General features: G+C 37.6%; 1 protein-coding gene across 1 annotated transcript; it reads right to left on the bottom strand.

The window, feature by feature from the left end:
• Positions 1-26,348: 26,348 nt before the first annotated feature.
• Positions 26,349-47,254, bottom strand: LOC139718606 (uncharacterized). Its single transcript, XM_071630072.1, has 5 exons — positions 47,226-47,254; positions 46,224-46,325; positions 43,850-43,887; positions 28,758-28,914; positions 26,349-27,916 (listed from the first exon to the last, which is right to left on the bottom strand). Exons 1-5 carry the CDS (start codon positions 47,252-47,254, stop codon positions 27,193-27,195), a joined length of 1,050 nt encoding a protein of 349 aa, XP_071486173.1. The 3' UTR covers positions 26,349-27,192.
• Between the last annotated feature and the right edge of the window lie 24,835 nt (positions 47,255-72,089).

The raw sequence follows: 72,089 nt of genomic DNA, 5'->3' as shown, positions 1-72,089 counted from the left end.
TAAAGAAAATACACATAACAAAAATAATGGTCCTTCTGTTACTTTTGTTTGATGACTAGGAACGAAAATGCTGCCTGGCGAGGTTTTTAACGCAATGCAGGGCAATCAAATCGTATAGGTTCCGTGTTTAATTGTTGAGGTGAAGTCATGAACATGTATATTATATAACGTAGGCCCAATAGCTTTTCTCAGAAGCTCTGATAGTCCTTCCTTTAAGTTTCTTTCTTTCTTCCTTCCTTCCTCCCTACCTTCGGTCTTTCCTTCTCTCTCTAACTGCCCCTTAGATAGATAGATAGATGGATAGATAGATAGATAGATAGATAATATTATTGGTTTATTTCATCAAAAGGAAAGTACATACAGCCCAGAGGCTGAATTGCGTCTCCTTGATGTAAATGTACAAACGAGACAATACAATACAATACAATACAATGCAATACAATACAATACAATACAATACAATACAATACAATACAATACAATACAATACAATGCAATACAATACAATACAATACAATACAATACAATACAATACAATACAATACAATACAATACAATACAATACAATACAACACAACACAACACAATACAATACAATACAATACAATACAATACAATACAATACAATGATTATTCACATTTTACAGATACAAAAAAGTAAGCTTTATTACATACTACACGATTCTCTTTCCAAATGCGACATTCCATCAAAAACTAATTACACAGCGATAATGACATCTGAAAAAAAAAATCAACTGATTTAGAATATGAAGAGATACAAATATACTTACAGTTGTATATACACGTATTATTATGTATAGACATAACATTACATTACATACATAATCTTGTTGTTTGTCCAGTCTACGTCTTTGTTTCCCCGAGCGTCAGTCTGGTCAGTCTGTGTGTCTATGTGTGTGTGCTTCCGTATTTTTTATTCAAAGTTTAATTTATTGAGTGGCCCACATCTCTACCAGCTTGTATTTTACGTGGGCCTCGAATTTCCCGATAATACAACAAAAATAATTTCATAAAATGTATGTTTACAACTATATTTTTGTTTTTATATAACATCGATTTTTTCTTCTTGTAATTGTACTGGAAAATGTGATGATGGAAATGGAATTTGATTTTGAATTGAATTGAAATGGGTTACCGATATTGATGTCATAATGTATATGTGCTCATGCGCAGAAGAAAGAGGATCTTGCTGTGCTCCAGCAGTACAGGGGGGGGGGGGGGGGGAGATGGGTACCGGTATATCTTCAGTGAGATTACATACTCCCTCTTTATAAGAATGCCTATACTATGTACTACATTGATACAACAAATGTATAGCTGACTTAGTATGTGACGTGTTTATTTTGTTTTAGATGATTATTGTTTATTTCTTTCCTCTTGCCATACATTCACAATACACAAGATGGTTACATTGTGCAAAACAAAAAACACACTTGAAAGATCATCGATACAGAGTATACACAGAGTAAACACTTATTCAATTCATTGTTTGACTCAATTATCGAAGAAAAAAACACACCTCAGAAATACTTTCATAAATCATATCACTCAATGATCATAAGAATTCAAACTTATACATAATCTTGTCTTTTTTTTCTTCAATCAAATATGTTATAATCGAAATCAAGGAATATGCGAAGTCTTATTTCCCCACCCCAAATACCCAACCAAGGGCATGTAGACGACTTTTATGTGTACTGTGAAATGATCATACCGCCCTCACGTGGCGTACGGCTACCAGTGGCAGTTTTTGGAATCCGCATGGAAAAAATAAGTTGTGGACTTGCCTATATCAAAGTACCGTTACTTTAGAGAGGAGAAGACCTTACTAACCAACCACATTTGGAGAAACTGGTTCCAGCCATCTTAAACTTATTGTACTGCATTTTTCTTGATGGGGAACTGGGTCAATGCCAAAGAAAGAGAAAGGAAAACAGAAAGAAAGAGAAAAAGGCGATCATTCAGGAAATGTGACTGTATGAGCATATCAATGTTTGAGTTGATCTATGTATTCATGATTTCTAGCCTTAAAGGCGCTCTTGTGTGACACGATATGTCAACCAGGCCCGTATTGTATGATATACGAAATGACTCTATAGCCCTTTTTACACTTGTGTTTCTTAACCTCGGACTTTCTCTGACCCAGGACTATCGTTAGTCCCGTACCAATTTTTTTCAGCTTTTTACACTCGCCAATTAGTGGGGCTAAGCCCCCCCCCCCCTTAGCCCCACCGCTGGTACGGGACTAAGCAAAAATTTACAAGTGTAAAAAGCCCTTTTGTGTATTTTTGTTTGCCCTGTAGGAATCGTGACAGACACACACATGCACTCATACAACCTGATTTATAGCATCAGCATCAAGAAAGGAATAACATGGTGTCAATTATCTCCCCTCCATTTATTTATTTTTTTTTCAATTCATTTATTTTCATTCTCCTTTTTTCCAACAAAACATAACACAGAATGGATCAGGAATTACATCATAAACATAAACATTCGACTTTGCAAAAGATAAATGATGCTAGTCTTATTCTTCTTCTTCTTCTTTCATTCAAGTTTTTTTTGTTGCTGCTGTTGTTGTTGTTGTTCTTCTTCTTCTTAATTCTTCTTCTTCTTCTTCTTCTTAATTCTTCTTCTTAGTCTCCTTTTCCTCCTCCTCCTCCTTCGTCTTCTCCTTCTTCCTCTTCTCGATGCTGCCTCTTCTGCATCTCCCATTCTTCCCTCTCATCATAGTTGCTATGTCATATATAGGAGCACAGGAAATGTGCGACTGATAGACACAATCTTCATTGAGAAGTCTGATACCACGTGGCTGCACTGTACGCTATACGTTAACATGAAAACATCGGGAGCCTGGTTTTATCATTATCATAGCAAAAATTATTTAAAGAGTGATTTTCCCTTTAGAGCTTGTTTAGTGTCTTTAAGGAAGAGATGCAAGTACAGATCAAGCAAATGCAAAATTGAAAAGAATTATACTCTTTGTAGACACAACAGCAGACACATACATACATGCAGACACACGAACAAACACACACACATGCACAATCGATCACTTTTCTTGCCGCTATTATCACGCAATCACCAAGTATCGGCAAGGTTGACAAACAACAGCAACGGCAAAACAAAGTATCCATCACAATTGTTTTTCCCGATGATGTAGCAGTAGGGACCTGGCAAAATCCTCCCCAATCCATAATATGCCCGAAGCTAACAACAACCACCGTATAGTACGAGGACGGGGCGAGTGGCGCTATTCACGGGGAAAAGGGGAAAAGGGGGTAACTTCGTGGAGTTGCTACCGGAACTGGGTCAATCAGATGGGAATTGGGGTCAATAGCGATACTGTCACAGGGTCTGACAGAATCCAATTTCGTGGCAAAAACCGTTTGCAGTACGCACAGGTGAGCACTGCCATTGATCTGAAGACGAAATGCGTATTATCTCCGCTCAGTTTCCCCTAAAGTCCAGCAAATTTTGCCTTGCTGGATGCTTGTTTTCTGCTCGTATATGCTGTGATGCCTATTTTTAGCATTTGCTAGAAAGTATCATAATTGTGCATTTTTGCCACAGCAATCATTATTTTATACAAATTATAGACAAAAGCTCAAAGCCGTGAATTGAGGTGAGTGACTTTTCTGAAGGATACGCCTCTACAGGGACCAGAAATAATTCGATTTCGTAAAAGATCAACACTTTACAAGCACAATAATGACAATTTTATCAAAATCGGATTAAAGAAATGAAAAAAGTTACAAAATGTTACAGATTAGGTATTGCGGAACAGTTTATATTGATATGCAAATGAATGAGCTGATGATATCACCTCACAATTTTTCATTAATTGTGTAGAACCCCCCCCCCTCCCAGATTGACGAAAATTCACTTTTCTGCTATGAAAGTGTAAGACATATAGTATGCCTGGCTGAATAACTAAAAAATAATAGACAGTCAGATGCACTTTGTACAGGATTTGAGACTGACCGGACATAAGTGAGTTTGAACTAAAAAAAAATCTACACAAAATGTCAAAAACTTAATGTACAAATTATATTGCAAGTTTTGAGGCGATGACATCTTCAAGTCTCTCATTAACGTTTTCCTCATATTGATTGTTCAAGAATCAAACTGTTTTATGAACACTTATTTACAATCATGTTACAAATTCAGCAGTATTCATCCGATTTTGATCAAAATAATTTTCACTGTACGCTGAGCTTATCAAATTTTACTCAGTCTACTCTCAAGTAGCTTTTGGCTGCTCCGGAAGTATTTATAAATAATTATGTACAACAAATAAGTCCCATTATCTTATTGCACTCATACATACATGAGAATCATCTTCCAGAGCCTGTCTTTTATAACTAATATTGACTCTGACTCGAAATGTTCGACGAAGGAAACAAATAAAAAAAATTACAAGCTTCGTTACAAATCCTAGAATCAGATTTAAAAAAAATAGAAGAAGTTACGGTAATCCTAACTTTTCACATGTTTTCACACTTGCAAATTAGAGAAGGATATAATAGTTCGATGAAATATGACTATTGACTTTAACTTAATGTATAGACTCATTTTTTTATCTTCATATTATCTGCAACTAGCACCTCACTGCACCTTGTAGGCCCTACTATACACAGTCATCATTAACAAATATTTACTCTCTTAATTTCTAGGACTTAAATTTTAAATCTTTCTTACGACTTAAAATATTTTAAGTCTTTAAGACTTATTTTAGGTGGCTTCGATTAAAAGTTGAGTGTCGAAGCTGTTCGCAATCTAAATCTAACAAGGACTTAAACTTTCAGCCAATCAGATGACTTGTAAATGACGTCATGCGCTATCTTGAACCGCCTAAAACCGGAATTGGCGCTGGCCGTCACTTTGCTTCATGCGATGCTAGATAGCGTAGTCATACACACACATTCAGTGCACAATATGTACATTGTACATGTACTATAGTACTCGTACTTGTACCTTCGACCATTTGCAAACAAACGCTATTGACTCGAACAGTTGAGTTGGTCTTGAAGGCAGAAGTCATGCAGGCCGGAGTTTTCTGAGGGCATGATCTGACGGAAGCTTGACCAAGTTGCTTAAAGGTGAGCATATTACTGTATGAGTGCTTAAGAATGTGTTTGATAACTCTGGGACTCAGTAACCAAAGATAAAAGATGTAAAGATGTGCACTAACCGCCCTACATTTTTGGCGAGTTTAAGCCTTGCCGCTGTATACAGCGCTGTCCATCCCTGAAGCGCCAGTGCTAACGTTAGCTGTTCATGGCTAATGCGTCTATCCAAACAATAACAAGTTACATGTAGGCTAACGTTATACTAGTATTGTGGGGGCTCTATTTCGGTGAAACTGCAAGTACAAGTGTAATAATACAGGGACTCTTATAAAGCGCCCATTCTACCCAATGATTTACGATGTTGGTGTCTTGACTGAAAGGTAAAGCTATGGGCATAACAGGCTACTGTAGCGTAGGCCCAACTGTCGTCTAACAATGAGTAACAGTAACAAGTTAGTGTCAGTTCACCCCTTCTTACACTCTTGTAAGGTTTAATTTATCAATTTCTACGTAGAAAGGCACAGTTCTAGGCCTTATCATGCCCCACTATGCTGTGATAAAATGTAGGGCATATGCTGTTAGATGGGTTTTATTTTTAACGTTGTGTTTAGGCCACCAATAGTACGTAGACCCTATGGGCGCTACAATAGAACTGCGACCAGCCCAAACACGAAGCCCCCTGTGTGATGAGCGCCCCAGGGTTTAGGGCGCCAATGTTGCAATGCCAGTGCAGTGGCGTCAAGCTCTGAACTGTAAAAACTTCTATCGCATGGGCCATATTGGCTGACATCACCAATTTCCATTGACTCCCATATTAAAATAGGGGGTCTACAATTAACAAACAGTTTCTGTTCCATTGCATGACTAGGTCTACTGAGTCTGATGTCACAATAAACAATTACCTTTGGCGTGTGCACTCAACACTCTTACTATCAAGCGTGCATCATGTCACTCATTTTACTGGAATAATCAACTTCAATGCTACTTGCACTCGGCTGCGTACATGTGTATGTAATGTGAATGTGCTACTGATTTGCATTCCATGAAAATACTTCTGCTATTATTACTACCACTCAGTAGTAGGCCTGGACACCTAGGCCTTATGGTTGCCATTTCTGCACTGAATTCAAGACTCTTTCTTGAACTAGTAAGTCTGTTAGTGTTATTGTTGAAGGCGTTGTGTGAAACAAATAATGTATGGGATTAACTCGTGCAATGGAACAAGATTTCGCACCTGGATAAAGGTATTCTACTCCAGTCTTTCTCTTTGTAGCATAATCAATGTGGTGATCTGTGTTTGAGTAGAAGGATCTAGACTTAAAAATTCTACAGATCTACACTTCTGGCTGAGATGTATGCATTAAGCATCACATACATCAGTGAGAGAATGTAGTGAAGTTTTACAATATATGAGGCCTTTTTTTATTTTTTACTTTTAATATTTTTTAAGATAAAGGGAATGCAAATTACCTGTTATTTGTATAATTTGTACTCCAAGGAGTACTCTGTCAGGACTATCCCTTCTTGGTGTTTAGATATGCAAGACATCCCTGGTATTTCTAAAAATTGATTTGAACGATAACATTTGAAACAAAAATCAGAGATATCGGTCTCATTTTTTCCTCCAGCATGAAATACAACCCTCGAGACCAATAAGAAATAATTAATTACATAAAAATCTAGAAATGTGGCTATGGCGACCGTTTATACCCCCGAAGCATATTTGTTTTCTTCCTTTTTTTTTTGTCAAGCGTTTCTGTTTTTCATTTTCCACTTCCTGATCACTGATATTTCACAGTTTTTGTGTTTATTTTCACATCAATGCGGACTTTGCCCAGTTGTACCGAGAAAAGTGCAGGAGATGGTGAACAGATGGGGGCCATTTTACGTCAATAGAATCTTGCACTTGCCAAGCGAAACCACCCTTAGTTGCAAGACATCGTAAGAAGATGTGAAGACATGGATGGAGACAGTAAGTCCTTCCGCCAATCCTCATAGATCTTGTGGCATTGATTATAATTACTGGAACAATTTCTGTCCAAAGTGTGAGAGTAAAACTTACTCATTTGTTTATGCTTCATTGCTATTACACCTTTCAGGAAAGTTTGCTCTTCATAGACTGATATTGATAATAAGTCGAAAACTGAATGTTAGGGATTGTCAGAGCTGATACAATACGTCATATCTAATATGTTAAAGAGAATGGGTGAAATACTTAAAGTTGAAAAAAAAAATTGTATTGTGTTCCATTCTATAGGAATTTTGTGGAATGTCACTACTTGCAGCGATGCTTCACAGACCCAACATCCCCATGTAGAAGAAAGGGAGAGGACCTCTCATGCTCCCGAGGGATGCCCAGCAGTACCTGGTGCAGAATGACTATGTGCCTGTAAGTACAGTATATGCTTAATGTTTATAGACTTGAAATCAGTTTATGATCAAATCATTGAGCTTCCAATTTTGAGAATTATCAATATGCATGTTTCATTGGGCTTTTAAGTACCAGCTCATGTTTAGAGAAGAATATTTGAGCTTCGTATCTTACAAAGCAAGACTCGTGTAGAATCTGCATGTACTCAGTAACAGGTGGAATTTAAAAATCTGAATTTCTCATGCTGTCGTGAGAAATACAAAGTTTTCTTCTCTGATATATCAGTGTTTTTGAAGCGATTCTTCTCAAACAAACTTTAGAACATTCAGCAATGAGTATTGTGTAGGGGTATCTACCGTGTTTTGACAGTTTTCTTTTAAATTCATTAAATTACGGATTAAAAATGCATGCTGACTTCTATTGATTTGTAATAATATGTACATCAAATATCTTATGAGTCTGGAACATGTAAATATCAAGTAGGCCCCACCCCGATGATGGCAAAAAGTAATCTGATTTCTGGGAACTTTTTTCAAGGCTTTGAGGTTTACCAGATGAGACAAAATGTTTTAAAATAATATGTTCCGAAATATATCAGAAATATTTACTTGTACATCACAAACTAAAAGTTATGTGATGAATATGTTATTAGTACATTGTATTTAAGATCAATATGTAAAATTATATTTTAATATTTTTTCCCTCCAGAGTGCCCTCTCACTGAGAACTTAACTTCCCTCTATGTGATGCAAAGTTTATTTGATAATAATTGTAGCCTTTGTCATTTGCTCAAACGATTCAAGTGAAATTTAGTTCGAAATATCAGTAGTGCTATACATGTTTAATCTCTTTTCAGGTAGGAACCAATGTTCATGGCATTGCTGATGCAGAGACTCCAACCCCAGCCCAAAGCATCTTCTGATCTGGAGATTCTCCCACCTGAAAGCCCTAGCAAACGGGAAACGCCAAGTTGATCCGCGCGAAACGTATACATCACGAGCGAGAAGCGCGAAGTTCAGTGATGCTAAAGATGCCACCTTCAGCCAGCCCTGCTTAGTCAGATAAGGGAGTGACTAGACGTACATCCAGTATTTTCTCATCCTGGACAAGACCATACTAAGTCCAGGCTGGAGATGACCGGAAGCAAGAATTTGACAGACTCTTTAAAGCCCACTGTGTCTTCATCGTCAAATATGCTTGGGTGCTTGAAGCTTTCTTTGATTTTGTGGCGGCATATTCATGTACTGCTACAATCCCAAGTGAGGGCTTCGTTCTGGGCACTAGCCACGAACTTCAAGAACACGTCAGTGTATGATGCTAGTAAGATTTTTCGACATTGTGCCACAAACCCATGCACACAAGAAGCATATCTGACTTGCCCTGATGTGCAGCAAAGTTTTCTTAATTTTCGGTGAATTCTTAAATCAAAGTAACACAGGTAAAATGCTGCAATGTTTCCTTTGAAGATACTATCATGCATAATGTTTGACTCATGGATATTGAGTTATGTTATGTGTGCCTCACTTTTCCATTTATATTGAGCTACAAATCCATGCACACAAGAAGCATGTCTGTCATGCCCTGGTTGTAGTAAAGTTTCCTTGTAATTTTTTTTGTGTGCATTTTTAAATGAAAATAACACAATAAGGAAAGTTAATGCCGCAATGTTTCCTTTAGAGGTGCTATCATGTATGTGTGTGCCTCACTTTTGCAATATTTCAAGTTTTTATACATGTCCAGTTTCAATTTATTTACTGTTCATCTTTGGCTTGTTTTCTGTATATTATGTCTGGTTGATGATGAAAAAAAAAGTAATGCCAGATCCGCATTGATTTAAATTGAAAGAAGAAAGTTTAAGTTCCCCTGAACACTTTTGTAATTATTCAACGATTACATAATTTTCATCACTCCCACAGTGTTGTTGAGCCATTGTCCATCACATTTACTGAGCGCTGATTTGTTGCTATTTTCATTATGACGTTGTGGCTAAACACTTTAATATGAAACTCTCTATTTATAAAGAAATAAACTTTGGTTTTCCAGCCAAAATATGTGCTTGAACCCACGAGGAAGGATAGATTCAGCGCAGATGGGCACCTTAAACAAATTTAGAGCATTTGACTTGAAATTTGGCACACATGACCACTATGGTATATAGATATGGAAACAATGTGGTGAGCAATGCGTTGCCATGGTGACAGCTTTTTTTAAACCAAAAAACATACAAAAATATTGTGGATTCAGCTAACTTCCTTTAGTCTTCGAGCATTTAGCTAGAAATTTGGCACAAAAGACCACTGTGGTATGTAGATGTGTAAACGTATTCTTTCGTAAGTGTCGATCAATGTGTTGCCATGGTAACGGCATATTTTGAATGAAAATCATACAAAAATATTGTGGATTCAGTTAACTCCCTCACTCTTTGAGTAATTGGCTTGACATTTGGCACATGCAACAACTTTAGCATATAGATGTGCAAACTTAATCTTTCATCAATGGTGAACAATGCGTTGCCATGGTAACAGCATCTTTTCACTAAAATGCATACAAAGATATTGTGGATTCATGTAACAACCTCAGTCTTTGAGCATTTAGCTTGAAATTTGGCACACCTGACCACTATTGTACGTACATGTGCAAACTTAACCTTTCGTCATTGTTGATCATTGTGTTGCCATGGTAACAACATAGTTTGAATGAAAATCATACAAAAATATTTTGGATTCAGGTAACTCCCTCAGTCTTTGAGCATTTGGCTTGAAATTTGGCACATGCAACCATTGTAGTTCAGAAATATGCAAACTTCATATTTCATCATTGTTAAACAATGTGTTGCCATGGTAACGGTGCATTTTCAATGAAAATCATACAAACATTTCGATTCTCCTGTCTCTGTTTAGAGCATTTTGGCTTCAAATTTGGCACATGTTACCTCTACATTACCTAGATGTGCAAAAAATCTTTTGTCAGTGTGGAAAATGTGTTGCCATGGTAACAGTATATTTTGCATGAAAATGATACACTAATGTGAATTCAACTAAACCCCTCACCCTTTCAGCATTTAGCTTGAAATTTGGCACATATGACGGCTATGATATAGGGCCTATAGTTGTGCAAACTTCATTTTTTTCTTAATGTCCAACATTGTGTTGCCATGGTTACACAATTTTTAGTAAAAACCATAGAAATCGTCAGTTTATTTATCTTGCTCACTCATTTCTTGAGCACTTGATTTGAGAGGTGGAACAGTGCATTGCCATGGTAATTTTTTTCTTTATTAAAAAGTAAGAAAAAATAATCCTGGTTGAGCTAATTCCCTCAGTTGTGGGTGGGGGTATATTAATCACAATGAGTGATAATTCTAGTTAAAAATTCAGATTGCATCACTTCAACATAGTGCTTTGTTACGAGATATGACATCAAAGTAATTAAGAAACTAGTGGTCCATCTCACTTGAACAGTCTCTTGAGATGGTTCCCTGTCATCAGTTGAGATGGATTCTGAAATATCAATAGATTAAGCAGGAATTTGTATATTCTTTTGTCAAACATTTTGTCTACCAAAATGCAGTATGGAAATGTACTTATGTAAATCCATTTCAGACAATCGATATTCAAGGAATTTTAGAAGTAAGTTTAGAATGTTAATTGTTATTTGAGCTTCTTAATGTTTTAAGGTGAATTTACTTCAGAGTTTACATAGATCTTGCTCCCTACTGTTGTATGTAATACAGTTTGGATTCAATTGTAAATTTTCCCTACGGAATAGTGGAAAAATTAGGGAAGTCTGGTAAGAAATAAGGAAATGTAACACGTTTTCAGAAAACATTTCTTGACTAGTCCGTATGAATATGCAAATACATGCAGGTGAAAAGTGTAAAAATATTTTGAAGGAATGACATCATCAATTCCCTCATTTGGACGTTCATAAAGACTGGACAAGATCTGTTTTCTGGAAATGTGTGAAATTGAAAAGAGGCATATCTTCCTTATTTCGTAGCTGATTTTCATAGTCTTTACACCATTCTGTGTAGGGAAATTTCTTCTCTTTTCTAATGTGATTACACTAATTTTGGCCTTAACTTCCCTCTTGATTAAATTTATACTATGCATCATTCCAAAAAATCAAATAATTCTTTAAATTGCATGCATGGGACGTACAAAGCGTGTAAATCTAAACGTCAACTTAATGGAGGCTGTATTATTTATTACACAGCATCATTTCTAAAATTTAAGTTATTAGAATTCATATATAATCTTATATTTGTTCATAGTTTCCATCTTACGACTTAACGATGCTCACCAGGGAAAGAAATACATAATATGAAAGTGAATCGAGTCGTATGGAGTCATCTTGCAAGATTTAAAAAAAAAAGTGAAAAAAAGTAATCTATTTGGCAATGAAGGTTCCAGTCGTCTAGTAACTTGTTTACAGAACACAGTGAAAGAAGCATCAGTAACATGAATGTGAAGATGTGACCATCTGAGACTATTGCAAAATATGCTCTGTTTTTATCATGTGGTATTTCATTTTTTCTGGAGCCTACATGTGTATGACAATCATCTGTATATTTTGTAACTTATCGTTGTTTGTGAAAAATGCATCAGTTTGATTTTGTTAAAATAAATAGACCTTTACATGTGAAGAAAGTGCATCAATTGGCTGTCATTTTCAGTAGTCTGAGTTTAAATCCATGATGGATTTATTTGAAATAAATCCAAGGAAGGCTTAAAATAAGTCTTTCGTCGTTTAAATCCAAGCTGGATTTATTCTAAAAACAAGTCTAAGAAAGATTTAAATGTAATCTAATAAGACTTAAAAAATAAATCCTATAGACTTGAAATTTAAGTCGAACATAGACTTAAATTTTTAAATCCTAGCTAAGACTTACTTTTAAGTCCTAAGGTTTTGTCTGTATTTACAGTCCGCTAGGACTTAAAGCAATAAATCCTTAGGACTTAAAAATAAATCCTAGAAATTAAGAGAGTACAGCCACAATTCAAAAAGAGCTTGACGCGAATGGTATTATGGTTTCTTCTTCTTGAGTTTACACAATGTCAAAATTGAAAATAATTAAGTCGAGATTTGTTTGATTGTCAGCGAATGGGAGACAGAGATAATGACCTTACCACCTGATAAATCTAATTTATTTTTGTGATCGTGACTGTTATCATTCACCTAGTAAGATATTGAATTTCATAATATCTCCTATATAGATGATTGTTCTGTTTGTACAATCCAAAGCAAACATTATTCATTTCATTCTCATTTTTCTTCCAACAAAACATAACACAAAGCAAATCAAGAATTCTATCATAAGTATATATACATACATTACAAAATATGACAAATAAACGATAATCAACAAACTAATAGGGATATGCATACATACTGGAAATGTGTTATTACCCTTCTATTTCTTATAATAGAAAGTTCGTATTCCATAATCTCTTAGTTATTTGTTTTGCTTGTAACAATTCAATGCAGACATATCATTTTCTATTTGTTTATATGAAAGCCCGTGTTATCAAAAAGTGGAATATAATCTAAACAAATAAACGTTAACCTTGTCAGGCTATCAGGCCTATACTGATAGCGGTCCAACATTCCAGTTTGCCAGAGTGAGCAATGACCGTGCTGATAGGAGGCCGAAAATGGCGACGAGGTTATAAGTAAATGGGCGTATCGTAATGTGCGTCTTTATCTGATTCCTTCTGCTAGTCGATTAATGACGAAATAATCGGACTCGAAATGTTTTCGTGGCCACGGAAGAGAGTTAGTGTGGAATGGACAAATGTCCAATAGTACATCATCATTTCACGGGACAAAGGCTCAAGCAACGTGCCTCCTGGGAAGATATTAGACACGTGCTGCCAATAATTAATGTCACTCGCTGGATGGAACCCTGATAGTGGAGAGTGAGTTATTATTGTAAATAGCCCGGCCAACATCTGGACGGGCAGTTTATGTGTTTGATCGTAAAATATCACGATCTGATCGACAGTTAGATGTATTATTTACTTGCCGAAAGGCTAACAATATTTCGCGCTGAAAACTGACCTCCTATGAATTATACAAACACGCGCAATAAAAGACATGAGAGAGAAACGATAAAGCGGATGATAAACGGATATAGTGACAGGGGAAAAGGAAAATAGACATGATCGAAGAGAGAGAGAGGGGGGGGGGGGGAGAGAGCAATTAATGCAAAGAGAGAGATAAGGAAAGAGAGAGAGAGAGAGAAATGAAGGGAGAGAGAGGGAGAGATAGGTTTTATGTTTCTTCAGTATACACAAAGAAAGAACATAGTGCAGACATGATGGCTGTCTTCGCGTCACAGGATGGCCGATATTCGAGACACCTGCATTTTTCTTCATCATCTTCCCCTCCTCCTCTTCCTTCTTACTCCTTCTTCTTCTTGTTACTGGAACAAAAATAATCAAGGATTGTATTCAACTTTGATGTATCGGAAACACGCTATTGTTTATGTTTGTTTGTTGTTGTTATCATCAGTTTTTTATTTTGGTTTTTTTTTTAAACAAATAAGTTTGCTACTGTATTCACATGTATAGACCATAATGCTGTTGCCAACAGACTTGGTAATAAACAATCTACTTTATTAATTTTGTTCCCATTCCACTCAATTCGGTGCGTGGAACCCAGTTTACAATTCTTAAATCACATACTCGAGTTCTGCGATGTCGGGCAATCTTCGGGCAGGCTTTCCAGTTGACAGGAGGAACCACTTTTTGAAAGTTGCGTCATAAATATATTAGATAACCAATCTATTATCGATGGGATCTCCTTCAAGGCCTACTATTTGACAATTGTCTGGTTTATTTCTTGTATTCAAATTCATGAATGTTTTTGTTCTAGTAGCAAAGTTAATCCCATCCGGTCTGTATCAACTCAATGCATTTCAGTACTTGCACCCAGTTTGATAGCTGCCGCTATGTTTCGGATAAGGTAGCTTTCAGAAAAACATCAAAAGTATGTGCGTAAGATATTCAAAAATTTACACTGAAATATGATATAATTGTTAAGCTGGTCATATGCGGAAGGCTTACTCGCCTGACTCCTGGGAACAACACAAGATTCCAGTAAGAAAACTTAAGAGTTAAAAGATTATGATTTATTACAGGGGTATATAATTATGAATAGAAGAATCTACACGTTTGGATACGTCATGTGGAACATGTTCTGAAACCGGCGGGTGATTATGTATACGTTGCCGGGAGACTCCCTTTGCTGCTATCCCCTGGAGCAGCCTCAGCGCAGGGAGGTGTCACACCTCCCTGCTCAGCGAAATACTTTACGAGCTGGGGGAGGGGGGGGGGGGGGGGGGAGGAGGGGAGGAGGGGTTGTCATGGGAACCAGGTGAATGTCAATGAATTCAGAGATCACTCTGGTGGAGGTACTAGGACAGAAAGGTGAAAAGAAAGGCTGAGGCGGGTTGATAATTAGCGGAGAGGAAAAGAAGAGCTGAGGAATACTAAGTAAATAGAAAAGAAAAAAAAGAGCAGAAAAGAAAAGGGAAAACTCAAAGAACCCCAATCTGAGTGAAAACATGAAAGTTAAAGCAATGAATCTGTGGAAACGGAAAGCTAAAACAATATACCTGTGGAATGACGTCTGAAACATAATTATAATACAAAGATAGAAACGAACGAGAGATCCATGCGCAAACTGGCTGGAACTAGGTCTCTGCATTTCCCAAACAATTCGGCAAGGTACAGAGCTGAGACTACCTGGCATGGATAGAAATTGGCACGCGAAGAAAAGGAGAAGAGAGAGAAAGAAAGAAAGCAAGCAAGCAAGCAAAGGAAGGAAAAAACAAAACAAAACAAAAAGCAAAACCCGGCCACGCATCCATCGCTTTGAAGCTGTCCGCCGCCGGAGCAAGCCCCCTCCATTCTTCACGCTCCGCCGGAGTCCATCATCACCTGTCTGTCACCGCGGCAATCAATTTGAGCGTTGATAATGCCACGACCTCCGCCCCGAACGACCGACGGCAGCTGATGTGCCGCTCTGCCCATCACACCGCCATCACAAAATGTTGCTGGGACCTCCTTTCCCTCACCTCCAAAAGATGGCAAGATTAAGGTGGTTGCTTTCTGTCCAAGTTCTCTCTCCCAATTTCTACACCTCCAGACACAATCCCGTTTTGTAAATTTGTAATAATATGTGTGAAATATACGCGCACTGGATATATCTCTCGTTGTAAGTGTGACCTGATATATCAATTGAATACTTCATTTATTCATTCATTCATTCATTCATTCATTCATTCATTCATTCATTCATTCATTCATTCATTCATTCATTCATTCATTCATTCATTCATTCATTCATTCATTCATTCATTCATTCATTCATTCATTCATTCATTCATTCATTCATTCATTCATTCATTCATTCATTCATTTCCAATGACCTTGAGTGTATGAAAAGGAACATACATGTAATTCAATGTTGAGACCTGAGATTATTAGCTCTTTTGTCACATATGAAAATTACAGTTGATATCATACATGAAAATGAAACATAACTCCCTTTCAGCAATCAAGTACATGTATTTAGAACTTCGTTTGACCTTACAACTTTGATATCTAACATAGATCTTCATGGAACAGGCCAATGTTTTCTGAAAATAAGATGGATTTCCCCTCCTAGTATGTCACTACACAAATGACCGTTTTTGACCCCCATGCTTTACAAACCTTTACACCTCATGCACTCGACTGCTCTCCCAGCCCCCATTCCCATGAACCATAAAATCATGGTAATTAGTCTTTAATTGCTGCCTCCCTAATGATGTTCTACCCATCTAAACCAGCCTTTGCTATGATGCATTTTTTTTTTTGGTTTTTTTAAATCACGGTGGGTGATATGACTTGCATCCTGCTATGTTCGCGACCTCAAGATACTCTGGCTGACCTGATGCACGGCGAATGTTAGATGAAGGTGTGATCGCGCATGCTCAGCACCATGTAGTTCATGAAGTCAACAGTTATATGAAACAGTAAATCCCCCACTTCACCGGTATGAAACTTTTTCTTCACGCTAAGCATTCAAGCAGCATTGTACTTATAGCTGCTGTTAAGCTAAGCACTCAACACAGCATGTATGTCCATTATACCAGGGAGGTTGTCCACCTCCCTGGTTATACCGTGATGGAAAGTGCCAATGGATTTTGAGTACTGTTAAGATGAATGCTTCCACCTATGATGATGATGATGATGGTGATTAGTCTGTATCACTTAGTGCACCTTCTCTTGAAGGTAACAATAAAACACCCTCCTCCATTATTTTGTGATATGTGGAGTTTCAGTAGAGTTTATGACCACTTTTATCCTTCTTTCTGTTTCACAAACTTCTGCATAGATACTGTAACCATGGTAATCGCAGGAAGATGAGAAAATGGAATGGGGACTAAATTAAAAGGGGTGATACAGTTTTTGGTTGATATGGGGGATTCAGATTTTAACCCGTTCTGTACGGGAACCTGGTGGCCTGCATATTAAGTCTGTGGGCATTTCAGAATTCAGTATGGAACGGTTTAACTCTCTGTGAGATAATTAGAAATCACTTCATATGAAATACTACAGAGCATACAAATCTACATTTATTTGATGAAAACCAGTTTTGAAATTGCTGAGAAGTACAACAAAGTGGTCTGATAAAAGTTAGACCTATCTTTTATGAGGACCTATTTCATGTCAGTGATTTTTGGATATGTCAACCATTTCAAAATCAATTTTCATTAAATAAACTTTTAATTCCTATCAAAATTGTACACTATTTTATATTTCATATAAGATGGTTTCTCCTTATCTCACAAACAAGTTGGGAACCTGAAGCCCCAAAATTAAAACTAACCAAAACTATACCATTCCTGTAAGGTTTCATCTCTCTTCCCATACCTGTCTTTTCAGTGACGCCACATTTACCATGCTGAACTTTATTTCTAAACGAAACACACAACAGAATAAAACAGTCTTTACAAACTGTGTGCAAGTCTTTTTTTATGCAAAGATGTATTTTTTGATATCATTTCTAATCATTTCAAGAGTACCATCATATACAAACAAATATTTTGGTGAACTGCATTCTATGTTTCCTTCTCAAATGTCTCCACGTCAAAGAATTCAGCACTGTTAAATCAACACTGTCCCAATGAGGTGAGACATCATTACACCAAATAGTATGTATAACGGCTGAAATAGATGTCAGTTCAAACATAATCCATCAATCCATGCATCCAAAATCTTTCTGCTGTCTCGTCAAACATCCTTTTGAAAATAAACCTGAAATTCTCATCTCAAAAGATATCAATTGTTCTTTTCTGAAAGCTTACAAAAATATGATTACATAATATCATCAACATGACATCATTTTAATCTAGTTTGTGAAGTGACCTATAACAAAGTGTTGCACATGAAATGTCTTTAAATATCTGACAAAATAACTTGCACAAATGCATCCAACCAAGGAGTGATACCTCCTTCATCAAACGTAAGAATTAGAATTTTTAACTTCGTGACCACTCTGTTGATTGTGCATCGCTGAAATGTGAGTTGCAGATACAGTTATTTATTGTGAGTCAATCACAGATTACAATACATCATGTGATAATTTTCATTGTAATTGCTTCTTGTATTGCTTCTTTATCTTATTCATAACACACCCACACATTGATGATTCACAGTGGTGCTTTCATGTGAAGAAAATTATAGGTGTGCAGGAAAAAACCCAAAACATGATAATTTGCATAGCTACATTACTCAAAACTCAATTCCTGATTACTATACAACAGCTATACAATTGCAGCCAGTGCAAATGCTCTCTATCTAAAGTGATAATGAGTGATCATATTGCCATATTATTAATTTCTCAATTTTTAATATTTCTCCCTATTTCAACATGTGTGGAGCAAATTGGGCATCTGCCATAACAAAAGTATAAAAGCAACATTTTACACAAAAGAGATATATTGTGGGACAGTATTCCTTCTCTAAATGTGTGTGTATGCTTTGTATCTATGCATATATATGTGCATGTACACGCATTCACACACATACTACTTGTATACATACTTTGAATGTATATGAAGTGTTTGAATGGAAAATCAGGTACCGGTAAATGCAATTGTCAGTTTGCTTTTTGTTTTTTGTTTTTAATAAGGCCATCCTTAGATAGATGAAAATGTAATATTTTCAATGAATCTGCACTTGCTACTTAACAAGAACTATTTTCCAAAGAAATATTTCAGTTGTTTTCATATGTTTTTGAGTAGCCTTAATCTCAAATATGCCAAGTTGATCAATATGGATACATTGGCTTTTGTATTGGAACTCTTCACATATTGTTTTAAAGATAACTGGGTAACACAAAGCAGGAAGCTATACTCGGTCAACTGTAATGATCTATAGCATTCAATACACAAAATAGCAGAAGTCACAAAACAAATTGCATACACATAAGCCTCATTATTTCATACTGAAAGTAAACAGCAATGATTCAGCCTCCTAAAAGAGCTGGATAGATTGCAAAGCAACATATTATGATATCAATCTTGTGTACAATCTGTGCAATATCTAGTTATCCTTTTCATGTTGGAGCATAATCCCGATTGCTGTACCATAACATTTCTAATGATTCAGAATCAAGCATTAAAGGGATGGTACAGTATTGGTGGAGATGAGAATTGGGCTTTTAACTTTTTTGCGAGATACCAAGAAAACACTTATGATGTAGTACAGAGCATACCATTTTAAGAGGAATTCAAAGTTTAGTGGATGAAAATCGGGTTTGGAATGACTGAAACATCCAAAAACAAAGTAAAACAAAGCGATTGTAATAAAGTGTGGGTCCCACACTTTATTAGAAACTCTCTTTTTGGATATCTCAGCCATTTCAAAACCAATTTTCATCAAATAAACGTTGAATTCCTCATAGAATTACATGCTCTTTCATGTTTCATAAGAAGTTTCTCATTATCTCACAAAAAAATGTTGGAAACCTGACATTAGGTCTCAACCAAAACTGTACGATCCCTTTAAACTCTGAATACTTCTTGTACTCTGTTATCAATGTATCCTGATGATCGGCATCAACTAAAGATGTGAGTTTCACCCTGATTCACATCATATATCATCTTTGAATGCTTTCAATTGACAGTGAATTTGCTTCACAATTAAGGCAGTTATTGATTAACCATACATATTATATACATAACATTTGGACATATGAGACACATTTCACCTTTGTGATTGGCAAGCATGTTGAGAGGCTCTCTTTGTCGACTGACACAGACATCTGGAAACCTACTGCCACTGAATAGAGACTACCAAACCCCCTAATCCCTACTGCGTAACCACAGCCTTCCTGTGCCCAAGCACATGAGAATTGGCATGGTATGAAAGCTGGGAGTGCTTGGAAGGCCCATGTAAGTGGACAGCACATCTTTAAAGGCAGCCGATCGCCATCCCTAATGGTACGTAAACTCCGAACGACCGAAGTTTGTGCGTGCAATTGCGCAATGGCAGACTCGGTGCTATATCTATAAACGTGTGGGACAATGCTACCACTGAGACAAGTGTGTGTGTGTGCGTGTGTGTGTACGCATCATACACAAACATTGTCACCGCGAGCTGCGGTGATTGGAGGAGAGAGGCCAGAAGACGCTGCGGCGTGTGTGTGTGTGTGTGTGTGTGTGTGCGTGTGTGTGTGTACGCATCATACACAAATATTGTCACCGCGAGCTGCGGTGATTGGAGGAGAGAGGCCAGAAGACGCGTGGCTCTTTTGGCCTCTCTTCATGCGCATGCGCACTGAGAGTGCGCGTCCATTCGGAAGCTCTCGGGACAGCCATTTTGGGTTAGGAGATAAGCACAGGGAGCTCTCTTGTAGCCTACCGTATTTTCGCTGACCCATTGAGCCAGCGCTATTCTCATTCGGGGGTCACTACATTTGATACAGAATGGGGGAGGCAGCGTGTTGCGTTCGTCTCCGTGCCGCACAAACCACTCGCCACGACTGAGTGTCTTTAAAGGGGATGGCTAGTAACTGATCAGTGGGAATCAGTGGGAATGCTGGGGGATGATTGTTCCAATCCTTGTGGGGTTCATTTAAGAGTACATTATATATCTACTGTTGTGTGAAAATTATTTGCTTCAGAACGGTCTCATATTCAAGTAATGTGCAGATTAATGCCCCGTCGCTGACCCGGCACGCAAACCTGGAAACAGCAAATTCATTGTTTTGTCATTTACGCGCACAAGTAGCCTAAGCCCTAAGGATACCTAAAGACACCTAAAACGGTTTCAGATGTGGAATAAAATGGGAATTTCTAGGACCCTAGATGTGGAATATAAAGCAAATAATCAACTTTTGGTTTCAGGCAATGAGACAAACCATCACTTCCTCGGTGATCTGAATGTGTACGCTATCTTTCCTCAGCTGCGCTTCGGAAAGATAGCTACATCCAGATCGCCTCGGAAGTGATAGTTTGTCCCATCACCTTCACCAACGTTGATTATTTGCTTACAATCACATGACATGCCCACTAAAGCTTTTGCACATTTTTGGTTGAATCATGAGTGCAACCAGCAGAGAAAATCAACAAGAAGGGCATGGCAGGTAGCCTTTTGTATTTCAAGAATCAGCAAGATACATTCCCTTTAGATTCACACTTTATTTTTCCCTGTTTTCTTCAGGGACCTGTTGGACTGGAACTGTAAAACTATTTTAAAGTTTGTCCGTCTCTATTGACAACCTTAAAGATATGATTTCTTTAATACGCAGATATATGATAAAGGTAGGTAATTCAGATCTTTTGTCAGAATGATAAAATTGGAAACTTCTTCATGATGGAGGAGGAAACAATACTTTGAGATTACCAGTGAATCTATTTGGTCTGCAAAAAATTCCAATTGCTGTTCTCGGTACAAAAAGGGAGCATACTCTTAAGTGACATGGGGTTAGTTTTTCATTTCTTTTATTCTTTTAAACTCTGAGGTGTATTACCATCAAATTTCAGACACATTCTTGAGAGATATTATGCTTCAAACAAGGATAACTTCATGACATTTGCAAAATGAATATACAACCTTTAAGAAGGGCACTTATTTTCATCTCTGCAGTGGAGTGAAGCAGGGCCCCAAACTCATCAATTCCTGATGCTCTCATCTCGCCCTAAAAGAAGAATGCAATCATGGCTGTATTGATTGATGAAAGTAGAGCATGCAATAATGTGAATAAAAGAAAAGAAGAAAAATCTAATTCCAATCAGTAGTAAGGGCTGTGCAGGGAATATGATTTCATTCAGGGTATGCCATAGGTTTGGCATAAAAAAACCCTGTGGAAGGCTGTCCCAGTTAATCATAAAATGGTGCTTCATGGTTTTATTTCCCGAGCATAAAATTTCACTTCTTGTCAACAGCACGTTTGCAGCAGCCTTTTCTTCCAAAAGAGGAGCAATTATTAGTATACATGTCATATCACCCTATACTACTACACAAGGACAAGTTAAGCGTACCTCGACAAATTCAGACTTCATTATATTCCTCTTTCTTTTCAAAATGCACTTCATATGTCTATCTTTGTCATAAAAAAAGAGCCTTTGCCATCTTCATGTTCTCTATAACTATAAAACAGATAGCCCCCATTGACATCTGAAAGCCAAATTTCTTATTGCATGCTTTTTCATTTCATTATGACATATATCATCACTGGAAGAGGTGACAACACCAAGTATCACAAATTTTGGTGAAAATCACTTTTTTTTGATTGTCAGATAATCACTTAATTGATGTCCTGCCAAATTCATAGCTGTCTTGTCCCCCAAAATGAAGCCACCAGGGCATGTCGAAGGAACTCTCATTTGTTAACCTGCTTTGGCTGCCATGTTTTGTTTTTTGTTTTTTTGCTCTCCCTTACAATTGACATTTTTGAGATACGAGGTATTGTCCCCCAAACAGTGATACATATATACAACTTTCAGACAATGCATTGATGCGGAATATGACGTCTTTACATTGTAAGACCATTCAGGTATTACAGTTTACGTACTTCCTACGACATTTTGTGCAAATTTGTTCAGGAAAGTTTGAGTGAGTGGTCTCACAAGTCCCCCATCTCAACCATGGCTATCATGGTTGCAGAATTTCAACAATCAAGGCAAAACATGTCACATAAGTCCTTTTAGCATCCCCTTTACTCTCTGCTTGAAAATCTTTACATATGTTATGTACACTCTATTTACACTGATTATTTATATGCTGTCATATTATCGACTAAGTTTACTTCACCTGTTTAAAATCTACAGAAAGAAATGTCAGATTGGATGAAATTTAGAGATTATATAGTGATGTTATCTGCAGTACACCAAAAGAAGTTTAGTGTTTAAAAAGATGTTTATGGTGTGAATGTGTGGTTTGGATGCATCCTTGGAGTTGAAGCATTCTAACAACTTAGATCCTCATGAAAAGCAATGTCATAAAATTAGAACTGTTCCTGTTTTTGATGTGGATACTTAATCCAGCCTCAAATTTGCAACTCTGTGTACTAATACAACTCTACTATCAGTTGTCCCTCTTGCATTCATCTGCTTTGGACTGCTTCTATCTTGACGTACCTTTACTGATGGCATGTTAAGGCTATTTGCACATTTCAGATTCCTGAACACTAGAAAAAGAAATGTTATTTGAATAAAAATCAATCCGGACACTGCATTTAATCATTACACAGCACTATGTCAGTCTGTCAGAAATGTAATGTGAAAACCAGCAAGGCATATGGTGACTCAGAGAAATTCAGCTGTACCAACTGGTTCAACTACTGTATACGCCATATATTTCACGAGTCTAAATTTTCGCGAATCGGGAATTCCCAACAATTTCGCGAGTAGTTAAATTTGCGATCGTGGAGTCCTGTCCTGAACGGAGAAATGTACATTCGTACGTCACATCCACATCGGGATCAGAGTCAATATTTTCATGTGTCTTTAATTTCGCAAATAGCATCTGACTCGCGAATTTTGCGAAAATAAAAACCTCATGAAATATACGGCGTATACAGTAGCTAACGATCTATCCCTAAATAATGTTTCATGAACATCACTTAACCCACTCCCTACCAGGTTCTGCAGTCAGCGAAAGACATCTTTAAAACAGGACTTGTCAGGCTTCCATAACCAAAGGATTAACTTGTAGAAGATCTTAAGAAAAAAAACACCAAACAAACTCTGTTTCTGTTTATGATTATCTGTAGAAAGTAATAAGAATTTTGACTACCCCAGTAGATGCAGCTAAGAGAAAAATTCAGATTGTGGGTATACTTTCACCAATCTTCCACATACCAAGGTAATTTTATAGTCACTGTCAAGCTGTATCTTTCTGCTTACTGTCTATCCTCAAAAAACTTATTTACAATACCTAAATCTAAAAACCATTCTAAATATGGCAGCAAAGTCAGTTTTTCTTGAATAAAGGCTGTAAACAAACACATAATGAGGTAGCCATTATTCGAGAAAAATAAATCAGTATTTTTGATACAAATTAAAAGTAGAATAGTGTTTTCTATGAAAATTTCATGACACACATCATTCAAGACTAGTGTAGACATTTGAACACAACACTGTGATCTTTGAATATAAAATTTACAAAGTGAAATAATAAAGGAAATGTTAGAATGTAATGTACTAAATGAAAATACATTTTTCAGACAAATCAAATATTTGAGGTGCAAAAATGTAAGATCACTTTCAATGACCTTTGAGAGCAAACTAGAGGTAATATTTACTTTACAGTCAAAAACTTGTACTGTACTCCACATTAATAATCTTTTTTCCCCTTACTTTGAGACAAGGTTCAGTAAAAGAATATTCCTCCCCTTTCCTATCCCTACCCCTAATTTTCTCTCTGGAGGCATCTCCCCTCTCCCCTTTCCTGCCCCTCCATCACCCCCTCTGCCCACCCCTCCAATTAAGTGGCCTGACCTTCTGGTACAAGATTAATGTACCTACTGAATTGGACCCTGATATGCTCTTATGACAGGTGTCAAAATGAGACTCGTTGCCAATACATAGACAATTGGTTGCTTGCCTTTGGTGATGACCTCTGCAATGAAACAGCTGTTACCAGACACAAGAGCCATGTCACAGAGAAATAAATTGCTCAATGATAAGTGCAGAGTCAGAAATATGACGTACTGTGAGTATCATGCAATGTGAGAGTAACTCTGTCAGATTAAATGTATGAAAGCACATGACAAGGGTACCATTTCACATCCACATTCTAATCAGAGTTAACAGGTTGTGAAGAGGAGCTGCCCAGTGCACACCAAAAATGGTTGTATGGCACAATTAAAGCAGGACACCAACACATATCTGGAGTTCCAATTAATTTCGACAAATGGATGACACATCCTATGTAGCCTGTAATTGAGGTTTGTAAAGGAAATTGAGTATCTTTCAGAATCAAATTATTACAATAAATAGATGCTGTATTTTATAGCTTGGACTTATGATCTGTGACAGCAGTGTAGCATCTCAGAATCAGATTCCAAAACTTCATCAACTAATACTAGTAATCTTTAGCTGCTGTTACGGATGAGCATATGTGAAATACAATCTTTTTATTTCCTCTACAATCAAATTCATTTGGTTTGTATGAAAGAGCGGGCTTATTCATATGACTTTCCTCAGAGTGGTAAACATTTGTTTTGTGCAGTTTTTTTTTTTTTGGTGTTGCCATAACAACATATTTGAAAGAAAATTTGTAACAGCTTCACAGCTTGCCAGCAACCATGACTATAAGTAAGAAAGATAAATGTGGGGGGACAATATATTACTCACAGAACCAACAATTATGGACTTTTCTCATCACTGAAGTGTATATGAATAAAGGCATCTGTTTTTGTTTTCGTTTCTTTTGATACTGAGATGTTGAGATAGAAATGTAATTCTGAATCTGTTCAGCAAAGTAACAAACCTATAAACTCTTTGCCATCATTACATTGAGGCATTCATTAATCTCAAAGGCACATTCTTTTTTTTCATGAAACAATTAAACTGAAAGTGGGAGGGGTAATAGAAGGAATGAAAAAAAAAATGTACACCAAAAGGGCTTGGGGGAGATTAACATTCTTAAAATTTCATCGTTTCAAAGATTGTTCTGTACATTTATACAATCAACCAGGCTCTGAAAAAAAAAAATCCGCACAAGAATATGACAACAACCCCTTTGTGATTTCTCTTAAATGTTGGCTCATTGGCAAATTTACAAAACATATGAAATTTATATAAAGATATGACAATAGTGAATAGCCAACACAGCATGCTCTTTGAAAGCTAAGATTCAAATCAAGTTTTCAGACATAATGCAAAACAGGCTGCAACCAAAATTTGAATTTGGCACAAAACATTCATAGATGAAGAGTATGATCAGGCCAGAAATAACAATATTAAAAATTCATGAAACAATCTTTGCTTGAAAAAACAAAACAAAAACACATATCTTAATTCCAGTCAACTAAGTGTCTGCATAAGACATAACTGATGAAAAAAAACTGTAAAAAGGAATTGATATGACTTAAACTTCAGCAAAACATTAAAAAAGTACAGAAAACAGTCTGGGAAATATTTTAAAAGCACCAAAACAGTGCTACAACAGAAATGACCTCCTTGAAAATGGATGATAGTGAAATAAAACGACATTGAGTGACCACATTCTCACAGCATCTATCTATTCAAGGCAACAGTCGAGGTTCATGTAAATATCTTCCTATTTAACACCTCTTTGTGTAGGAAACATGATTATGGTAGTTTTATCTCCTCATTAGCACCAATAACTAGGAGTATATTCCAAAATCAATTTGTATGAACAGTTTTCTTCCAAGAGATTATCTCCACAAATGAATAACTTAAACTTGATGTCCAGAGACTGAATAATGTCTTCAGGTAACACTAGTATCTTGCAAATATTGGTTCTCAAAATACAGGATGCTTAAAATTCCAACATTAATACTTACTACAGTACTCTATGAGGTCCTAGTCATAAAGTGAATGCCATTTCCGAGTTGCCAATTACGAGCCAGAAGGGTTTTAATGCTGTATTTAAGTATTGTACAACATCAACCCTCTTCTGGCTCTGAAGTGACTGAGTACACAGGTCAGAAGCCAAAAGGACAAAAGGAGGGGACATCTTGAAATATTGTCACTAGGTTGATACACATATCATCATCAAAAAATGCTCACATGCCTTGTCCGTATTTGCCTTTAAAGAAACCCTCACTTGCAAACCAATGAAATATGAATGGATAGACACATTTTTACACAGCAAAATGATTAAACATTCAGCCATCATTGTCATACCCCTGGCACATCTTTCTCTCAAGCTTACTCATATATCGATTCACCCTAATTCCTTGAAGTCATGTTCAAGCACACTCATATCTCGATTCACCCTAATTCCTTGTAGTCACGTCATTTCTCAAATCTGTACCCTCAACTGGAACAAAATGAGCCACTGCTCCGGAGAGGATGATGACCGCGCCTCGAGGCGAGAAAGGTCAAAGGTGACACTGACTGAAAAGAACTAAATCAGAATTGATATTCCTGTCATACTATTGGAATGACTGTTCCACAAAAGGTATGTGCCAAAAACATAAGCTGTACAAAGTGATGAATTCAATAAACAAAAGCTGTCAATATGTTGCACTTGGGATTCACACCATCTCCCCATCCCCTCTCTGACCTATGACCCCTGGGTCACTTTGAACGTGGGTGACCTTCCGGTGGCCAGCAGCCAAAGGGGAGTCTGGAGGGGGGCTCGCAGGAGGGTGTGGGCAGGTGCACTGCAGGATCGGAAAGGGCTGCTGCTGTGCGCTGGTGGAGGGCACGTCCCGGAGACTGAACGGAGTCGCATGTCCATTGCGCATGTCTTTAGACTCCATTTGTCTCTTATTGTGTGCCTCCAGCTCCACCACCGTGAACTCTGCCCCCGTGATGACCTTTGTTTGACCCTGCTCCATGTTGCACGTGCAGATCGATCCTGCGGGGCCGCAAGCGCCGTCGCTGAGCTCCGAATGCACCGAGTCACGTGTTCTTTGGTGGTTGGGGTGCTGAAAGCGAGTGGAATGGGGACAGAAGGGGGAGTTACCGGTGCACTCCGACATGGAAGTGTTCTTAGGCGACTGCGGCTCCACCAGGGGCGCGTCGTAGGACTTGCGGCAGGTGCATATCTCCTTGTTGTCGTGGCAACCGGAGTGGCGGTGGTGCGACTTCGGGGAGCTGCTGGACCGGTGGGACTTTGGCGAGTGTCTGCTGCTGTGGTGGTCCCTGATGCTCCCACTGTGCCCATCCCGAAAGCTGCCCTGACGACTTCCGGGGTTGCTACGATGACTCTTGTGGCTACCAAGTCTCTGATGGCTCTTTGTCTTTGACAGCAATCTTTTGGTGAAAGAGGCCATGACCAATGTCAGACATCAAACCAAACATATGAAGCCAAAAAACAAGCATATCCTCCACAAAAGTAGTATGGCCAAATTTTGCTTACACTTCCACAAAGATATTATTGAAAAAGTTTATACATCTATGTGGCAAATATATACCACAAATGCTCTTCTAAAATATGAATGAGGGATGCATTACCAATACTGACAACCAAGAAGAGCACTCTACTTGGGTTTGAAACTCTGAAAAGACTTCAACCTTCACGATTGAAATAATGATCTGATTTTTTTTTTCACATACTTCGTAAAATGAGATCAATATTAAAGGATAGAGCCAATATATATGTTTTCATTGCTTTTGAACAATACAAAGAAAACAGATGTTCCACAACTGTATTACTGCTGAATTCACTATGGAAAGGGTATAGCATGAAAGTTTTGCCTCGACCTGCATTACAAGATTAAGACTCAAGACGCGGTTTAATTGCAGTGCTTATCTAGTAACTGGTTACTGCAACAAATAAAAAGTAACAATATTTACAGTCAGCTAACAAGGCTGATTAAACTTCCTATTACTCCTCAATGCAAGCAATTTCAAAACCTCCATAAAAATTGCTGCTAAAGTTTTGGGTCATTACCATGAGATGCTACAATCACTGACAATAATTCAGGTGACCCTGTACATACACCCATCTCCACCCTACCATAGCCTCACAAGGTCTAAGTATTTACACAGTTAATCAGCAGTTAATGCAGCTTTTATTGTCGAAAATGCTGGAATTCGAGGATAAAGCAATCTAATCTAATGGCGATAGGCGATATGATTTGAGGAAACTCACTGTTTTCGCACAAGAAAGTACCAGATGACGATTGCCACTAGGACAAGAATCAGACTGGCCGCCGAGGCGGCGACTGAGATCGTGGTCTGGTCATTGGCGTCCTTGCTCTCTTTTCCCCCGTCGCCAGCCGGAGGACTTTTTGTCTGGATGTTGGTCCCTGGAAGCGAGATGAGATGGCAATAAAGGGGGACTTTATTACAGTACAGTTCCACTCAATATTTTCGTTGGGTTTAACAAGTTGCATAAAAATTAAACCAGTAGAATCATAAAAGTTGCATTAATTTTTGACTTGTAAAATAGTAAATCTGTTTATTAGTACGTTTTATATAAAAAATTCCTGTAGATTGATATTATGTTGCAACAGAAGTATGCAAATTATATGTGAATATGAAGTGCCTAAAAAACTTCTCATTGATCTGCACATCAATCCTTATTGACTTTCCCCTTTAAAAAAATAAGATAAATACAAAGAGAAAACCTGTATTCTCTGCATCAAATAATGCTGAACTGAAATAAACTCAGCACAAAGACTTTTAGGGAAAACAATCTTAAATTCTCCATGACACCTGTGTTCATCCTGAAAAGTGACAGCTCTGCCAAGCTTTCTCTTTACTTGAAGGGAGATTGGTAAAAAGATAAAAGAGCTTCACATTAGTTGCACGAATGCAGTGTCAGGTCTCGCACACTCAGTGTAGTGATCTTGAAACAAAGTATTTTGAAAGACACATAGTGCACTGACACCGCATGTCACAAACACAGTAGGCACACTCTTTAATATGGAAAAAAAATCTCTAAATGACTATCTTTATTTGATGTTTCCCCTAATGCAAGAGAACATGGCGTGTCTCCTCTCCGCGCCACGGCAACAGTCATAGGCACTGTCAGTGACCTAGCGGAGTGCATTAAAAGATCACTACCCTCTGAATTGAGCTGTGGAGAAAAGCCCCCTGAAAGCACCAGACTTAGTTTACATTATCTTGTTATCATGGAGGCAACACTATCCCTTGGCCATTAACTGTCGATGCTGGCTGCACGGTCTTTAGACTCCACATAAATACTTTGCAATCATAAGCCTCCACAACATTTCTCCCAAAACAGCAGCTACAACAAAATTCATGCATCATACTTTTGTTACATGAATGTTTGCCCATGTGCAGGAGGCAAACTTACCCTTCAAGAAAATGTGACTCAAGAATAAGCATACCCCTTGAAATTCTGTCCAAATTCAAAATATATATTTGAACAGATTTGCTGACAAAAATTGATTTAATTTTTCTCAAGAAAAGCAGTTTTTTCTCTTTCTCCAGAAATAGATGACACTTATGTGGGTGTATAATTTGCCTTCTACTGTGGATGTTCTACATAAATGCAAAGGACTGAGAATTTATCACATCTGCTGCATAATTCAAAGATCTTCTAGAGATCATTGTCCTAGCAGTGAAGAGGTAAGCAAGCTATTTCCTCTGACTCAGGAGTACTTTTAAACTTGCTTGAGGAATATAAAACACATTAGATTTCCTCTTAAGCCCAAGAAATGCTTTCACACGGTTCCATTAAATGCTGTCTTGTTGCATACTGCAAAAAGCACTTTTCCAGGAAAAAAGTCTGATTGAAATTAGCTGACATCTTCTGTTTTAAAAAGGTAGAATACTTTGAGGAAAATGCTGAAGCATACAAAAAAAATACATATTTTTTCTATCTTTGTAACTAAAATTTTCACACTCATTTGATGAGAATTTGTGGTGCTAGGATTACAAACCCGTCCTGCGGAATTATACAAATATTCCTAAACCTACTTGAGCGTAAAAATGGACATGAGTAGAACATGTTCAAAGGGGAAAAAAAAATCTAAGGCAAATTTCCTTTGCCAGTGAGCCATGTATCTGATAAAAATGGGCAGAAATTCAATGAATTGCAACATATTCAATTATGCGAAGACTATGTTCTTCCAGTGCCGTGGCTAGGATTACAAACCTAGCTTGCTGACTTATAAATAATATATTGCCAAGCCAGCTAGAGCTTAAAAATGAACATGATGAATAGCATGAAGGAAAGAAAAAGATCTAGGGCAAATTTCCTTTGCCAGCTAGTCATGAATCTGATGAAAATAGACAGAAAGGCAATGAATTGTAACATATCTATTGATGCAAGGAATATATTCTTCCAGTGTGGCAATGCTGACGTCAGAACTGTGCACTGAAGAAGGCTTTAATGTGCTACTTGCAAGTTGTAATATACATTCATAGAACATCTGCAGCTATATCTATGTACATTGGTATGATCATCCTTCAACAATAGGAGAATATGTCTCTCTTGACTCAGATGCAAAAATAGTATACCCAGTAATGGGGTAATAAAATTGGCCCTCTGGTAGAGCAGCATTAACATTGACAAGGCCATCACCCTGATCAGATGGGAATAAATGTTTATGTTTATTGTCATCAGTACTACTTCTACTAAGGATCATGTCATAATCATCATTATCAGCATCGTTTCATACCAGTATACCTACAGATATGTATGAACCCTGTTGTGAATCTGCTGCTGATTTTCAAACGTTGAACACAATCATTTATTCTTTCAGCAAATACCTGACTGAAACAACAGATCTCCCCTTCTGAACCAGTCAAACCAATGAAATGCATTAATTTAACAAGATTATCTGCATCAGTAACACCTCAATTCTCCCAATTACAACTAAGTTGCCAGGGGAATGGATAAAGTATTACAAAATCTTGGTTTTGCATAAAAAGAGAAAAAAAAAAACCCAATACAAAAATATACTGCATATGAAAATCAAGGGTTTCAAATATACAAACAAAACTAAAGCAAATCAATTAATTTCAGATATCAATATTGAAGATGAGTGAAAGCCAGACATAGAGCTCAAATATCCTTCAATTTCAAAAGAGTTAGTGACAGAAATAAATTATGGTATATTTTACTTTGATAGTCTTTTTCCTCCTCCCCCCCCCCCCCCACCCACAGTTCATAAATGTGTGGATATGCTACTTTATACCCAATATGTTCACATCTTTGTCTGAAAGCACTGACATGTTATTTTTGAAAATACAACTGGTTATTTTCTGTTGTCTTGTTATGTATTGCATTCAGATACACATGACACATGGCACCAGAACTGAAAACAAGGAGTAACGATGAAATGAAGAACAAAATATGGACAAATTAGGCCACATACAATCACTCTATGTACATACTGACATTACTTTATAAATGCACATACATGGATCTGCCCTACTTTGGCAAAAGAAAGCAAGTGGAAAAAGCTTGCAACAAATGTACTAATTTAGCAATGTTTTCATCTAAAAACTAAGCATGTTCTTTACACATAGATGCCAAGTAGAAACACAAATTGAGCTGATAAAACAGTTCTATCACAAACAAAGTATTCAACTGATATCAACGTGAATGACAGATATATGTTGCTCATTCATAAAGAATAACACCTATTGATTCCTTTTGCCAATGAAAGAGCATAGACATATAGATACACAAACACACATATTACAAGTAAACATGTCTTATATCTGCATAAGAAAACCCCTTTGCCTTGAATATCAAAAACTTAGGACCATGGGGCTGAAAACTGTTATCATTTGCACATTCAGTTATGCAAGTTGCCATGGTAACCGATTCTGACGGAGCTGGTAACGGAGCAGGAGATATTGTCGAGTCAGCTGTCAAGCAGATCTTATTGGCAAGTCTGTGTCAGTAGGTTGATACACTGCTGTGGATTCTGGTGGATGCTACACAATATAGTCTCCTTCAGTGGTGTGGAAAGACCCAATATCCCTTTTGTTACTTTCCCTCCCACCCCCATCTTATTTTGAACCCATTTTGAGAGTCAGCTTATTGGTGCACAATGTGATTTCTTGCTCCAGAGTCTACTGAAGCTCGTCCCTGTGTGAAATCGTGTCACTTCAGCTTCACTTTTGTGAGTCCTGAAAGGGGGGAAAAACATCCTCCTTTGGCAGACTAAGGCTATTACGCATCTCCATGGAAACAATAACAACAACGGGCTACACCGTTCCTAAAATTGCCATCATGTTACGTGGGCAAATAATTCACCTCATCTCCAATACTCCATTTCATGTTTCACAATCGCAAACAGAGTGCTGTTGTCGAGACGTCTGTCTCTTCAATGCTCCGTCTTCGTTCCCTTCGTTTTCACTGCCCTGAAATCAAACTAGGCTTTCAAGGTGATGCTCAATGGAGCAGAAGCTATTGATCACGGAGGTGAAACATGCGAGCCAGCTATCAAACCCGTGTCCCCGCAGAACTGAACAAAAATAGTGCTGCTATTCAGAATTTCAGACGCTAAATCGGCTGAATTCTGAGCTCATTGCATCATGCTCAGACCTTGAGATACATACAGCATTTCCTTTGGTTCACTGGTCATGGCAAATAGAGGTGGAGTAAGAAAAAGAGATAAAGTAACAGATAGATAGAGAGAGAGAGAGAGAGAGAGAGAGAGAGAGAGAGAGAGAGAAAAGTAATATGTTCTATGATGCTTGAGAAATACAGTGGAAAAGGAGTGAAGTACATGAAGCAAACACATGTTCCTAAGACCAAAAAATAATCATGCAAAACGAGACAAGCTCCACTTTCTTTATCTCTTACAATAAATTTTTGCATTCATGAATAGTCCTTGTGTGAAAGTGTAACTGTGTGTGTACGTGTAAGTGGATGTATATTTGTATGTCTGTGCCTACGCGTATCTTCTGTGCCATCAGCATATTTCTATTTTTGAATCCCATCACAATTTTCTGGAAGAGAAGCCGAAATGGAGACACCGTGAATTATGGGAGCCAATGGTCCTCTGAGGTATAATTTTTCTTGTTACCATTCTTTTCAAGATCCATCAATTTTTGTCATTCCCCTGATGATTATTAGGCTGAAATGCGTCCCCTGAATCCACTGTAATCCATTAGTTTCAGTCAGCCACACACCCATCTGATTCAGTGCATGCCCTGAAGGGGTGTGGAGCATGAGGAAGACTTGGCATTAGCTACAGGGATTCTCTTAATGCATTCCAGCGAATGGAGATATGTCACCTTTTGGCCCTAAAAAACATGATACACACAAAACACACAAAACACACACACACACACATTCAAACACACACACACAAACACACACTCATATGAAACATAAATACAGATATAGAAATACAATATGCGATGGTTGAGGGGCAGAAGGGCATTTGTGGAAACTGTTTGATATCAAATGCATATCTTATAAAAAAAACCCCAAAACTTGTAGCCTTAAAATATAAGTACATATATACCTGGAGTCTGAAGGTTTTTTAATGCAACAAGTTTGATTAGCCCTTCACTTATTTCACTAACAAGATCACATAATACCCTATCTTTTAAACACAAGATATGGTCAACTTAGAGCAATAAGGTCAGCTTTTAAATGCAACAGAAATGCAATTATTATGCAAAAATAATTTTCTTACTATCAGTAAAAATGGGAATATCAAACCTTCATAATAAGTGCAAAATAAACATAACAGTAAAGAAAACTAATGCCAAATGATTAGGACAAATGAAAAGACTTTACTTCTACATGTCATAAATGTCACACAATGTTTATGATAAACAAAGAGGGAAAGAGAGGGGAGGGAGTACATGTAAAAAAAAGAGGAAAATTATGTCATAGAAAGAAAATGACTATTACTCAAAACTAATGTTAATGGTAAGTTCATGACAGTATTTTAGTAGTAGCCACAATAAAACTCATGGGCACACATACTTGAATTGGACTTGAACCAACAAACTTCTGATTGCAAGACAGGCATCATATCTACTAGATCACTGTAAAAGTGGAAATTTTTGCGCATTTTGTGCAATCAAAAACTAGCGCGAAAATAAAAGCATGGGAATATTTTTGCTTGCTATATGTTCCAGTAGTTGATGTCTTGATTCTGCGGAATTAAAAACACGCTAAACTTTTTCTTTATCAGGCCATGCACGAAATATTACCTGCGTGAAAATATCCACTTTTACAGTACTGAGCTTCTGCCTGACAACCATAGATGGTTGTGATCCCTTATGGCAGCGGGTTTTGTGGATTTATTCAAATGAATGATTCTTGCAACGAGTTGTTTTTATTGCAACTGATCAGCAAGTTTGATTTCCTCTGCACATATTTCATTGACAAGCTCATATGATATCTTATTATCAAACACAAGATATGATCAACTGAGTACAAGTGGATGTGACGTCTGTCTGGCATTCAGAAGTTTGTTGGTTTGAGAGGTGGTTTGAGTCCAATCTGAGTATGTGAGCCCATGATTTTTATCATGGCTCCTATTAAAAATCAAAGTGTTTATTTACATTGATAAAGGGCAATTCATCAATCGCATGCAATAAAAACAATGACGCAGGAATTGTTAATTTGAGTAAGCTCATGATATTTTGATAGGAAGATGGCAGGTACTTGCTTATTGGGTGGGTGGAAAAATAACTCAAAACAAAACATGGTAGCAGAGATGGTGACACAACATTTGCTTCTGCGACATTTGCTCCAGTCTTATTTTCTCCAAGGACTTAGGAAGAACTTAAGAGTTTTAGGTTTAGTTTGATGTGAGGATTAGGATTAGGGATTAGGGTTATGTTTGTGGGTAGACTTTATGTTTGGCTTAGCATTCAGATATTACATGGGAGCAATTGTCGCAGGAGCAAGTGTCACAGAGCCTTCATAAATACGATGGAATAGAGATAAGCAGAGGATTGAATAGGAATTGAGAAATGGGGACGAAAAGTCAAAGTTGTGACAATGTGAGCATCCAGGAATTCCATAAAGGGGAGGCCCCTTTGCAAAATTGAAGGGGGCGCATGTGTCGCCCCTATTTTTTCTGCTTATTTCTTTTGTTTTAGCAAAAATAAATAGAGGGCGTGCGCATGGTGCGCCCCCCCCCCCCCCCCCCCGATCTGCTACCACTGGTGAGTGTGTGTGTGTGTGTGTGTGTGTGTGTGTGTGTGTTTGTATGATTGTGGGGGGGGGGAGAGAAGGGAAAGAGAAGGGGGAGAAAGGGGGGAGAGAAGAGTCAAAGAGGCGATGGAGAATGGCTCCAAGTACTTGATGGTCAGTGGTGTGCCTATAAATGTTGAATCTCCTGCGATGCGAGACGGCTTGGGGCTGAGTGGTTTGTGCACACATGGGTGACTCCAAGAAGGTTTCTGAGAATCTGTGCCCTCGGCACTCTCCGCTTTTCTTTTTTTTTCTCATTCTCAAATCGAGGAAATTACCTACTTGCAAATATTAAACAAAAAACACTCAGCTTATTTCTTCTGCTGCTTGTGTGTGTGTGTGTGTGTGTGTGTGTGTGTGTTTGTTTTTTTATTTTGAGGGGAGTAGGGCATGCAGGCCTAAAACAAAGTCAATATCAAATGGAATATATTTTTCTGGCATGCAAAAACAGAGCGCTATGGAAAGAAAAGACTAAGAGCAATTCCACTTTTTCTCATCCACTTTTCTTTCATTAATTAGTTATCTACCACAGAGGCAAAGGGATTATTTGATTTTCTGTCCTTTTTATTAAAGGGGAGATGAGTTCGGTATGGAAGATAGGAAGCCAAATTGAATGGAATATTAATTTTGCATTGCAGAGATATCTTGAAAGGGAATAGCAAAGAATGTATAAATATCCTCCCTTCACATACTCTTGTATAAAGATATGAAAGCTGGTTACCTGACGCACAGATAAGATTCACTCACTCTTCTTTTTTTTTTCCAGGGTGGTTAGGTAGGTTTGAAATTCAAGAATATAATTGCTTTTTTTCACAAATGCAAAATAAGAAATGTAGAATGGCAAATTTGGTGGATTACAATTGATAAGACATAAATAAAGAAATACATTTATGCCTGTTGCTTTTTCATCAGTTTGCTCTCAACCAGACTGAAGCTTCTCTTTGATGGAAGGGGAATTTTTTTCAGTCTTTATATCCATAGACATACACATACAAATATCAGATATATGGCGTGGAAAGTGGTGTACCTATCAATTTCAGGTTTATCCATGAAACACCAGGTTACGCTGCTTTCTGCAAATGTTGTGCTCAAAACCACAAAGCATGAAACACAGAGTGGGGTTGCCATATCTTCCTGAACAACACCCAGCAAAATCTGAGAGGTCATCAACAAATCACGCATGCGCCTTTATCATAATGACGGTTCATCAATTTCTAATTTCAGAGAGCGCCAAAATGCAATATCTGATTCGAGCAACAAAACGCAAAACAAAACAAAAACAAAAACAAGAAAATCATCGGAACGGCATCCCTCCCGCTCCCGACTCAGAAGTGAAAATCAATTCTCAGCACCTTCACACGCAGTGCCTACTTCAATCAGGAGTATGTTTGTCACAGCGACGCAGGAGAGTTGAGATGCTGACAGGAAAAGATGAATGACAATCTATTTTGAGCTGAACGGTGGGGGGGGGGGGGGGGGGGGGAGGGGAGGGTGAGGGGGGAGTTGGAGGGCAATAAACCTGTGATAAAGATTCATAAACTTGGAGAACTCCTCGAATCTGCGGGATATTTACATGAGATGGCGATCACTGCACGGCAAGGCAATCTTCAAATAGTCATTATTGAGTTACGCATTCAGGACTCCCAACTACAGTGAGCTGTATGTATATCACACATATCTATTTTCATCATGAATTCAAAATATTGCTTGCTTCCTATGAAAAAAAGGAATTATAAGAGCCTGTCTTATATCCCTGCATGCTTTTTACTACTGATGTGGCACTGCTTATTATGAGTCATGTGCATTTATATGTTACAAGGTAGGAAAAGTTCTCATTATGCATTTATTTCAATATACAGTTGAACCTCTCTTATCCGGCCTCCCTTTATCCGGATCTCTCTATTATACGGACGCAATCTCGCCGTGATTTTTTTTCCCTTTTTTTAATAATTACGGGAGGAAAGGGTGATTCCCAACTCCTTGAGAACTCCTACACAAACACACATGAATTACATATTACTTCCAACATGATTAACATACATTACATCAAATTTCCTTCCAAATTGCTTACCTTCAGACATTTTAACATCCCCAAACATCCCCAAATCATCGCAAGAACATTGACAGATTATGCGCTCGAGTCCTCTCATATCGCATTGCCACTTAGGTCCATACACAGCCGTCGATATGACATAGACATGCATTGTTTCGAGTCATTGGCTGAGCAATGAATGATATTGAACACACAAAAATTGTTCACACACAGTACACACACAGAGAGAGGGAGACCATCTCTAACAATGGCGACCTACAGTCGACTTTGCCGAGCCGTGATGATCAAATTTTGAAGCATAGTTTTGTCGACTCGTACTGTTTATTTTCAAGATCTACTTTGATACATTTCTTAATAATTATTTAGGTAAATCATCCCAAGAATTTATAAAAGAAAATGATTTCATTCTTGCAAACACGAACCTCTATTTTGGGGTCTGTTACTGAGTGTAACAATGAAAAGGTTGCAGTATACACATTACTACATGTGGTACTACAATGGGCTACATCAGTACATGTGTATGTATATGTACATGTATAAAGCATTGAGTCTCCCGTATCCGGCCAAATCCCTTATCCGGATGAGCCCCGGTCCCGACTTGTCCGGATATGAGAGGTTCAATTGTATACTATTTGTAGATCTCCTTTTTATTTTTTCGGGGGGAGTGAATGAAATGATTACTGGTAGAGGCTTAAATTCACTTGAATGTTTGAGCAAATTTAACTTAACATCTCATTCAGACTGCCCGGCTAACTAAATTGAAATGTGAAAATCTGTATTTCATAAAAACAGGAACTGACCACACTCATCTGATGGACACATTTTTCAATGACACATGAAAACAAACAAATTAGCAGTAAACTTGAATTTGAGCATATAACATCAGGAAATTGTGAAGGATTGTGAGGAAGTATTTTGACTGTGACTTTTCTTTTGATATTATAAGAAAAACAAAATCAGAATGTACTTATACATCATACCAATCTCCTTATCCTTCAAGTTTTTCGACTATATGCAAGAAATACTTAATGCACAAGAACAGAGGCTGTGATTGTGGAGTAGATTAATCGTTGATGATACACAGTTCTTTTCTTGTGATGCCTTCTTTTTCTTCTCTTCCTTTTTTTTAGGGGAGGGGGGAGTAGAAAAAGGAAAATCATTGTGAACAATATTTCAGCACTCCTGGGCCCCGTCTTATAAAGACTTGTGATTGATTTAAATCAATCACAACTTTAAGATTGAATGCAAATCCATCTTATAAAAAAGTTATGATTGAAATTAAGACGGAGAACTGCAATCAATCAATTACAAGTTGCCATTGATTGCAGCTTTCACGAGATTTGTGATTGATTGATTTCTATCACAAGTTTTATATTTCTATCACAAGTTTTATAAGATAGGGCCCTGATTTCAAGTCCTTAAATTGAAAACCACTCACAGTGGTAAATATTAAAAGTTGTACAAAAAGAAGAAAATAAATGAACTTCAACAACAACAAAAAATCTTGAAAGATTTGATACACAGATCCCTTTTCAAAATCATGTTTGCAACATCTACCATGTATTACTTGCCTAGGCTCATGTCTAAATACTAGTATCTACAATTGTGTGTTTGTGTGAAGATACATACAGAGACTGGTTGACCAATGGTGAGATATAATGCAACTCCCCATGCTTTCTCTAGCAGAAGGCTGCAGCAATCACATATGGCACAAATGCCAATGAATTCACAGCGCAGAAAACGAATACAATCCTGAATCCTGGCTCACTCTCTCACGCAGTGCCATGCACGAATTCAAGAAACGAGAAAAATGAGAAGGTGGGTGTGAATGTGGGTATCAAATTTAGGCAATATCAAATGATTTCTGGCACTCGGGGATCACTCTGCCCGTGGTGCACTTTCTGGTAGGGCACATAACACAGTCGCATTGTCCCCCCCCCCCCCCCCCCCCCCCCGAAACTTGATCTCTATGATCATATCTGCTTTCGAATGCCAGATGATATGGTGGTCCCAGGCAGGACTCGATTAGGTAGAGTTCTGACAATGACTGTATGCATGGCATCATTGGCCAGTATCTGTTTTTGCAAGATTTGATTGATGTTGCTACATTTCATAGAAAGGTAGTTACAACATTCCTCCTGTTATGAAGTATATCATGGAAGGCGGGGGAGGGCATGGCAGGTTATAAGAAATAACAGGTCAGTGGCACTTACGTGTATGCTCCCCAGGGAGTGGAAAATAAACACATTGCTAGTTGGAAATAATGTATTCAGTGACAGGGGTAATAATAGTAGGTAGACCGTATTGATATTCTTACCAAGTTAGAAATGTGCTATATAAAAAGCCCGCTATTATAATCATTATTATTTTATCACTACTAACTACTACTATGAATATTTATACAAAAGATAACCTACTTGAAAAATCATACAAAATCACAACTTCAGGGCCTGTGATGTAAAGTTTACAAATCTGACTAATTGCTGTCTTTAAAGCCACTAAAAAGCAGGTACGATACCACAAATATTAAAAAAGGAGGGAATATTACGGTAGTTTCTGATCCCTCGTAAATACAAAGCAGCTTAATCCATTGAAGATGAGTCTTGAGTATACTCGGGCAAGTGTCTATGGAAAATGCATGTTGTAGCAAAATCAGCCTGTCCTCAACGGGTTCAATGTAAAATTCTGATAACACTGTAAGCGATTAGAAAATAAAGGCAGCTACTGGTTTCAAAGCCTGTATAGAGTTAGCCTGCAAAGATCCTGAAATTTTAAGGGATATCATTCATCCTACATAAAATGTGAAAGCTTATGTGGGTAACATGAATTCCTGTACAGTGTGTCTCTAAAAAAAGTAAACCCAACTTCAACGGCAAATTTTCAGAAAACTATAAAATATTTACATATTATTTTTTCATGGTTAGATAGTCCAATAAGTCCTCTGTCCAATGATACCACGTCGGTTATGTAACTCTCATGCATGACTGAGCATGATTCAACATAGTGAATGGGTGTGAAACCATCACTGTGGCAAGTTCTGTGATCAGCATACTTTCTCACATTGTACCAGGTGGCTCTTTTTGTTGGAGGCTGTCTGTCGGGGAACTGCACCCGAAAAGCTTCTTGAACTTCCACGAAACTTCTTGTTTCCAGGAGTTTCCAGGAATACTCTCTGCTCAATTGTCAACTGTACCATGTTTGGAAAGCATGTGAAGTGTGCCTGTGTCAGGAACAACCTTTGCTGAAGTTGTTATGCAATCATAAGCCTAACATGTGACAAAAATTTAACTTCAAATATGCCCTGAATGCATGACAATAGCAAGAAATAACTTGCCACAGTGACGATTTCACACCCATTCACTAAGTTGAATCATGTTCAGACATGCATGAGAGTTACATAGCCTACGTGGTATCATTGGATAGAAGACTTATTGGACTATCTAACCATGAAAAAATAATGTGCAAAATATTTTATAGTTTTCTGAAAATTTGCTGTTGAAGTTGGGTTTACTTTTTTAGAGACACACTGTATAAAGGGAAATCAACAAAATAGCACTGAGTGTAACATAGAATCTCAAATCTTTGAGGTAATTCCATACCAATGAAGCTCTCTGTAAAGCAATTTGTTTGTGATGTCAATAGCTTGATGTTTGCTTAAGGGGGTATTTTGTTTTCAATATTTCATTTGCTGCAATTTCTAGTTTTACCTTTTAGACATATTTATGTGCTTCTAAGCAAATCATGAATACAGTTCTGATTGACTAAGTGAATGGTAACAGATTTTTGGTTCCTTTTTTGAACCAGCACTGGCTACTATCATGTTCAGTAATTTTTTTCTGAAACAATGAAAATAAAAGTAGCGAAAAACAAAGATAAAAAATTCCCTTGAAATAAAGAAATATAAGTATGCTAAAGCTTACATGAGTCCTTGCTGCCTTTGTCAAAATAGATTGTGCAAGCAAGTTGGCCATCTGGAAAACATCAATTTAAAACATGCAGGTCCTCTTCCTCTGCCGCTAGGGTCTAATTACTTTCTATACATCTGATAGGCATCTACACAGCAGCATGCCGGTCAGTCCCGCCCACAGCAAATGCCGACCTTCTTGCGACTGTCAGTTGTAATTACCGCAGACAAGGCAATGAATGGATGTGTGAAATCAGATGAACGCTCTAGTATGGCAGCCAATGTCACTAATCTAATGTGCAATTACCCGCTATCAGTGATAGCGTAATCAAGACACGGCCTTGCATAGCACTGAAATGATTTATACCGCCAGTTTATCCTTAAGCAGAAATGACACACTTTACATTCATTAGCCTTGCGCAATCCTAACATAATTTGATGGAAATGAGCCTAGATAAGCACAGATTCATGTAAATATGTCAGCTCCTATGAAGTCTTGTCAAATACTTACTTCCAATCTAAAACATTGCAATATCAAAACAGCACAACTTGCACTATACGTGTATATCAATTCCCATTTGAGCTTTCCAGTGAATTGAATTAGATCCTGCAATTTCAATATATCTTTTATCAACACTTAGAACAGTCTTCAAATTGTATTTCAACTTTTGCTTTTGAGCAACAAATTGTTTGATGACTAACAACGTTGTACAGAGGTAAGTGTTAACCAATTACATACAATTGTATCATTTTCATTTGCTCACAATGCAAGCTAAGCACTGCAAAATGATGGCATGAATAACGTACATACCTATCTATGGCCAATCCTGCATGCATACAAGTGCAGCTGCAAGTCCTAATCAAGAATATTAAATGCAATGTGATACATTTCTTTTGGAATCCCAGAAGATCTGTTGAAACAGACAAGAGTTTTACTTGCATGGTATTTCCCCTGTGTACAGTTATCTCAGAATCATTCCTACATTGCATCTTCTCAAATGAGTGAGGTTTGTCATTGTAACATTATGTGAGTGTGTGTGTGTGTGTGTGTGTGTGTGTGTGTGTGTGCATTTTTTTAGGGTGGAAGGTGGACATGTACACACAAAGAAAACCCATCATCTCATGTGGACTACACATTTGAAGTTTTTTTTAATGATGTTGAGATCCTGTTGCTTGTTTGAAGTCATAGTCTCACAGAATTGAATACTAGAGCATTTAGAATTAACTACTGACATAAAATGTACACAGAGCAGTCATAATCTTGACATACGATTTTAATTTTTAGGTGCAAGCAAACAAAGCAATGTCATATTTACACATTCATCTTCCTCCAATGAGTTAATACTCATTCTTCTAAACATTTCTCGTTTGCTTATGAAGCTTCATGGCAAGACACTGAATGAAAGAACTTGAAAAATTCTGTCCGCACCACTGGCTTCTTGTGGGTATACATCCCAAGGGTAATTTGAGATGCTGGTCTTGAGAAGGTTTAATGTACACTAGCGTCTGCCAAAACAGCTCATTTCCTCCAAATCAAGCTACTCTATGCTCTATTAGGCACGTAACACAATGTATTGCCCTGAAATACACACCACCAGAGCACATCTAATGAAGTTTTTTTTTTCTTCCTTCTTATCGGCTAGGATGCATTACATTTCCTTCACAAAATTCGTGTCTTTTCATTTGTCACGGTATCTGTGACAATTTATGATAGCATGAATTCTGCAAAGTAGAACAATGCATGGACAAGTTTCTTAAGTGTCATAACAGGTGGAAGACAGTACTCACTGCAAAGTCATCCAGGGTTTGCAGCCAATCAAATCCTGTCAGGTTTTTTATTTGAGGCAATGGGGTGAGGAATGGGAGTGGGCCCTTGTTGTTTGGAGGGGTGGGGGCACTGGGGTAGTCGATGGGGGCGGGTGGGGGAGGAAATCCCCCTCATGATTTGATAGGATCATGGTGTTATTATAGAAGAAGAGCTATTCTGAAATGCCGAGTAACCTCATAGGCTGCATTTATCTTCTTTCCCCAGTTTGAAATGGCTTTCCGTACCCACTTTCAAAAGTCGTTTCCAAAGCCCTTTACAAATGCCTTCCAAAATAAGTTGCATTCATCAACTCATTGCCAACATAAAACTGGCCTTGTCGCTGCGCAGCTGCATTGCGCCGTTTGACCTGAGGAGAAAAGATCATATATGGCGTGTGCAATACCAAGTCGTTTCAAAATAGCTTTGTGTTTATCTCACTTCTAGAAACATTTTTCTGGCTAAAACCTGTTTTCGAAAGCACAAATTTGTGGTTTTTAAAAAGGCTTTCCGAATCCCATAATCAAAACAGCTTTGCGTTTGTCATCTCTAAAAAAATCCCCGAAAGCCGCTTGGAAAACCTGTTTCTGCAGAAAAAAAAAAAGAGTTGATAAATGCACCCTTAGACATATCTCATTCTGTATGCATTCCCTCACATTCCCCTTCCTGATGGGGACCTAATGAGACACCTATTAACTTATTCTGCTCAGATACATTTATTACTTTATCTTAAGTTGCTTGTTTTGGGCATGAGCTGTTAGCAGATATGTTTTGAACAATTTTTGTCACCTAATGCTGCTCATTTTCATTCTTCTCAGGCACATTCCTGCTTCGCGTTGGATGCTTGTGTTGGACATGAGCTGTTTGTGGATATATTTCTCTCAATTCTTCACTTTAGTTTTTCTTGGTTAAACTATTTCTTTGGGCCAGCAGACTTTATTGGAGTCCTTTGGTTTCAACGTATAGTTTTGAAACAATTTATTTCTCTGCCTACATTGTAAATATCTAAATAACTTGTTTTTCTTTTTCAATAATGGAAGGAATAAATGGACAAGAATAAAAATCAGTCGCAATAGTTGAAAAGATTACTGGTAAATTTGATGATATGTGAAGGAAATGAGAACATGACCATCAGGTTGTTTCTTGCATTATGGCATGGTGTACTTTTAACTCTTTATGTGCCATGGTGGAAACCCCTTGTGTGCCACGTTATTCTGAGACACGAAGGTAGTCATGTTTTGAGAAAGAATTCTGTTTTCCCAATTTCTATAACTTCTACAAATTTCTGTTATGGTGGACACAATAGTGAGCAAAGTTAAAGAGGAATGCCAAACTTTGCTTCGATATAAATTGTATGGCATATTTATTTTCAATTTATCTTTTGGATGACCAGTTGCTACATTACTGTAAAGGCATGACTTTTGCACATAACACCGTGACAGAAACTTCGATATGCACAAATCTAGTTGGGGAACACCGCTTGATAGTCAATCACCACATAGAATGCAAGCCGTATGTGGGAGGAATAAAAGGGAGAGAAATACTTTCATTGTGCTGCGGGATTAGTGATTTATCAATCGGTTTTGGTGGCTTTGTTTGTTGAGCAGAATATGCGAAGTTGGCACGCCATTGACAGAGTCGGATGTGCGAACGTGGCACATAAAGAGTTAAGCAATTTGTATAGTTTACATAAGGTGTGGTTGAAACAGAAAGACAACATATCAAAGATACAAAAAATAAGATAGAAGGCAACCATCTTTTTAAAATTGTCTTTGAGCGCACAATTTACAACTCACAAGCTAATACTTGAGGTAATTTGTAGCCAGCAGAGAAACGGAAAGGTTACAGTGGACTCAATCAAAACGTTTTAATGATTAGTTCATTTCCGATGTTGTTGCTGTTGACATAGATAGAGAGACTGGTTGACCTCAATATCATTTTCATTCAATTTCATAAGAAATGTGATGCTGATGTGAAACCATTTTGTCATAATATACCTTGATGGGGTCTTTCAGTGGAAATGATTACCATACATTGTGACATTGCCATAAAGTGGCAATCATAGCCATTAATTCACATCCAAAGCACTTAAACAGTTTCTTAAAGTGACAGGTCTGCCACTACATTTAGAAAAATAAAAGAGGAAATTCCACTGCTTTTCACGAAGATCTATCTGCTTTTACAATTGCAATCATGCATTCCAATCCCACACCTCACGTTTGCTTGTTCATTTGTCTGCTGCAATACACAGATTTGCATATTCCAGAGCCCAGGTCACTGGCTACACCATGACCTGTTCAAAGGTCATCATTATGCTGATATTCCCCTCAGAAACAAATATCAGCCATCTTCAGGAATTAACCTTTATATTTTATAAGCACTACCTTACATTATTCTAGCCACAGCTTAATTCACAGCAGTCTCCTTGCCAAGGAGCCTGATTGATGGTGTATATGTGTCTTATTCATCTGTACCAATTTTTGAATCAAATAAGAAAAAAAAATGCCCTGATATACAAGATTGATATAACAAAGATACACAATGAGGAATTTGAAACAGTAAATTACACAATATTTGAAATGTACCATGCAACATGCATCTTGGTTTATAACAAGGTAAAGACTACCTATGCTGATCGGGAAGACAATGTTTTGTACTGTGACGTGTCTCAATTACGTCAAATGATGTGGGACTAGGCTCACTCACCTGACGAGGGTGATACAGCCGTTGCCATGGATACGGTAGACATTCTTGACGTGGGTGTCATTTCTGGGAGAGGCACGCTGCGGCTCCGCTGAAAGGAACGATCTGATGGGGGGAAAACAAAATTGGACGGACTGAGGTGAGAAATGGCAGTGACGACATGTTTCACAAGGACTGACCTTCATATCACTCACTGCTAATATATAAACACAGGCTGTACAAAAACAAGAATAGCCATGAAACAAACAACCATCTACCAGGTGTTACTTATGATTCATTAATATGCTATGGTCGGTTCTACATCAGAAAATGCAAAATCAAATCTATTCTCACTAAATTGTTCCCAATCTATGTTGTACCTTGCAAAGAGATGGCCCTTAACGAACATTTACTGTATGAACTTTTGATTTATGTTATGAATGGAATGAATGATATAACATATACATATCTCTCAAAATTATGATGAATAACACTTACATAAAAATGACACATTCCATCTTTTATCATAAAGTAATTTATCCCTTCAATCTCTGTGCATGTGTGCATATCAAGTTAACAACATGAGAAAGCAAAAAAAAAATACTAGTACCACATGTGAGACACAGCAAACTGTATCTCACAGTGGATTAACATTTTGCCAGTTAGCGCTACATTCACATCTTATATATTACACTACATGACTGTTAGTAATTCCTATGTGTTCGACTGGCATTCACAAAAATTTATCATGATTGGGAAAAAATAGTCATTCAATTCTGATAACCACTTAATTATACCATAGTCCTGAGAATCATAGTTTAGTTGTTTGGATGTCAGGAACAGTTTCAAGGGAAAACTGATCGAGGCACAAACTTGGTGATGTTAGTGTAGTAGGTTCATATCTACAGTAGATGCATAAAACTATGTGAGGTAAACACTACACGGGGGGACAAGTTTTATGCCGCGAAGCACCCCAAATTTGTGAAGTGCACTGATTTGCACAAGGTTAGCTCTTGACACACTCACTCAGCGGCAGGCTGACGGTCACGAGCCATCTCAATCGAACAAGTGGAATTCGAGGGGAGAAATTTCAGCGGGGAGCGGTGGGGAGATGAAAAGAAACAAAAAACCCGGCCCCCGCGAAGCCGAGCTACCAGCTCCACATTGAGTGACACGTTGTGTCGGCGTATCATGTGTCCAGTCTTCGCCCCGAGGACACCAGACTCGGGTCAGTGTCTTCGTGGGAAATTCAGCTCCTTCTAAAAAGAGTCTTCTCTCCCTCTATCTCTTCCTATTATATATATATCTCTTCCTATATATATATATATATTTCTCTCTCTTCCTATATATCTCTCTCTGCATGTCTCTCTGTCACTATGTCTTCCTCTTCCTGAATATCTGTTTCTCTGTCATGGCTTCCTTTTCAGTCTGTCTGTCTGTCTGTCTGTTTGTCTGTTTGTGTCTCTTCTGGGCTCTCCATCACTCAGTCTGCCCATCTCTGTCTTGTTGTACCAGTGATCCTTCCTTTCCTCTGTCTGTCTGTTTGTCTGTTAATCTGTTTGTGCATCTTTCCTTTTTTGCACCCCTCTCCTCTTCCCCTCCCCTCCCTCTATCTGTGCTTCTATCTCTGTATCAGTATCTCTCTCTCTGTTATCTGTGACCTTCGTCTGTTTCACTCTCTGTATCGTTTGTCTGCCACTGTCTGTTTTTCGCTCAGAATCTCACTAATTATATGTCTTTTTCTCTCTGTCATCTTTGCTGTTCTTCTCTCAGAATCTCATTCTTCATCTCTCTCCCTCTCTGTCACATTCTGTTTTTCTCTCCTATCTCATCTTTGTTTCTTTCTCAGATTATCACTCTTTGTATATGTGTGTGTATGTGTGTGTGTGTATGTGTGTGTGTTGTGTGTCTTTATGTCATTCTCTGTTTGTCTCTTAGAATCCATCTGTTCATATCTTTTTCTTTCTCCCTTTATTATCCTCCAGTTTCTCACTCTTTTTATCTATTTCCCTTTGTCTGTCAGTATCTTTCTATCTCTTTCTGTATCTGTTTCTCTGTGTAGTTTACTGTCTATATATTTCTCTTCCTATTTATGTCACTCTGTCTGTTGTGTGTACATATGAGTGTGTGTGTGTGTGTGTGTGTGTCCCCCCTTTCTCTCTTTCTCAGAATCTATCTGTTCATATGTCTTTCTCTCCCTTCATTGTCATCTCAGCTTATCACTCTGTATGTACTTCCCTTTGTCTGTCACCATCTTTGTATTTCTCTGCATTTCTCTTTCTCTGATTGATACTGTCTCTGTATCTCTCCTCCTATTTGTATAAACTATATATTTACTATGCTACTGCATATTCATTTCTGTTAATCATACTTGTCACAAGTGCTTTTACTTCTACAGATGTACTTACATATATATCTATATTTGCTGGAAATAAATGTCATTGAACCCGAACCTGAAATCTGTGTTTCTCTGTCTGTACACACTGTGTTTGTTTCTCCCTCTGTCTGTATGGATATGTTTCATTCTCTCCACATCCATCACATCACTATATTTCTTTCTCTCTTTTCATCAATCTCTCCCTATATTTCTCTCTCTCTCCCTCAATCTCTCCCTATATTTCTCTCTCTCTCTCTCTCCCTCCCTCAATCTCTCCCTATATTTCTCTCTCTCTCCCTCAATCTCTCACTATATTTTTTTCTCTCTCCCTCAATCTCTCCCTATATTTCTCTCTCTCTCTCTATATATATATGTATACATATATCTCTTCCACTCAAGCTGCCAAATGACAAACCACAGCTCCTTCTCTCATTCACATCTGCTCACTTTCCTGCTCTTCTCTGCTACTTCTATTCTATCCAAGTTTTCTCCACCGGTCATTAATCCCAGCTTGTCAATACCCAAAGACTGTGAATGCATCAATCAATAGCATTCTTCCTTACTAATCCTGGGCAGGTGTTGTTGGTATACCAAAACTTAGTTCTAAATCAATGTCAATGAACAGCAAGACATAACACTTGTCAGTTCCACATCATTGCTTTCAAGCACATCAAAGAATAGATTTTTTTTTGTGTGTGTGTCTGTGTGTGTGTGTGTGTCAAGACAACAAATGCATACAAACTACATCGATAAAGATGCAAATAAAATGCCTTAATATTATTTTAAAGTTTTCAGAGACATCACATTTTGGATGAATTCACCCAATCAGCCTCCTTATGAATTAAAAGCTGCTGGTCAAACAAAAATGCCATAACTGTTACACTCACACTCTACTGTAAGACAAACAATTTATTATGTAATTTTACCTGCCTACGTAACTTTTCAGAGAGATGTTTTGATTGGCTTTGTCACGCAAATTGATGCTGTACTTTGCCTTCATATGCAAGAATGCATTCTACCATATGTTTGGGGGGGGGGGGATGAAGCCAGGGTGGGGTGGGGTAGGGGAGTCAACAAAGTTTGACAGCACAATGCTCACAATGCTTGTCACTTTCCTTTATCAATATGAACATCAAAAAGCAGAGGTAGGGCCTGGCAAACAATGAAAGCAGGCAGGAAGAGCGACAAGGGAGGGGGGGGGGGAGGAATCTACTCCACTTTAGTTTCCCAATCCCGACCTGCTGTGCAGGGACACGTTGGGCAAACTGGGCATTCATGCCTGAATGGATCTCCCGTGTAAATGCCCATGTGCCGTCATGAGACACTGCATGCAATCTCCAAACGGATGCTCCAGACATTTTTGGCCCACCGGTCTACGGTCGCTATGCTCCTCATCCTCGCTCAGCTGAGCATCGAGAGGAAGAACATGCATACTGCGCAAAACATGACACGAGTTCAGCACGTATCACCGCCTTGCCATCATCTGAAGACTAAGTTTGACTTTCATTGTGTTCGACGATGACGTCTTGACATTTGACGGGCGGAGTGCAAACAATTGATAGGCATCCAGGAGGTTTTCCTTTCCTCCTCGTATTACCTCCCGCCTGTTTCCATCATCATTTGATTGGATGCTCAAACTCTACGTTCAAAAGCTTCATCTCCCGCATCTGGTAGCCTTGCAACATCACAATCAATCACGCCCCACAAGAACCTGTAACTCCCATTTTATACCTTTGTTTGAACTCATTTTCACATTGTTCTCAAGCTTCCCCTCTCCTTCCTTATCTTTCCATCTCTCTTTTTATCTCTTCTGTCGCAGAGTTACCTCAGAAATATAAAATCTAACGACTCAAGGACAGCGGAGCCCGAGAAGATTGCAATTCCGCCGACCTGAAATATTAATTTCTCCTCCCTACAAAATGGGCGCATTACCGGGGCAAGGGCAGGCAGTAGAAACGCATCCTAATTTCATTACCTACTTTGCGAGATGCTGCCTGGTTCTTTCTCTCTCAATTCACTCTAGTGGCGACATGGCGTGACAACAACCATCATCATCTCTCGGATGACAGGAAAGGTAGGAGGTGACGGGTTGCCGTGGAGATCTCTCCACCAGCTGACGGCACATTGCCAAGTAAGTATCTCTCCTCTCACACGCGGCCTTGACATGGACACGTTTTATTCAGAACTGCCAAGACACAAGAAAAGCAAAAAAGTGGTTGGAAACACGACAAACAATCTCCACGTGAGTGAAAGATGCGTGCCTAAATTTCTAAGTCAGGGAAAGATAACAATTCAGAAAGAGGAAGATATATAGAGAGAGGCAGAAAAGAGACAGACATATTTATGGGATATACTGAGTTTAGAGTGGTCAACTTTGAAGCACAAGAACATGGAGAGCACTAAAAGTGAATGAAAAAGAAAGATGAAAATTGATCATGACTGTCATAAAATTTGACATTAAGACACAATATCATTGGCATCTTTGTAATGCAAGAAGCACTGCATGAGTAAAATTTGGTTCTCATTAACACATATCATATCTGAAACTTTGTAGCTATTCATTTCTGAGTGCATTGAGTAATCATCACTTATAATCATGCGTCATGAGATTAAAATCCTCATGGTCATGAAATTGTAAGACAATTGTTGCCATCAGCTCTGAGTTTAAATCCTTGTTTAGGAAAAAAGAATTTGACAAAAATTAATATCACTATCGTGATGTTAAAGACTGTACATAGTACATTTATGCTATTTTTGATACATAATTCACAAAAAAAATATTGTCTACTTTTTTTTTGGAGGGGGGGGGAGATAATTCTGTAAGAAATTGTCATCTGGACATTCAAATATTTCAGCCCTGGCACAACATAAGAAATGCAGTATAAATTCAGAGTTGCTTAAGTTGCCAACTTGAGGATGAAGATCACCAAATGTACCCCAGGACTTCATGGCCTAAAAAGAATATGATTTAAAAGTTCATGTTGTGCTGCTTGTTTAAGAAAAGAACAATTACCTTCCAGTTGAGGCATTTGTTTGCTCTGAACCTTTTTTTCATGTTTGGGTTTCTTTGTATTCTGAAAATAACACCATGCATACAACATTTTTTTGCATGAATTCTATGCATATAAGACATGCACACCTGTATTTAGCATTGGGGACTTGTCAATTTCTATAAGATCATATTTTCTATTTGGTAAATAAGTGGTGTACAAGACAACGCAGCAGACATGAATTCAATGTCACGGATATTGACATGTTCTTGGCAATGACATTTCAGATCAATGCATTACATGCCAAATTGGTTTCCTTTCTTACAGTACACAGCTAATTACAGCCACTACAAGTCACTGCATGTTTATCATCAAATCATTTAGCTGAGGTCTGCCAACTTAATGAAAGATCCTTAACATATAACATCATATAGCAGGATTTTTACTGTTCAGTACAGCTAATTCCAACAAATAACAGATGCATTCTCTTGGTTTAATGTTAATGATGGTGTCTTACAAGATTGCACAAAGGAGTTATATTGACTCGATGAGGACAAGCTGATTTTTCTATGATACACATTTCCCATGGACACTTGACCAAGTATACTCAAGACTAGTCTTCAACAGGTTAATGAACAGTGCTTGCTTCAAAGCGTTTATGAAACACCATTCAAAGAATGCTGTCATTATTATGCTGGTGGTGCTCGACCTCTGGAACTAGAGGCAAGGATAGCTGCATCTGCCACACGAGGGAGCCCTGTGTCATCTCAAGAGCAATTAACTATAATACACGTGTGGATAATCCTGCAGGTATGTCGGTACTCATGCTGTCCAGTGCAGGGTACAAAATGTGAAGAACGCACACCCAAGGTTTCAGACCCCCCTCCCTATCTTGTGTGTAGACTTAAAAAACACAACTGGGTAATACTGGAGAAGGAATGACTTATAAGTGGCTGTGACCCAATTTTTTCGGGGGCATTTGATGGGGTTTGGGTAATCTCGGAGGAACTGGAACGTGGAAACGTGTCAGACAAATGATTGGATCCAAAGAGGAAGTGGGACAAGGCATCTTAAGCACGTATGTATGTTTGGATGGATGTCTCATGGGTAGGCATCTAATAATGGACAAGCTTTGCGAAATAAATAAACATTCATACAGATTATCATACACAAATCCTTAGACTAAAAGCATGGTAGACATATTTTTTTCTTCTCAAACAAAGAAAAGCAGCAATAGCCATCAGAGAGTATAAAAAAGAACATTTTCCGAAATTAAACATCAACCCTCTAAAACGGAGTAAATATTGATTGAACAAAACATCCTTTGAGGGTATGGCCTGGGGCAAAATTTTGTGAACATATTCTCCCAATTATACACCATTCCTGTAACATTGACTCTTGTTTGATCATTTTGGTCAAAAAGACAATATTAATTTAATACAATCATTTTGATGCATACTCAAATAAGCATAATTATTAATATTAATAGAAACTCACATATAGGCATGCACAGAGATATAAGCTTAACTATATCAATTGTCAGCTATATCAGGAATCAGATATCTTCATCCTTATGTCTTTTTATGTACAAAGAACAACCAAGAATGCTAAGTGTTGTTGCTTATGCACTTACATCTTCAGTCAAAGGTAACAAACATGCTATATCATGCAGGAATATATATCACAAATACAAATGCTCTATTTTAGAGTTTTGAAAAACAAATATTGAAGTGAATCGTGGCTCTGTGTACAAAAATACAGATGAATATATAAATATGCTCTTTTAAATGCATTCTGCTCAACTCCTTTACAGCATCCTTTTCCGGCCTGGTGATGGAATAATGTTAATCAAATTTCAGACAGACTTTCATTTACAGTCCATCAAACTAATGAATCCAGACAAGCATGAGATGTATGAACGATCATAGCAGAGGCCCCACCTCTCCCTCTCTCGATTGAGGGGAAAAACAATTTGTCATCAATAATACAGCTCGTGGAGCGAAAGCAATCTGCAATGTGTTAACACAGCCGCTTGTTTGGAAGAAGCAATAAAGAAAAAGGAAACAAAAAAAGGAGTCTGCAAGATAAAAGGGAACTGCCTTTTACAAACTGATTTTTCTTTCCATTTTTGTACTTTCCATACAAGTACAGAAATATAAGGTTTACTGTAGTTAATGAAATGGTACAGTACATATGGATATCATTTCAAAATGAAACATGGAACTCTCACCAAGTTACAAATGTAAATAACTTACTGTCAGCAATTTTTGTTAACAAATGAAGTGCAAGTGTTGTATCTCACATCAAACACAATGTAGACCAATAAGACACTATCAAATCCAGTGTAGATACTTATATACAGCATGGCAATTGAACCTATTTTGCATACTAATATCTAAAGTAAAAAAAAATCCACATCATATTTTGATCAGTCTTTAGACAGGTCTTTTCAAGATCAACTGCCATGATGGACTTTCAACCATTTACATGTATTTATGAAATGATTACTGATCAGTACACTAATCTAAAATTAAAAGTAAGCAAACAAAACCCCATGGAACTGTGAAATCGTTTTCAATTAGTTTGTGTAGCATACTACTAACATTACACAGCATTATGTAAAAGTGCTCACAAGCATACAAAAGTTATATAACAAGAGAAATGGTTGAGATAAATAAAGGAGTGTTATTTACAATAAGAAATTAACTGCAAATATCTGAAAAAAAACCCCAGTTGACATCATTTACAAATCTGATGAAGTATGCAAGCTTTCTGGTAATCAAAATAATAGTGGGCCTTTTAACTGCAAAAATACATTATCAATGTTAGTTTGGTAAGTTGGCATCCTAAACAAGGTACAACAAAGGAATGCCATGGCCTTTAAAAAACCAAAAAAACTTTGATTTGTTCCATTTGAAAAAAGTAATTTGAAATTGGTAGCACAAGGGAAGAGCTTTAGGAATCGCAAAGAACATAAAGTCCCCAGACAGCCAAGCATTACAGGAGTACTGATGAGCTTGGTGGGATGCGTGGAGGCATCAATTGGCATTGTGAAAACAGTTGCAGATGTCAAGAAATGTTTATGGTGTTCAGCCAAGGGAGACAGGATTCTCACCACAGCTGGGGTTCAAAGAGTGATGGTGGTGTTGGTGGTGTTGGTGCATTGGGGGGGGGGGGGGGTGAGGGGGTGAGGACAGAGTGGGGACAGAGGGGAATCCAAGTGGGTGCAAATCACACACTCTTGGTTGAGAACACTCCATTAATATTCATTCAGCTGCTCGAGCCTTCCCTCTGAGAATCGGGCCATCTCCAAATACAAGATCAATTATGCATGCCTTGTTTTACATTGCTCCACTTAGGACGTAAAAGTCAGGATGTACATAACAACAAAAAGCAACAAACAGGCTTACCATACAAACACACATACGCTCACAGATTCTGATGTTATAGCCTTCCTTCAAGCCACTAATGACCTACCCACACTGCCTTACCAGTTAAACCTGGTCGCATGCAAACTTTTATTTTTAAGCAAGTATACATTGACATCTCCAAGAGCAACATGAAATTGCTCTGAATTGAAAAGAATTTCTTAAAAAGGCTTTAGAAGTCAAATTGCATACTCTACTTTTCTGGCAATACTGAGAGAGACCTACTTCCCAATCAAATGATGCATAAGCTTCTTACTCTCATAATCCTTGGCTGTCTGAAATGAAAATGTAGCGCACATCAAGACTGCATGAAATTTCATTGAGCATGGAGGAAAATGAGCTGACAGCGCATGGATTTAATAAGAAGCTTAAAGAAAAAATTCATGAATTGTTATCAACCAAGACCATTATACAGTATATCAGAAAAACTAAAAATCTCTTGTGACTGCTTCATCACAAAGTTTTTGAATTGAATGTTGCCATGCCATCCATCAACTTGCCTCCAATCTGGGTTGCCTCTTTTTTTGAGTTCCTCCACTGCGGAGCAAACCTGTTGAGCTATACAGAAAGCTGCTTCTGCAGCAAAAATCTCTCACCGTCTTTGCTACTTAGCAACCACCAACTTTTATAATTCTTGACTGTCATTCACCAACCAGACAAGTAGAAAAAGGAGTACTGGATCAGAAGTCTGCCCAGTTGACTAAGCTTTTCCAGCTGCATTTGCTCAAAAAAGGCCACTCAAATGCCATTTTTCATACTCCTGATTTCATATATCATCAATCTTGACAACGAAAATGGCACGAAGCGGCGTCGTGATCGCATGTCTGTCGATCGCACGTCTGCAAAACTGACCTTTTCAAAGGCAGGCCTCATTCACGAGACTGGATGTGACATGAATACCCGAGTCACTGAGAACATGGAGAATCACAAATCCTTTACATAAACTCTTCAGTTGAGGAAATTATATACATTCAGCATGAATTTGAGGGTAAGAATCACATGAAAAGGCACTAAAAAGAAACATCATTAATGCTGGGAAAACTCCACAATTTTTAAAGATAGTAAATGACCTGCTCACACAAAAAGACATGCCAGTGCTGTTCTGGCGCTTGATTTACTTACTTACTTACTTTTCTTTGTGTGTGTGTGTGTGTGTGTGTGCATGCATGTACATGCGAGTGCGTGTGTGTGTACGTGTGGAGCTTAATGCTCCTTTTCTTTTAGTTCTAAAATCCATGTCATTTGCATCCTTCTGTTTTGATACCAAATAGATTTTAAACCTGATAAAACCAGAAAATATTCTGCTCTCAGACATATTTGCTTTTGACCAAAAATGACATTAAAATCACAAGTTGCTGTATACGAAACTGCTACATCAAAAGGATTGAAGATATCAAAGAGATTAAACCTGATAAAACCAGAAACTTATTTGCTTTCAGACATGTCTGCTTGTGATTCAAATTAATACTAAATTCATGAGTTGCTGTATATGGAACTGTTACATTGAAATGATTATTAAAAAGTACTTCAAATAGCTGACTGAAAATACCAAGTTTTTAATACAGATGTTGCAGTCACAATATTCTGTCCTGGATATTGAATTTATGCAAATCCGTTCTGTTTACTTCATTAATCTTCAAAGCGTGTGTGTGTGTGTGTGTGTTGAAGCAGTGTTTTAACAATTTAGACAAATTCATTTTTCATGGCACTGTCTCCACATCAGTTCTGCTGGGTTTATTGGATCTTCTTATTCCAGCACGAGGGGTTTGAATCTTTCCTTTGGAAATGTCCAGGGAAGATACTCCGACTTTATTGTCTCTGTAAATCTCAGAGGTTTGGCGTAACTACAAACTTAAGCCATGGCTTCCCCCATGAAACATGAGAGTCTGCAAATGTCAGGGGGGATGAAAGCGAACAATGCATTGTTTGACCTGAAGGGAAAAATGAAAAATGCAAATCCCACCTCTTTCTTCCATCTCTGTTTCACTTTTTGATACTTTTGTATTTTGAGGAGCCAGAAATTTCTGTTCACTTCCTGCCAAAATATACAATTGAACATCTTGCTTTATATACCACTGTTCAATTACACAAATTCAAATATGCATGTCTATTCCAGAGATTCACGAACGTGAGCGTAAATATTCAGTGTACACTAGACTCTAAATGGAATATCTCTCCTTCTAACACACCCTTGAATTTCCATAAACTTTTCCATGATGAATACCTTCTGGGATCCTTCCTCAAGTGTGTACGAATCTCATTGATTCAGCTGCTCAATATTGATCTTTTAAATGCTCCTCAGGTTTTTTTTTTCCTTTCTACAATGAGCACTCAATGTTAAAGGCAGGTTTAAGCCTCAAAGAGAAAGTCACAGTCAAAAACAACCAAAAAGTGAAAATTTGAATACAATCATTGTCACATGACTTTGTCTTTTGGGCAGTACTCCTCATTATTCTGGTTTATGAAATGGCAACATATTTTTACAAATATTTTCACATTCCTCTATGGCTCTGATGTTCAAGACATATCACATGTAGGCCTCCTGGTTATCCCTTGCTATGGAAGAAGCCAAAGCTTTCATTAAAAACAGCAAAGTGCACATTAATTGGCCTCTTTCTGTATCTTCTACAAACAGGAAATAGGGTGTCTTTTAGGGACTTCTGAGTTATTTGATGTTAAGGCTCGGCTGCTATAAAACAACAACAAAACCAACAGAGTAAAGATGTTGGGTTTCCTTTATTTCTTATGTGTCCACAGCCCAAGTACCTATAGACTCTTTGAGCAGACCATAAGTTAAGATACATTTCGGGGGGGGGGGGGGGGGGGGGGGGAGGGGGGTAGCTATAGCTAGAGATCCCACATTAATTACAGCAAATTAGTCTACTGATCATGGGTTGATGGCAGATTGTGTTTAACAAAAATATGCAGGTGTAAGTATGTATTCTGACAATTTGTATATTTTACACTTTTTTTTGCTGCCTCATTTCACATGCTTCATCAGTGCACGGTTTCATCTAAATGTGCTCCAGGATTGAAAATTCTTGTTCTCAAATGTGCTCCAGATTGGAATTCTTGCTCATCCCTGATGGAACTCTGAAAAATGCTTCCATGACCTTCATTCTTTGCAATAGATGTCTGCAATATCGCCATTCTTGTCAAATGAAACACTGAAATTTAGAAGAAAGAAAAAAAAAACGAGGCAGGCATCTTTCTTTAGGGAGAGTCATCTGACAGTTGTTTGTGATTGTCTAGACGAAGCGTGCACAAATAACAAGATCTAAATGAGTGGTGTCATCTATATCTTGGTCGATTGGCGAGTGCGCGGTGATAAACTGACCCAGGGCATGGTGGTGGTAGAAGCCGTCGCAACGCCGACCCATAAACAATGCATCGTCTACCCAGACGTATCATGATGGTGGCTAATGAAAGGTCAAGTGCAGTATTTATGATCTGCTCTCTGGGCAATAGAGCCATTCTCACTGACAGTGAAATATTACAACTTCAGGAAACTACCCACTTTATGGTGGAAGTTGCTCAGCGACTAAGCTGAAAGCCACCACAAATGAGGCCAGAAAATGTGCTCACTGGAGTGTGTCTTTCCTCCCCTAAGTTTGTATAAAGTTTACCAATGTAATTTCTAGTAATAACTTCAATCACAAACATTTACAATATGTTTCATTAAACTTTCACCTTTAATCCCTCTAGATTTTTACCCATCAGATTTTTCCAGATGTTTCATACTTAGCACAAGGCATTAAAAGTGTTCTCAATTTGGGTAACATTGCAATATTTATTTTGCAGTGTTGATGGAAAAGGTAAACCATTGTACATTTGAATTTTGTAAATTTTTGAGAATGGACACCCTCTTAGCTGGTATACAGTGTAACTCTCTGTGGGAGACAATATCTTATCTTAAAATGAATGAGACACATACACAAATGTTCCTTTTCTTCTCTCAACATACAGAAAAAACCCACAAAACAATCCATTCGAGAGGAAACTGAGTGATGTTGACTGAATATGTACATCTATGTCTACACTGTGTCTAAATAACATTTCCTTAACATTATTTAGTTCAGTAGGGTTGCCAAAATAATCTCCATGATCAAATTTTCATATATATAACTTCCCCTAAATGCCATATATGATAATGCTAGACTACATGATTAGATGATGTTTAATCCTCTTTACATAGCGAATACACGAGCCTACCATTTCACTATCCAACAACAGACAGATGTAAAGACAAACAAACAGAGACACAAATATGTGGGGAGACATGCCAGGGGATTAATGATACATTATCACCCACAAACCATGACCGGCTTCTGGGGCTTGGCGGATCGAGGCAACCGAAGAAGTCTGATGAACTAATGCCATGTGATAATTGATACTGGTTGGTGATCACTACCTCTCCTACAGAACGGATGATATTTCATCCTTCAACAACCGTGCGCAAAGTGGGAGTGAAGCAGTTACCTCGATATAGCTGCACTCAGTTTCACAGGACCAGGATATTCAAAGGCTCTACCAGCATTTCATTCAGTGAGACATAAGATTTTGAATTAAACACAGACCTCTTCTCTTAGCAAATTAGTTGGACTGATTTTTGGTGAACTTTACATTACATAAATCACCTCAGATTTCTGTTGCAGGAATGTAATTGTGAAAACTTATAGGACTCGTACCAAATGAAGATGATGATGATGATGTCAAAGACTATGGTGATGGAAGAGATTGAAGGTAGTTTATATTATTGCTATATAGTTCACATCAATTACATTTTTATACTTGTATATTCTGAGGTGTAGGTAGATATATGACATATCGAACAGAATGGTTGCTCAAGGCACGAATAAAGATTTCTGCAAAATTATACTTTATGATATAAAACGATACCAAAATCATTTTCAAAGCAGTGTTTATGCTTTGCACGACACATGCAGACCCCCCTCCCCCCCCCCCCCCCCCCCCCCCGAGTGCTGCATATATATGAGAATGCAATGTTTTAACATGTATGAATAGTTGCTACAAATTTTGTAGAAAGTACTGTACTAACTTCCAGCACAGTTGAATCAGACATGACACACATTATGAGCAATGTGGTAAACTTGAAAACAATCACATTTCCATGGCATCTCACATCACACCCAACAGAGGACTTTCCAAAAGTAGCAAACCCATCAATCACATGACAGGTATATGTTCAAAAAGATATAAGATTTTGTACGAAAATACTCTCATTCTACAACATTAAATGTTTAATGACATTGGTCAAGTGTAAGATATCAAAAGTACGGAAAATTTTAAACATTAAAGTATTATCATTTTGATAATCAAAGCCCTGGTTTAGTTACCTGACTGTCTTCATTTTCGCATTTTCTTGAAATTCAATCAGTTCCGGCATTTCAAATGTACACTCTTTAAGTGTCATCATTTTCCCTTATAGCTTGACTTCCCTTGTTTGCTCTTTTGTTCTCCTCTAGTGGTGAGCTTACTGTCTTTGAATTTATGCTAATTGTCAAAAAGTTTCTCCTAAGTAATTGATTGATGGGTTTGCATTAGAGAACCATTACTGAAACCAGTAAGTGCATGCTGATGAGTGATTGAGCTTGAATCTTTATCTTGTGGAAATATTCATTGAAAATTCATTGTGATATTCATATAACCAGATTTTTTTAACAGGGTCTTACCAGGGAATTAAATGCAATAAACAATGTATGTACTTATGAGTGAGTGAATGCAGTTATATCAGTAAAAACATCAGTGAGGTCTGAGGCAAACTGGACAATCTCTTTGAAAGTTATGGATTTTTAAAAAGTCTTAGTGCTGATATAAAGAAAATTTAACAGAGAATTCCATAAAATGTATTCTTTTTAATGAAAAAGTACATATTCCCTTGACTTGTTCCTGACATGTGTTAAATGTCATATTATTCCCCTGCTTTCTTGAAGAGGTAAGTCATTTATTAAGTTAGGAGAGTGAAAAGAAGTTTAATTCTCTGAGCTATATTTTCTTAATTTATCACTGTCCTGTAGTGATGTCAGAGACTGTTGCAGTCTTCTCATTCTGTGATGGCAGCACCACAAACTATAAACATTCATAACTTTGGTGAAAGGATTGTCCAATTTTCATGAAACTTTACTTATGTGTTCTACTAATATTGCTGTATTCACTCAGTCCATATATTTGTTTGAATTTCATTCTCCTTTAAAGGAAAAAAAAAACCTTGTTTTTGGATATCTCAGCCATTTCAAAACAGATTTTCATGGAATAAACTTTTGATACCCTTTAGAACTACATGCTCTTTGACATCTCATAGAGTGGTTTCTGAATATCTCACAAAACGTTAAAAGCTAAATCTACACCTTGACCAGAACTGTACACACCCTTTAAGACTATACCAAGGATGTTTGGTGAGGGAAGCAGTGGACACTTGTGATGATGGTGTAATGATGACACCTGACAGCTCAGGCCAAGCTGAGGACATGTGATGTGACACCTGCTGTGGAATAGGGTCAAAGTCTCAGATCGACGGAGACCGCCCTCGTGGGAGCAGAGCTGACCAATGAGAATGTCAGCGGGGAAGGGATGACACCTATGGACTCTCCGTGCATCAATAAACACGGCCTCCTCCGGTTTCCATCGCCCTTTCTCAAGAAACCTGAGCTCTGTTTATTGGACTGACGGTGTATCGCTTTAAGCTTGTACACCTCAGTAACATGCGTCCGTGGGGCTTGTGATGAAATATCTCACATTAATCTCTGAACAAGAGTGACAAGAGCACTCAAACCAGGATTTTATTTCACTGAAACAGGGACATGGCCCTAGGGAAGCCTTCTCGTCTACATCTAACATGTATACCTTTCAATAAGACGCATACTAACACGGCTTATCAGAATATATACTCATTTTTAACACTGGACAAGGCAAACATTTTCAATGAAAGATGAACATCATTGGAATATTCAGCCTTGAGCAATCACATATCTTCCTTACTTTGTGCTGAGAAACACTGTAGCTACCTTTAACCCGTTTAGGACGGACTGATTTTGCTACAACGCGCATTTCCCATAGACACCTGGCCGAGTTTACTAGGGACTCGTCCTCAACGGATTAAAAAAAGTTTGCTACTCAAATAGAAGTCAATAAACTTTTAATTTTCTACCTCTTTTGCAGTTGGATTTAAGTTACGTATGTTTACTACATCTGTTTTTTTTTTATCTATGGGCTCAAATAATTGTGGTTATTAGTTCTTTAAAAAATTTGTATTACATTCAGCTTTCATGAAAGGGACCACAGTGGAATTACAGATTGGTTTATTTGATTTTTTTATTTTGTTCTCTGTAATGGAAACCTCATTTTTTTTTTGTAGCTCTTGTAATATTGCTTTACATTAAATTTGAAAATGATAAGTTTCACATGGTAAACATTTGCCTCAGATATGAATATCACCTGAAAAAATAAAGGCTTTTCACTTTTTTTCATATTTTTGCAACCTCTTAAGCGCGCTATTTCAGAATTTGATAAAAGAGCTGTACCTCATTCCATTCTGTCATACCTCTTAGCTTTAGACTTAAAATGCATTTTCAGTTGCTGTTTAGTGCAATGGTTCTTTTTTTGTGTGTGGATAAAGTCTGATCATATGAATGGAAGAGAAAAAATACATGCAATGCTTCTCAGAATGTTCATATTTCATAGCCTTATATATGTCTAAGTGTATGTCTAGTACTGAGTGTGCATAGGTATTCACCATACCCTAAAACCCAGAAATTTTCACATGCATGGAACTTTTGTGAATTTTGTAAGGGAGCCAAGGTTTATGAAAGTAAAATACATGCAAAATTTGTCTACACAATGCATTGGGTGCCAGGAGCAATTCACGAAAGTTTCATGCCATGAATGCTTTTGGTTTTACAGTATATTCACAATTTTTTTTTCTGTGCAGACAGATATCAAATTTTTGCTTGTGTGAGGGTGCAATTTTGCAATATTCACAAACAGCTTATAGATATGTTTGTTTTCAGTTTTAAACATCTTTATCACACTAAAGCACACTTCCATTACACTTGAGGTGAAGCATTTACAAGACAAGACAAAAATTAAAGAAATTATATATACAGCATTAAAGCTGGTAACCAAGTCTTTGTAACTGCAAATTGGCATTATACACAGAAACTGTTAAAGATGCCATGGCAACTGGAGAATATAACAGCAAAATAATAATGAAAAAAAAAGACATGTGCTCTTTATCATCACAAGCCCACATGGATAGTTGTAGGTTGATGGAGTAACCATACCGTTTCTATGGAAACAATATTCCTTCCCGACGGCATTAAGAGGCAAATTGGAAGGTTGAATTATTGATGCATTCTGTAATTCCGCACGGACGGACCCCCATACCCCCTCCATTGTACTCTGTCACCTGTAACTGCAAATGCAATCAATTTGGAAATTGAACCAAATTCCGCGGCTGCGGAGAAATGTCACAGTAATTTTACCAATTAATCGATAAATGAGTGGCTGCTGCCAGATGCTCCAGCCATCATACTTCCTCTCGCGGAAGCATCTGCAAATGGTGGTCGGGTACTTAATGATCATATTTCCCTGTCTCTTTGTACAGCAGGTATTCTGAAAATGAGAAAAGGTTCGGTATTTGTTCAATTAGGAAACTGGAGACATTCCATACAAGACAATATGAGACAGCAGTGTCCCTTTTGACAAATTGCTTTAACATTTGTAGTTCCCGGCGTGCTATACCTTTTCATCGTTTCTTCCCACCCAAATCGTCACATCAAACCTTACTTCTCTGTTTGGAGGAGTGACTAAAATTGTCATTTAATAGAAATATGAAATGCATTGGATATAGATATGAAATGCAGTGCTTATACCACGGACATTTAAAGCACAATGTATAATGAACAGAATAACAAGATTTGTTTCTTTCACGAGCACCAATCTGCTGTACTGAAAATCAGATATTTCTAAGGTATTGGAGAAACAAACGACATATGTATTTATGTTAACAAAACACTATAAGCCCAGGTTCCAACACACAATATGCCCCATATCATGAATGGTGGGCTTATATAAAACTTCTATCTAAATGTTGTCACTGTCAGTTCATATTTCCAAACTTGTGTAATCACCTCTTTAAGTTGAAGCTTCAGCATGTTTAGAAATTAGACTCATATTCAAGCTCTTCTTGCAAAAGTCAAGTCTAATACGTTAGCAAATAGTCAGATGTAAGGGAATTTTTTGTCCCAAATGTGGCTGTATGTTCTTTCAAAATGTAAATTGCATTAATACATCAACTTTCAGACCTCAAGGCATGAAAATTGAATAATCATATAATTGTCAGAAGTCACATAACCTGTTTATTCCCAAAACACCAATGTGAGTCACATTTACTCTTTGTTTTTATTTGCAATGAATATGATTTCATTTACAAGATTTCCATCTCACACTTTTGGGCAAACTTTAGACTTAAGATTTAAAGACTGAGATGCATTCAAGTTCAAAAAGATTCTATGACAAGGTACATGTACAAGAAGACATGCCCTCATATATCTTCTTGTATGCTAAAGAAGCTATAGCCATTATATACTGTTTGATTGGCATATCAACTCCTGAACAATTAAATTTTTCTCCTACGAGAGCTGAGATGCCCTCACGCAATTTTCTCCTTGTTGTCCGAACCACTCTCCAGAAATGTCCTACGTCACACTCGAATTGCAGGCCCAAATATGGGTTCCAATCTCGGTGGGTATTTCTCCGTGTTCCTGGCAAATATTGACCACCAGGCCCCGCCTCAAACCCATTCTGTTCACACTCTTCGGTAATTGATCACAAACACGCGGTATTTGCCAGCCTGATGAATCAAGATTCAGTTACTCAACATTGTTTATATGTGATATAGGAGGTATGGAACGCTTGAAGAGAAAAGCAGGTTCAGAGGTACAAGTGCAACTTGGAACAAAGAGACTTGATGAAAATGTAGAGAGTTACCGGGAAAGGGAGCATTCCTGAAAGTGGCAATGTTCACAACAAAGACAATGAAGAATAAGGGCAGGAAGAGGAAATGGAGATACAAATAACACATCCTAAAGAAAGGAAGTTTTGTCGATGGGAACGTGTCGGCAAAATACAAAATGTAGAAACTTTATATTGCATGATTTGATTGGACAGATAGATACAATGTGATCTTTGACATTATTTCATGTAGGCTTCAAGGGCTGTCCTACTTTTTTTTTCTTAAGTAATATCTTTTTTTTTTCTTCCGTAATATCTTTTTTTTAACCTCGGTGAGGAAGTGTCCCGAATATACTCAAGCAGGTGTCTATGAGAAATGCGTGTTGCAGCAAAATCAGCCAGTCTTCAACGGGTTAAAAGTAGCTTGGGAAATGGAAGAAAACTACAGAATTCTCAGAGCTAATTTCAAATCCGGTACCGGTAACTAACTTTGATAGCTAGCTACTGTAAATGACATAGTACCTACGTTTTGAGCAAGGTGGCCCATTACTTCACAGAGCCATCCACTAAGTTCACATCTACACCTGATCTGTCTGTTCTGTAACCTCATTAGGGCCTTGTTTTATGAAGAGTTATTATTGATTATATTGTTTATTTCTATGGTAAGTCTGTGGCAGCCTGTTTGGTGAGGAAATTTATAATTGATTATAACTTTTGATAAAATGGGGCCCAGAGCTCTCAGAATATTCCTGTCCCTGGCATCATATGCAAACCTCATTTCACAAAGAAGTCAACTATCTAGAACATATGCCAAAATCAAATTGTTGAAACTCTCCACGGCCGTAATGGCATGGCGATGCTCGTTTTAAAACTTGTTGGAATCTGGCAAAAAGAGGTAAGGCTCTTTTGAATTTCCAAGCAAATTCTTTGTTCTTTCTTAATTCAAGTCATAAGAGCCAGATTTTCTCAAATTATTTCTGCAACTCAACATATATCAGGCTTGAAGTATATTTTGATATTGTTTTGGTGAGAGCATAAATGAACCCTAACTTTTCTAAGCGATTTGCAACAGGGGGGATTATGTTTTTTGTTTTTGTTTTTTTTTCACCAGAACTTAACAGGTAGAGAAGGTAACTTCTGCTAGATTTATTATGGTTATTTCTGGGGGCTTACATGATCGGCCAAAGATAATCATGAGATATATGAGCACAGACAACCTGCTTGATAGACACATAGATGTTAAAGGGATTGTACAGTATTGGTGGAGATGAGAATTGGGCTTCTAACTTTTTGCGAGATACCAAGAAAACACTTATGATATAGTACAGAGCATCCCATTTTAAGAGGAATTCAAAGTTTATTTGATGAAAATCGGGTTTGGAATGACTGAAACATCCAAAAACAAAGTAAAACAAAGCAATTGTAATAAAGTGTGGGTCCCATACTTTATTAGAATTGCTCTTTTTTGGATATCTCAGCCATTTCAATACCAATTTTCATCAAATAAACGTTGAATTCCTCATAGAATTACATGCTCTTTCATATTTCATAAGAGGTTCCTCATTATCTCACCAAAAAATGTTAGAAACCTGAAATTAGGGTCTCAACCAAAACTATATGACCCCTTTAAATCTAAAATCTTTTGAAGTGACTAATCTCTATGTTTATGAGTTGTGAGGTTTCAATTATACATTTAATAATTAAAGAGAACAGCAAAACGACTCTCTGTATTCCCTCTAGCAACTTCTGACTTGCCAAATCATTTGATAATCAATGTTGCATGCCTGTAAATTGGGTAATTCTTGCAGGATCATAAGCATAACAATGCGATGTTGTCAGAGGCATCTGTGAAAGTGATGGAAGGGCGTCAGCTGCACCAGTGGAGCGCTAAATGCGGAAAGGCATAGCCGAGTTATGCCCATGCATCCCCCGCTACATCACCTGGTTCCGCCCGGTTCAACTTCGGCATGGTAAGATAGAATGAATGAGTGCACCATCTGTTCCAATTTTATTGATGCCCTAATTGAATTACACCCTTGCCCAGGTCATTGATAACGGGCCACAGCAAATTTAGAAACATGTGGGATTCATTGAGAAATTCATGTGTGTGCACTGACCTACCATTAACTGCTGCTTATGTCAAACGGGAGTCAAGTAATCGAGCAGAAGTGTTCGTACACTCTTTGATACAAGACCTGGATTTGATGAGTAATTGCTCTTGTGTTGTTTTTGGATACAAAGTTGTTTATTTACACAGATAGATACTTGGCAGGATGAAATTGGCTCAAGAAAGTAATTACAAACAATAAAACCCCCCCCCCAAAAAAAACCCCCAAAAAAACAATGGGAATGAAAGCCTATACTCTGTACACCGGACACGTGTCCTGCATAAAACAATGAATTTCTGAAGCACAAGCTGAAACTTTACTTGTGCTAGTAAAGTGCTACCATTTTTCTTTATCTCCCTTTTTTGTAAACTGAATATATTGTTTTATCATTAGTCTATGGTTACGATGCAAAACCTTTCATAATGAAGTCTACATATTCTCAACAACAATGATGGGTATTGTAACAAGTGATAATTTGCTTTGCAGTTAAGTACCCTATTACTACAATGAGTTATACGTACGTATCTACATATATGTTCACTTCAAACTTTATTTGAATTTCTCCACTCACCTATTGGCCAGTGAATGTGAAATAGCTCATGTCTTGTCTTCCCTTTTGAATCTCATTCCTGGCTCTTAGAAAACCTAAAATTTGATTCAGAGTAAATTCAACTCTGATTGCTGACCCTTTTTACTTACTTATTGAATGTTTTTAGATTAATATAAAGGATGTTCCTATTATTAACATTTGACTTTCATCACTAACCTTGACATGTGGAACAGTTGTGCTTTATTGCTAAATGGAAATTGATGCATATTGAGCAGATTATATTTCTTGAGTTACTGCACATATATGTTACAACCATGATCTTTGACATTTGCCAGATCTATTAAATCATAACCTTTTCATAGCATATCCTGGGACCAAAGTAGATCAGAACACATATGAACCTTCTTTTGCTATAATGTTTAGACCATATGTGACCATGCACCTCAAACGAACATAAAGTCGCACACACTGATTTTGCGTGAGGACTGAAAATAAGTGAAATGGGTCAACCTAGCCGAACTTGACTTTTTCATATTTTCTGAAAGAGCGGGTCTTCTTTTACATTATGCTAAAATTTGGTATCATAAAACGAGCAGGAAAGTGTGTTTTTTTTTAGCAGTTTATCTCGAACATTTTCGGTAGAATAGCGTGATTAGGTGTGCCTTTAGAATCCCTTTTTCATTTCTGAAAAACCTTGCCCACACTCTTCACTTTCAACTCTAACAACTTTTGAAACGATAGTGCTACTGCTTTGAAAGTTGGCATTAATTATGGACAGAATGTGTTAATGAGGCATGCTTAATTTCAGTTTAATCTGATAATCCCTTCATTGTTGTTACTCCCATGGTTTACTTCCTGTTTTTCGTCCCATTCATCGCACAGCCAGCATGGTTTGGTAAAGATTAAGCGCTTAAATAGATACTGTACTTCAGAGCCTCTTTTCTCGGTTCACACTTTTCCTGAGTTTGTGCTTTCTTTCCAATATTTAGATAGGTTAGGAGAGTCCATTTGATTTGAATTATACATCATTTTAAAGCTTGAAGTCTGCTCTTTCAGAATATGGTCTTAACTAAAAATTCATGTCTGGCGACTTTTTGTTTGTTCTGAGGTGCAGGGTCACATATTGAAATGGCTCACGTAGTTTCTGTTTTGACCTTTTGATCCTAAAGCTCACAAACCTTTCTTCATTGATCATGCAAGGCAGAGCCAAAATCTTCTGAGGCTGACCCCGGCTGCTTCAAGTTAAACATGGTGATTGAAAATCAATCATTTCATGCTTCAAAAACAGTTATATTGAGGAATTATGAAACTCACTCAGTTCATTCTCCTCTGGAAGAATTAATTCTGCTTGCTATCTTCTAGATGGCATGCTCCTGGTCCAAATCTGAAAAATAAAAGAAGAGAATATTCTCTTATAAATTGGTATCTACTGCATTTTGTCATACTCTGGTAACAAAACTCTTTTTACAATACATTCATAGCATCAAAGGGAGTATTCTGCATGAAACATCTGGGTCATGTAACTACATACTACAAGATATGGTAAAATGAACTCCATTTGAAGAGTTTGTTTGCAAAAACCGATAAGTCCATTTTTGAAGATTTTAAAGTACGGTATCTGTCATAAAATACAAAATAATACCTTTTAAATGATATATTGGTCACTACACATAAAGGTATATTTTTGAAGTTATGGTCAAAAGAAGCAAAAATTCCCTTATTATTCTCTTTATTTTTCTTGACATTTAATCGCCAATATCTCCATTTGACAAATATGGACTTATCGGTTTTTGCAAACAAACTCTTCATTTGATGTAGAATTGTGTCAGGCTGGACAAACCATCAAACACACAATTCTTGCATTTTGCTATAAACTTTACAGCATTGCATTTCAAGTTGACAAGTTTTTGCTAAAGGAAAAGAGTGTAATATGATGTCATGATGACATATATAGCATAATGGAAATACGAATTATAAGAGTGATTAATGATGATACGATAATGATAATATTATGAAATGGTATGGGAAGGGGGAATTTTGTACTTTGGGAAATCTTTGCATAATAGAGTACCTCTCCTTTTTCATCTATTCTCTCATTCTTGTAATCAAACTTTGCATTCACTTCACACCTCTCTTTCTCTCTCTCTCTTTTAATAGCACTGATGGTTTTTTTCAGACACACTGGATGGAGCTTGATTTCCCTTCTCCTTTTCTTGGCACCACCTAAGAATGATGGCTCCAATTAGACACCATTTAATCATCCATCAAAGCCCAAACACTTTTAAAAAAACCTCGCCACAGCTCCGTTCTTCCTGCAGCTGCCTCAGCAGTTAATCATTCCACACCAAGGAGACGATCCCATGTTTGTGCAAGATTTCTCGCACTCTCCCGAATTGCGGGATGAATTCACCGCTCGCTTGTATTGCCCAATACTTCCTCTTGCAATGGCAGCCGCGGAAATGGTGAAATTTCATTGTGGGGCAAAAACCACTCAAGCTTGAATTTGCTGCTCAAAATATATCTAAATTTAGAGGGCTTTTGTAATATTGTATGTGGACTAAAAATACATCATTGCGAGAAAAAATTTTTTTGCTTCTTTTGATGCACCATGAGCAGCATCCAATAACTCCAAAGAGCCTACAGCACAGCTGACTTTCAAATCCAAGAGTTTAGGTTTCATTCAGAAATTGGAAAGTTATGGAGCAATGATGGAGAGATTGTATGAGAAAACACACAGAAAAAAACAAATAAATAAAAGTCATCATGACGAGTATAAGGAAAGTCCTGGAGTTCATCACACTTACAGCTGTCCTTTCATACCAGTGGTTGTTGCTTCTTCTCTTTTCTTTTTTTTGGCAACAATACTTCCGAAATCTGACTCAATACCTTCAACTTCTGTAAAGAAAATTACATATTTCTGTTGCAAACAGAAAAACAAATGAATGAATGTATGTATGAATGAATGAATGAATGAATGAATGAATGAATGAATGAATGAATGAATGCATGTATGAATGACTACTGACTCAAGAGATAAGAGACTCCTTATGAATTCTAGTTTAGCGTGCATCAGTGTTTTGCAAACTCTAACACCTTATTACCAGTTTCTAAGAGAAATGTTTTTTTTTTTTTAATGTCATTAAGTCACAGTAAGGCATTAAAAATTTTATATGCTCTGCAGGCTTTGATTGGAAATTTTAGCAGAAACAAGTCTCTGAGAGCGGCTGTCATGACTGCTCTCGCAATTCTGGTATGAAAATGCGATATTTTGGTGGACAGTACCTGCAGTCCAGATGAAAACTGATATCTGCTGTGATAATATGCAGCATTCCCACATACAGCAGGGTTTGCTACTTGGACATTACAACACTACTGGCCCATTCTCAGTAAAAGCGTTCAAGTACAGAATTTTGGTGTCGCCGACATTCCATGACAGTTTGCGGTTCCCTGAAACCTATCAGATACTATTTAAATGTTTATAATATATATATTTATATGGGTTGAACCATGATATGGGTGTGTCTGTGCGTGGTTGGAGGTGTGTGTATGTGGTTGAGTGTGTGCACGTGGATGAGTTAGTGTGCGGTACACGCGCGCGTGTATTGTTTAGTTATTTGAGTTTGTCTGAAGAATATGAGGTATTCATCAATATCATATGAGCTCCCTCGTGGAGACGTAATGAGCTCCTTTATGGAGACAATATGAGCTCCCTCGTGGAGACTTTATGAGCTCCTTTGTGGAGACAACATGAGCTCCCTCGTGGAGACGATATGAGCTCCCTCGAGGAGACTTGGTATGCATTTAATATTCTTGTTTATATCTCTTTAAGATCTATAATGTTTGGTTTATGTTTAAGTGCTGTCTGGGGCAAATTATTTGTATAGGGCCCCATTTCTCTCTCTTTCTCTTCTTCCGATCTTTAAAATAACAACAACAACATTTATAATATATCACGAGGACTTTATTTGTTAAAAATAAACACGATCAAATGCGGTTGTCTGCCTTTTTGTATAAAATTTTGCTGTTAAACTTCGTTAAGACCCCCAAAATGCAGTGTCGCTGGCTATTTCAGAATTATGTTTTATTGCTCCTCTCCGTCCACAAACACACTTTCCAAATATCATTTTCATGGACGATGAGCATATCATATGTGCTAATCACAATACTCAAAAAGTTCCAAAATTTTTATTGACTTCTTTTATTATAGCCTTTTGAAACCTGTCGCCAAGTTCACCGCCAGATACGTTACCAGTTTCTTTAGTGTTACAGCATTGCGAAAATAACAAGACAATGCAATGACCCTGTGTATATGAAACCCTGAGGATATACTTCATACATTGCAAGTACTTAGATTTTTTGTGCAACAGCTCTTTATTGAGAATACGGTACAATGTTTGAAATATCGGTTTTCTACACTTTTATTTGGACAGATACGTTACATACTTTTCACGCCACCCACTGCGAC

This window comes from Diadema antillarum, unplaced genomic scaffold, assembly GCF_040938485.1.
Source record: "Diadema antillarum isolate AM-2024a unplaced genomic scaffold, OU_Dant_1.0 scf00000097, whole genome shotgun sequence".
Taxonomy (NCBI): Eukaryota; Metazoa; Echinodermata; class Echinoidea; order Diadematoida; family Diadematidae; genus Diadema; species Diadema antillarum.
Note: the sequence above shows the minus strand (reverse complement) of the source record. Positions and strands in the feature narration are given on the sequence as shown.

Coding starts and splice junctions, on each gene's coding strand:
- LOC139718606 (XM_071630072.1), bottom strand. CDS start 47,254: ATGGCTCGTGACCGTCAGCCTGCCGCTGA. Junction 43,888..46,223: donor GGCTGTATCACCCTCGTCAG/GTGAGTGAGCCT, acceptor TTTTCTCCTCAG/GTCAAACGGCGCAATGCAGC. Junction 27,917..28,757: donor TACTTTCTTGTGCGAAAACA/GTGAGTTTCCTC, acceptor TTTCACCAAAAG/ATTGCTGTCAAAGACAAAGA.